Source organism: Carya illinoinensis, chromosome 9 (assembly GCF_018687715.1).
Source record: "Carya illinoinensis cultivar Pawnee chromosome 9, C.illinoinensisPawnee_v1, whole genome shotgun sequence".
In the NCBI taxonomy this organism is placed as follows: Eukaryota; Viridiplantae; Streptophyta; class Magnoliopsida; order Fagales; family Juglandaceae; genus Carya; species Carya illinoinensis.
Genome location: NC_056760.1, coordinates 13727018 through 13785026, shown reverse-complemented (window position 1 = coordinate 13785026; position 58009 = coordinate 13727018). Strand labels below are relative to the sequence as shown.

General features: G+C 35.5%; 5 protein-coding genes across 17 annotated transcripts; 3 read left to right on the top strand and 2 right to left on the bottom strand.

Moving 5' to 3' along the window:
- The first annotated feature begins 1507 nt into the window (after positions 1–1507).
- Positions 1508–5358, top strand: LOC122277286 (glucan endo-1,3-beta-glucosidase 13-like). Its single transcript, XM_043087237.1, has 4 exons — positions 1508–1915; positions 3774–4112; positions 4642–4669; positions 4786–5358. Exons 1-4 carry the CDS (start codon positions 1837–1839, stop codon positions 4889–4891), a joined length of 552 nt encoding a protein of 183 aa, XP_042943171.1. The 5' UTR covers positions 1508–1836; the 3' UTR covers positions 4892–5358.
- A 1714-nt stretch (positions 5359–7072) lies between these two features.
- LOC122274979 (pentatricopeptide repeat-containing protein At5g44230) lies at positions 7073–12431 on the bottom strand. Of its 3 annotated transcripts, none has more exons than XM_043083868.1 (4): positions 9855–12431; positions 9004–9128; positions 8854–8898; positions 7073–7450 (listed from the first exon to the last, which is right to left on the bottom strand). In XM_043083868.1, the coding sequence occupies exon 1, from the start codon at positions 12283–12285 to the stop codon at positions 10330–10332; it is 1956 nt and encodes a 651-aa protein (XP_042939802.1). In that variant the 5' UTR covers positions 12286–12431; the 3' UTR covers positions 7073–7450; positions 8854–8898; positions 9004–9128; positions 9855–10329. The 3 variants fall into 3 exon arrangements, with proteins under 3 accessions (XP_042939802.1, XP_042939800.1, XP_042939801.1); XM_043083866.1 differs by having other exon boundaries at positions 9031–9128; XM_043083867.1 differs by lacking the exon at positions 7073–7450 and having other exon boundaries at positions 8699–8898.
- Positions 12432–14103: 1672 nt separating this feature from the next.
- LOC122276954 (photosystem I reaction center subunit psaK, chloroplastic-like) lies at positions 14104–14906 on the top strand. The gene is made up of 3 exons (XM_043086840.1): positions 14104–14285; positions 14382–14462; positions 14581–14906. Exons 1-3 carry the CDS (start codon positions 14205–14207, stop codon positions 14806–14808), a joined length of 390 nt encoding a protein of 129 aa, XP_042942774.1. The 5' UTR covers positions 14104–14204; the 3' UTR covers positions 14809–14906.
- Positions 14907–19855: 4949 nt separating this feature from the next.
- Positions 19856–28979, top strand: LOC122275765 (protein ALTERED PHOSPHATE STARVATION RESPONSE 1). The gene is made up of 6 exons (XM_043084991.1): positions 19856–20520; positions 20991–21836; positions 23159–23337; positions 26033–26256; positions 26620–26950; positions 28024–28979. The coding sequence occupies exons 2-6, from the start codon at positions 21041–21043 to the stop codon at positions 28441–28443; spliced, it is 1950 nt and encodes a 649-aa protein (XP_042940925.1). The 5' UTR covers positions 19856–20520; positions 20991–21040; the 3' UTR covers positions 28444–28979.
- A 157-nt stretch (positions 28980–29136) lies between these two features.
- On the bottom strand, positions 29137–56894 carry LOC122275763 (ABC transporter C family member 12-like). 11 transcript variants are annotated; one of them, XM_043084985.1, is made up of 29 exons: positions 56742–56893; positions 54440–54634; positions 54155–54286; positions 53707–53885; positions 53361–53400; positions 52070–52226; positions 51538–51652; positions 51370–51450; positions 51246–51270; positions 50595–50651; positions 48761–48826; positions 47650–47724; positions 47320–47427; positions 46018–46152; positions 44409–44515; positions 44229–44322; positions 38279–38446; positions 37356–37496; positions 36123–36323; positions 35904–36002; positions 35670–35822; positions 34899–35284; positions 33255–33435; positions 32785–33108; positions 31906–32662; positions 31162–31283; positions 30418–30663; positions 29771–30197; positions 29137–29422 (listed from the first exon to the last, which is right to left on the bottom strand). In XM_043084985.1, exons 2-29 carry the CDS (start codon positions 54485–54487, stop codon positions 29325–29327), a joined length of 4722 nt encoding a protein of 1573 aa, XP_042940919.1. In that variant the 5' UTR covers positions 54488–54634; positions 56742–56893; the 3' UTR covers positions 29137–29324. The 11 variants fall into 11 exon arrangements, 9 of the variants coding, with proteins under 9 accessions (XP_042940919.1, XP_042940917.1, XP_042940916.1 ...); XM_043084983.1 differs by adding an exon at positions 54821–54969 and having other exon boundaries at positions 54155–54634; positions 56742–56866; XM_043084982.1 differs by adding an exon at positions 54862–54969 and having other exon boundaries at positions 54155–54634; positions 56742–56866.
- Positions 56895–58009: the final 1115 nt, after the last annotated feature.

Sequence of the window (58009 nt, the reverse complement as noted above, 5' to 3'; positions counted from 1 at the left end):
AAATATGAAGAAAGCCCAAACCAGTCCAATAAAACTTTTAGGCCAGTGGGTTGTGGCTAAGTTCGGTAGGCCCAAAAGGCCAACCCATGATTTATTTTTTGTATTATGTATGTTTTTTGGAATTTTGCTAAGTATAAGCATATTTTATATACAAATTCACGTATTGATAACTTTTTTTATTTAAAAAAATATAAAAAAAATTTATAAAAGAAGAAGAAAATCTCTTATCTCATAAAAATTATTTTTGTATTCAACTCACATCGTTTCATTATATTTCTTACATATCAATATCGATATACGAATTGGTGCACAAAATGTGCTTTCAAGAAGATTTTTTCATTTTTTGTATTATGTATATTAGGTGCTAAGGATTCCCGTTGGGGATCCCGTTGGAGCTCACCACTTTTGGATTTTGAGTTTTTTTATCTTTTTGTTTCTTTTTTACATCATTTTTAAATATTGTTAAATATTTTTTTAAAATAAAAAATCATAATATTATTAAAAAATAATATCTTAATTACTAAGCTAAAAGAAATTAAAGAAAGAAAGAAAGAAATGGGAGTGAAGCTCCTAGCGGGATCTTTATCATTGATCATTCACTATAATAAAATCGGATTGTTATGATTAATTTATTACAACTAAAAGATAATTTGCAACCAATTTTAGTTAAAAATAGTAATTTCGTTCGAATTAACTAGTAGCAAATAAGTAATTTTTTTTATAGTGATTCTATTTATGTTCAATCTCTCCATAATAGATCTTGCTTTATTATTATTATTATTTTTTAAAAAAGAAGTGTCAAGTTAAAAAGATTTTATAAATTTGTGTAATTTATAAAAATATATAAAATATTTAGGCATTGTTTGGATAGTTAGATAAAATGAAATAAGATGAGAAATTTTAAATAGTTGTAAGTGTAACTAGTAATGAAATATTTTGAGTTAAGATTTTTATTGAGTTTTGAAAAAGGAGATAGAAAAAATTGAATAAAAATATTATAAAGTTAAAATATTATTAGAATATAATTTTTCAATGAAAAATTTGGTTGTAAGTGATTCTGCACACCAATATACGCATCTATCTAATGTACTTAGTCAGAAAGTCAAACTTTCTTGAGAATTGTATCAATTTAAATTTTGAATATGAAAGCAATAATATTGGTACGCAGATTGGTACATGAATTCATATGTACGTAGTAAAACTCTTTATTAATATAATTTTTATTTTAATATCTGAAAAGATTGAATTATTTTGTTTGTTTTATACGAAAGTTTGAAAAAATTGTAAAGATCGATTAGATAAAAATATAAAAGAAAAATTAAAAAATATTTATATTTAAACATCATTTAGACGTTGTTCGAATAATGCTTGTCCAAAGTCCAAACCGGGCCTTGCTGAACCAAATATTTCTTACTCGGGGATGAGGCCAAAATATCGCGAGAAACTGAATTGCTGGACTGTGTTGTCTCTGCCATGCACCTTGTTAAAGCAAAGCATTTGAATGAAGTCAGTGTGTGAACTGTGCATAAGCCTAAAAACTGAATCCACCGCTCTACTCTGTCCTGTCAAAAGTAGTACCTAGCTTCTGAAGCATGCATCATATCTCTTGATGGACTTTCGAGAAAGCGAAAAAAAAAAGGAGCAGGTTTTCGCTTCAAGAAACTACTGATTCCTCGACACAAGACTTTCATATATTCCACCCGTATTCTCTCGCTAGCTTCATCTTCATTCCTCACTGAGATTCACATTGAGAGCTAGCAAGAGTGTTTGGAACATCTTGTTTTCAAGCTTTGAGCAAACGTGGGTGGTTTGGAAGGCATTTTCTTAGCAGAAGAGATGAGAAGAACCAACCTAGCTAACATGTCGATGAAAGGATGGGCTTTGCAGTGCCTTTTGTTGTTGGAATGCTATCTGGGTATCTTCTACTTACATTTCCTGACATAAACTTACCCCTTCCTGTTTTTGTTTCGTCGATTCTTTTCACTGGCTTGGTTTGTCTGTCCCTTTTTTTATTGGGTAATGTTTGTTTCAGCTAGACGTTTTCTGTATTATTTTTCTTTACAGTTGCGTTATTCATATATTTCATTATCCTAATCTTCTTTTCAAAAACTTAGCATTTGAAGTTCATCAATCAAGACACCGTTTGTTTGTAACTCTGCAACACCTAGATTTTCTTACACTAGTTAGTGGATATAAGACTATTTCCTTTTCGATCTTTACATCGGAGGAGACACCTCCACACACACGCGAAATGCTCAAATATTACAACTTTATCTCTAGCAAGCTGAGTTAGAGTTCTAAGTTTAAGATATGAAAGACTGCTTTAGCCACATATAGATTAGATATGAAAATTTCACAAACTGATATGATTTCATCTGATCTAGATCACTTTAAAATAAAAGTAATTTTACAATCTAACAAATCACGTGAAACTGAATCAGATTGTGAGATTACTTTTGTGTATTGTGGCTAAAGTATTTCCCTTAATATATAACCATATGGTTTCCCCATCTGTTAGGATTTATGTACCAACTAAAAATTCTCTAGTATTCCGCATTTCCAAATGTTTTAGTCACAAACAGATCGATCTTACAAAATAAATCCATAAAATACTCTTATTATAAAGTAGATCTAATATATCATATGAAATCATGTTAGTTTCTATGTTTACTTAAATCTCTTTGCGGATGTAGCACTTATTTGTTTGTAATCTCATTCAATTTGTTTGCTAATGTGAGGATTTATCGTTGGAATTATATATATTGTCTTTTTTCTTATCAATATATGAATATAAATATATTGTCTTCCGGGAATATAGAAAAGATTTTTGGTTTATTTTGCATTTATATTTTTAGCTCTAGTTTTCATTTATGGCAAAATTCTTATTATTATAAGAAACTACAACGCTGTCCAAAAAACACTCTTATTACTTGCCAACCAAATGGAACACATCAATCTTATTTTTAATTGTTCGGTGTGAATAGGTTGACGATGCCTTAGGATTTATATATATATATATATATGAAAGGAAAAAAGGTCGTGGGGATCGTACACTTTACTTCCCGAGTGCACCTTAGTACTGGATGCTACACGAGCCCCAAATCTATCTGCTGGAATGAAAATTTTTTATTATTAAGCATCACTAAAGATGTTCCCAAGGACAGTTAATAGCAGCTCATAAAAATCTTGTTGCCGCAAGATTAAAAGTGATGGACTCCAGGTTTTTGTCATAACACTTTTGTAGCTTATGAACGTACTTGATCATCACGAAGTTGCTGCATTATACAATCATTGTTTACAATCCTCAATCGACCATACCCACAGCCCACTGTTAAGTCCAGGATTCGATTGAGTTTTCTGGCAATTTATGATGGTGAATGTCTTGACAATTCATTGTGCTTCCTTTCACTGTGAAAGATTGATTTACTTGAAAATTCCCAAAAAAATAAGCATTAGCAATTCATAGCTTTATTCATGTGTGTCCTTTTTAGTTATAAGAGTCTAAGACAATAGTACTATATGAAAAAAATGTTTATAACTTTTTGTTTGGTGTAATGTTTCAACATTATTTCTATTGTCATATGAACTCATTAGGTTGACCCCTTAAATAAATAAAATCCTGAGTTTGCCATCTTTTGGGGGTACAGGTACTCTGTACCCTGTGGTTGTGAAAACTATATTTAATCTTTTGCAAACTATCAAGTTTTTTATTATATTTGAGTTATGAACCATATAATCATCTCTAATGTTGTTCCCTTTCACAAAACATACAGTTTTGACAGCAGACTCAGTAGTGCAAGAGAAGGCAGATACAGCAATTCCAGTGACAACATTGTCACCTCCTGAAGGCAACACAACTTTCCTTGATGGCACGACATGGTGCGTGGCCCTTGCCGGGGTGTCCCAAGTTGATTTGAAGAATGCATTAGACTGGGCCTGTGGACTGGGGATGGCAGACTGCAGAGAAATCCAAGAGGGTGGAGCATGTTCTGAGCCGGACACTCTCTTGTCTCGTGCATCTTATGCTTTTAACAACTATTACCAACAGAATGGGAATTCTGATATTGCTTGCAATTTCGGAGGAACTGCCACTTTAACTAAAACCAACCCAAGTACGTTTTAACTCTTTCTTCTTTCCCGCAGCTAATTGTTAAAATACAAACACACACACACATATATAACTATAATAATGGAAAGGGTTTTGGAGTAATAAGTTCAAAAATAGCCATAGAAAAGTATGTATGCAGAGGTTTTACATGGATCTGAGCACTTAAAAGTAATTTTCTTCTTAGTTCCTTGCCTTGAAGTTTCAAGCCTATCAAATTCAACTCCGAAAAAAAGTACAGAAGTACGTTTGAGATATTTATTCTTTTGGTACGGTAGCTATACTGTTAGTTTCTCTAGGTACTTGGGTTGGGCATGCACTTGGTTTACAAGAGTACAACAGGTTCATTTTGAAGATTGGAAGAGCTGTAGTATATATTTGACATTTTAGATTGCAACAATTTTAGTGGCTATTATGAATTATTCCTTATAGTCTTTTTTTCTAGCAAGAGCTTCATCCAATCATTGTGAGCTGACACGACTAATATGTCTTTAAGAAAGATGGTTATATTTACACATAATGTCTTTCTGTTACAGGTTATGGAAAATGCATCTACGCATCTGGGTATGTATTTGGTGAACTTGGAGTTTGCTACATGTCAAAACGCTGGTGTACATGCATTTTCAAGGGTGTGTAAGTACGTTATCAAGAATAAACTAATATGTAATTTGGTATTTCAGGTCCTTAGTCTCTTCAGCACCTATGCTGTCCAAGCATAATCTGAGCTCCATGTGGTGGGAGCTTGTTGCGGCTGCTGTTGTACTTGGGAGACTGATCCTTGGTTAGGTAAGGTTGTAAACCTCGCTCAAACAAATCTAGAATTGGTCTCTCAACCAATTGTTCCTAGATGTTATTTATGCAATGGAAAGAGAAGCCTCTTGTAATTGTTGTTTGCTAATGCATTCCTGTCTTTGCTGTCGGTTTAGGAATCTATAGCTAAGCAATTCTCTCTCTTTTCCTTCTCAAAGTTGTTCACATAATTAAGGACAAAAACATTTGTTCCCATTATGCTTTTGTTGAGTTTTGTCTAGCAAGACTGCCAAAAAAGTAAAAGTTTTGTCTAATAGTTTAGTATCTCCACCCTGTAATTAGCCTCTTTGTTTCAGTTGTAGCTAAACCAGCACATGATGACTAGTCATTTGCACTCCCAAGTCCCATAGTTGCAAATGGCTGTAGTTTTTCTAATTTTCAATAGATGGAACTCGGAAGATCCTGAATATTCAAAATCTGGGAGACAGATTTAACTCAGATAACACTGAGCTGATTTTTTGTGGAGTTTATATTATTTTTCTTTCTTCGGGTGCATTTGTGGAAACTCTTTATTGAGAGCTTGTGCACCACCGAAATTAGTTGAGATTTTACTCTTGGACACCAATAAAATAATAATTATTAATTTTCTTTCTCAGATTTAACTCCACTCAAAATGTCTTTTTACTTTCTAAGTTTCAGCTCTTTTCATATTGTAGATATTTATTCATCCCATTTGAGTAAGAGAGTTAAAGTGTTTAAAGCGGGATCTACTAATCCAAAATTTGCAGTATGATTGAAAGTTTTACGCCCGTTCATGGCCAACATGCATGAGATGGAGAGTTTTTCAGCCATAGTTGTTAATTTCGCTCAAGTAGAGTGATGGTTTTTGTAGTGTTTATAGACATGTCGTCCTTGCTGGGATGTACATAGAGTTAATGCAGAATCTTGAAAGTCTGAAACAGGATTAAATTGGGGGGCCCTACAACAGTATTTTTGTTTTGTTTTGTGAGTGGTAGATATCGTTCGCTGTGTCTTTACTTTTTGTGTGTAAAATCAAATCCAACGTAAGTTCTGCGTAAACAAAGCAAAGGAAAACGATGTCCCCGTGCCATATATATAGATTCTCGGGCAGTGTTTCGTACCACCTGCTAGGCTGCTTGTCCATATCTGCAAGCGGGACCTCCAAGTGGCATCTCTTTTTTTCTCTTTTGGGCCCGCCATGTTCTTGTTTGGTTTGCAGGAAAGTTTTAGATAAACCACCTGGCCATGACCCAAATAACTTCAATCCATCTCCAAACCCCCCATAGTTCTAAACTACACAGATCCCTAAGTTTGCAAACATGGCCGTTGTTTTTTGTTTCTCTCGGCAAAACACAGATTCAGCCCCCGGAAGAAGGAGAGATAAGTCCGAAAAATGAATCGTGATTCCCCGATGGTACCCAGGGGCGGCGTCGGGCACCTCATCCACCACAGCCCCTCCCCCGCCCAGCCCATACTACCCATGGTCTATTGGCTCTAAAAATTATTTATGGGTAATCTAAATTATAACATAACTTGAATTATAAATTAAAATTTATAAATACAAAAAAAAAATATAAAAAATTAATAAAATAATCTTTAAACTATTAAAATTGTATTTTAGATTATTTTTGTTGGCTTAAGTGATTAATGCAATTCAAAAAATTTGAATACAACTTCAAGTTTTTAATAAATTATATATTTTTTATATACAATATATTTATTTAAATATTTAAAATTTATTTTATAAATAAGTGGACCCCACCCACTACTGAGCTTTCTCCTTATTGGGCGGGACTGACGGGGGCAGGGTGCCACCTCTATAAGTCAACAAGTGTGAGCTGGCACTTTCTGATGGTATATTCACTGTAATTCATATCATCTTGTAATTTACAGGAGGAAAATGATAGAGCTACTGTGAGTTAGGTCATGACATGGGTCTCAATAATTTTTTTATGGAAAAATATAATTATAAGTATAATTGTGTATTAATGTGACGTGATTAGTTAAAAAAATACATTTCATTAAAAATAATATTAATTTAAATTTTAAGTATGAATAAATCAATATTGATATACAGATTAATATGCGACTGTGCTTATATGTAGCAAAATTCTTTTTTTATTTATCTAGAATGTGTTTTTTTTAAAGATATTGTGAATTTTTTTTTTAAAAATATTTAAGGACATAAACAAAAAATTTATGAAAAAAAAAGAGGATTTGACATTTTCAGATCCATCGGGCTACAAGCCTACACCCTCGTGGGTGTAGAGGGTATAGCACTACTTTACAAAAAGAGAAACGATTCAGACCGGTCGGGCTGTTAATCACACAAAAACAGCCCGCCAATCATCTTATGCCATGTAGGAAAAAGAACTAAAACGTAAGTAGACCGTGAAGTAGGGAATCAGAACATAGCGGAACGTAGCAGCTTGAAACAAACTTCAATTTTCCGTCTGCCCTTACCACGATCGCGAGTACTAGCTGTTCTCCCTTCTGCCATTTGTCTCAAATTTCAAAATACCCAATAATTTCAAATTTCATTGTGTGTGTTCATCGTCCGTTGCCCATTCTCCCCTGAATCAACACAAATCAACATTTTTTGAAGTTAGATTTTACACAAAGCAACTCAAATCACAGATCCAAACACTTTTATTCCTTCAATTCCTCCATAGCTTTACCAGCTACTTCCAATTCTTCAACCACCTTTTACAGCCGCTGCCCAAACAAAAATGGAAGCCAAAGATGAAAGAACAAAAAACTAGCATCCAAGCACAGAAAATTCCAAATTTCTCACCTTTGTCAGATGAAAGCGTGACCTTAATGTCTTATCATTTACAGTCAATGCAAAAGCTTGAATTTTTAGAGTTCAAGAAAATCAATTTGTTGGTCAATAGTCCAAACGAGAAAAAATCAATGCGCAGGAAGCTCGCGGTCCCGACGCCGACGTAAATAAAAAAACATTGCTGTGAATATAAAGTTAAAATCATTTGAGTAAATAACATCACCGAAAATTGGAGAATCGCGAGGGCTGAGAAATCGGAGAAATGGCGAGCGACAGCAGGGAGAAATCGGTTCGATCGTGCGAACGTGAGTGATCGATTCGTGGAGAAAAGTTGATGCTGAAATCGTGAGCCACGGGTTGGGAGAAATCGGAGATGAATATTGGAGAAATCGGAGTAGACGTTGGGGCTTGAACGTGAGGGCAGAGTCTGATTTCTGAACGCAGAGAATTAGTTTGGAGAAATCACATGAGGGCAGCTTCTGATTTCTGACCGCAGAGAACGTGAGGGAGGCAGGGGGCTTCCACATTCGGGAGAAGCTTAGGGCTTCAACGTGAGGGAGGGCAGGGGGCAGCTTCCACGTGATGCTGGTCCACGAATTAATCGGTGGAAGTCCTACGTGGCGGGATGTGATTGGCGGGCTGTTATTTAAGTATAATCAGCCCGACCGGTCCTAAGGATTTCTCTTACAGAAATCATTCTCTCGAGAACTCATTTTCTTCATACGATTATTTGTTTAGTTTTCCTACAAACCAACCTAGTTTTTTCGCTTCACCCTGATTTTTGTTCCTACCAAACACACAGAAAGTCTAAAAAAATCTTCCAGCACGATTGAAACAAACACAGTTTGCTTGCATTATTTTAAAAAAGTTAAAACCAAAACAAACACCACTTTTTTTTATCTCAGTGAGTCACGTTTCATTACTTGCATTTGTCAATATTTGTGTTTTTATTTTTTCCTCTGATGATCGATGAAAAAAGGGAAACAAAAAAACATCGATATTTCGGATTTCTAATGGTAGCTAAAGGAAAGCGAAGTCACTACAGACAAACAAGAAATTTATTGGAAGTTTGTAAAACATGTCTCATACATTATGTGCACAACAAGGCCGTACAGATTTTTGGCTAATCATATCCAATATGAATTTTTTTTTAAGGATTAAGCATAAAATTAGTGGAAAAATAAAAATCACTTACCAAAGAATTTATGCAAATAACCAAAGAATTAGTCTTGTTTGACACCTGCAACAAAAACAGGGTATATCAGCATGCCCCCCCAACCCCCCCAAAAAATAGCCCCCGAAAAGGCAATAAGAAAGATGCATCATCCTTATGCAGATGATATACCATCATCCTCATCAAAATATTCCATACCAAGCTTCCTCAATCCATTGGTTTTGTCACCACGGGCAGCTTCATGAGCCTGATTAGCCTAAGTAATTTGAACATCTTACTCACTGCCACTATCTCCACTGCATAACCCAAGATCCTCATAAGCATACAAAGCCAATAATTTTACGAAGACAGAAACATCATTAAATTCAATCTTTGGCACTAGAATCTGGTGACATTTCTTTACATATTTCGAAGTTGTAAAAATGGGTGAGTAGTGACCACTAGTCATCATAAAGCTCAATGAGTAAAAGCATGTACCTTTGTAAGCTCATTTTCACATATATTCATTTGAGAAATATCAATTGCTTTGTTTCTAGATAAGAACACTTTTAAGAACCCTAAAGTATGAAAGAAAGAAAACAAATTTTGCAAGTATGGCAGTTCCTAAGCTTGCTATTCATCACGCCTAAAGGTACATCTAAATTATGCATATTTGTTGGCAAACAGCCAAAGAATTTTGCAAATGTAGAACACATATTGCAAATTCTCCACATTAGTTATTGACTAAATAAATTCAATCCGTTTCTACCTTGGCCATTGGACTAAATAAACTCAAATCCTTTCATTTGCACAAAATATTTGTCTGCACCATTCGTTCTTCTTATTCGTTTACTTCTACAATCAACAAATAATTAATTGTACTTTCAACAATTAAAAAAAAATTTGAAGTTGAAATTTAAGATATCTGATTATAGAACGGTTATGCAAACAAATGAAATCTTTGAGCTTGAATTCAAATAAAAACTTTGCTAACAGTGATAAAAGCATAGAGAAAAACAATTCACTACCATTACAGGAATTACCTCCTCCAAAGCGCAAACTTATTGATATTTCTTCTTTCAAAGGAGTTGCAATTCAAGTGTTCTATTTGACATGCCCGCATTGATGAAAATTGGCATACTGGTCCATAAGTTTGTCCTCTTGCAGTACCAAACAGTAACATTTGAGGTAACAAATATTGTCGATGTCCTAACTCACTAGTGAAAAGAAAAAGATGTCCTGTAAGGAAAGCTGTGTGAACAATCAGAACTGTTTCGTCATCGTAATTTGCTTTTTCATAGACCAAAAATCTCGAAGGTTGCATCAACCACAAAAGAAGCTGGCTAATGCAAATTCAGAAATAACTGTTCCAGCAGAGGTTTTTTAGGTGGCTGCTCACATATATCATACCAATGGAGGAGCATGGATATTTGAGTATCAACGGGAAATACAATTACACTACCAACATCCACCCATATAAAGGACTGTAAGGGGTTGGAGTTGGACCTTCATCATCAATCACCAAAAATTACCGCAAGAGCATGCCCCATCATGAAAGTGGTGAAATCTCACGTTATCCCTTATAACAATCTCCCGCCCAGTAGCTTGAGATGCACTACACATGAATGCATGGCAATCCTCGCATATTCTGACATTCTTCATGATCTTAATCAAGCAACCCGCATCTGTACTGAGCAGCCCATATGCCAAGGCTAGCTTCTCACTATGACTCATCAGTATACGCCGCTTCTCTTCATTACTAACATCATAAGTGACAGAACTTAGTATTGGCTGGTACCCATGAGCCTTTAATATGTCTAGCAGATCATCCAATGTCTGCTTAATCTCAATGGATTTTGGATGGCTCGTATCACCTGCATAGAACTCGTGAATTACCCCCTTTTTTGCTTCAACCCAGCTACACCCAGGGTTCTTTTTTAAGCCCTTCTTTCTCATCAACTTCCTCAAACTAGAAACATCATCCCACCTACCCGCTGATGCATATATGTTAGAGAGCAAGATGTAGTTTCCAATACGATTAGGTTCTAGCTCAAAGAGATGGTTAGCAGCAATTTGAGCAATGTCAGGATTTCCATGGATGCGACATGCTCCAAGCAGTGCTCCCCACACACCTCCGTGGGGTTCCATGGGCATTGTTCCAACAAGCTCAAGTGCTTCTTCCAGCTGTCCAGCCCGACCAAGTAGATCTACCATGCAAGCATAGTGATCTGCCGAAGGAGCAACACCAAAACATTTGTCCATGGTCAGAAATAATTGCCGACCTTGTTCAACCAAGCCTGCATGGCTGCACGCTGTAAGCACCCCAATAAAAGTGACTTTGTTGGGTTTTGTCTCAGTCTTCAACATCTCATGAAACAACTGCATTGCTGCATGAGCACAACCATGCATCGCAAATCCCACAATCATTGAACTATAAGAAAACACATTCCTTTCCTTCATTCCTTCAAAAATCTTATATGCTTCCTCAACACTTCCACACTTTGAGTACATATCTATCAATGCAGATCCCACAACAACATTCTCAGTGGGCCCAAATCCTGATTTCTCAGCAACATCTCGCACCCAATTAGCATACTTAGCCGCACCCAATTGTGCACAAGCCGAAATGACACCAACCAGTGTAACATCATCGGTCTCCACACCCACCTCCTGCATTTTCTCAAAACACTGCAATGCCTCCCTCGGCCTAGCATTCTGAGCATAGCCTGTGACCATTGCAGTCCACGCCACCATATCCTTCACAGGCAACCCTTGAAACAATTCCCCTGCCGAATCCATATCTCCATGCTTCGCATAAGCAACAATCAACTCGGTCCAAGAAACCACATCCCTTTCACCCATTTCTTCAAACACTTTGCGCCCACAATTTAAAAACCCGCATTTCACATACATATCTATCATAGTATTGCCAACATACAAATCTGAAGCAAACCCACCAATCACAATTGTTTGCGCATGGATCTGTCGCCCTAAATTTACGTCAAGAACTGCACCGCAAGCCTTAAAAAGTGCAGAGAACGTGAACGAGACTGGCCCAGTACCTTCCCTTCTCATGCGATTATACAAAACAACCGATTCGGATAAAGGACCTTGGATAGCATACCCGCGGATGAGAGCAGTCCAGAGGAATGGGTTTGGGTACTTGACCTGTTGGAAGACAAGGTAAGGGTAGGGGTGAACCGGAACGTCGAGTCTAGTGAGGATACGTATAAGCTTGGTGAAAACGTAGCAACATTGTTCAAGGCCCATGCGGAGGATGTGGGCGTGGACTTGTTTGATTTCGGTGAGGTTGGTGCAGCCATGGAGAACAGAGACGAGCCGCACCTCTAGAAGTTTTCGCTGCTGAAGCTGAGAGAAAGGTATGAATATTTTAGTTGATCGTGGTAGCCGTTGCTCTTGAGGAACTTGCTTTGGTATAGCAATGAGGGAGAATTTACGGTAGAAAGAGACCATGACACAATCGAAGTTGATAGTTTGAATGAATAAAAGGACGAGGAGACCATGAAATGTCTCTCTGCTTTTTACTTTTGAGTGTAATATTAGCAGTTGATAGTTTCTAACGTAAATTCTCCCTCATTGGGTCTATTTGTCCATGACTTGCTAAGATAAATAAATAAATAGCTCAAATCAGGTACAAGTTTTATTTATGTAATGTCTGTCCTTCTATATTATTTTTTTTATTCAGAAAAAATGTATAGTTAAATAGGATTATCGAACTATTCATCTGTCAATTCACTTAAAATTAATTGGGGTTAGAGAAGACATACTCAAGTCTTTTATGAAATTCGACATTATATCTTATTGGCATTAGAGCGGTCACAAAGAGTGATATTGTGGACACATTCCGACAAAGTAGAAGCACACTAGCCTATCTCTATGAAATGTTCTAAAACTATAACATGATAGAAAATAGAGAAGCTGTTCTTTAACGAATTGATTCACATCCATATATGATATATTAGGGTTGTTGGTAGTTACTTGCCTCAAAAGGGCATGTAGCTCGCTTCCTTAATCCCCAACCCCACTTAGGTGAGGTGGCGACCTCACTCACTGCCCCCGCCTCCTGCCCACTTGTACAGTTGTACCTGTTCGTATAGGCAAGTGGATTGTCCAGACCACCGTTCCCCTATGCTCCTAGCCAGGAGCCCCATCAAACGAAACAAAAAAAATCTCACGACATGATCAAAGCCTCAAACATGGAATATATATATACATTGATTATGGAGCCCGCCGGTGTCTGGTTTAATCAGAGAGGAAGTCTGATTTTCCTTCGTTGAGGGGGAATTTGGTTGGTCTGTGGTGGCCACAGCCCATAAATTGTTAAAAGACAATAAGCCCGTTATTGAGGACAGGGCATAAATTTGTAGACCTGATTAAGATTGCGTATTTGGGCTCACATGATCCAGCAAACAACAATATTTTACGTATTTCCATTAGACAAAATAATAAAGATATTAAAATTTCAAAATATTCCTTGGAAAATGCTTCATAGATTTTAAAGCATCCCAGCAATGGGTCTCAACACCTTTGTTTTTTTATTTTTTTAACTTAATGATTAAGTAAATATTTTTTAATAATATTATATATATTTTTTAAAAACATATTTAAAACGACTAAAAATATGCATGAAAGAAAAAGTCCAAAATGGCCTTCTCAGTGAGTCGGTGACTTCTCGGACTACATCCTCGATGGCTGTATCACTGTCCTTACTCTTTTGTTGGGTGGTGCTATATCTTTAACTTCACATGACCCGATCCATTGATATAGACGTATGCGTAAGTTGAACCCTTCGAGACATAAATTTATGAGTTTTGCTACATATAACTACAGTCGCGCACTAATCTGTGTACCAATACTGATTTATTCATACTTAAAATTTAAATTAACATTGTTTTCAATAAAATTTACTTTTTGATTAATCACATTACATTGGTGCACAGATTAGTGCACAATTGTGCTTGCAACTATATTTTTCCTAAATTTATACTTTTATTCTAATTATCTTTAGACCTAATATTTTTCTATATACAAATCAAAGAGGGATTTCACCTACAGAACATTTCCAGCTCAAAACAAACCCATTTCTATCAACCTTTTTTTTTTTTATGTCTTCCAAGTCACTCAAAACCCTTATCCAACTTGGATAAACCCAATGGCATGATGCCACATAAGCAACAAGTATCTAAAGAGTATCCAAGCCTTGCATTCTGAAGCCACAAATTGCACATGTGGTTGTCCTGCAACATTTCTTCAATAGATCAGTTTATAATAATACTTTTGAACAAAGGAAATAATAAAATCACTAAACAATCAAAGTGGAGAGAAAGCTACGTATTGCACATTATTAGATCAATTTGAGCTCGGATCGGAAAATGGCAACAACTGTCATGACTTCTCTCCCACAATACAGTGGGCTAAGACCCAAAATTTCAGTGGCTCCTGTCCGAAGCCTGGTCAGTGTCCCCTTTTCCCATGCATTTCTATGTGTAAATGTAGAGCAATGGAGTACAGCTATTCTCTCTCCAACACACAAAAGCTAATGTTTTCAGGTAGCAATTCAAACAATGAGGCGTAAGGGAAAGGGAGCTTTGGGTGCTCGATGCGATTTCATTGGCTCACCCACTAATTTGGTGAGGGTTTGAGAAGCATTGTTTGCTCTAAGATGGCTTTAATGTTTTTGGGTGTTTTTTTTATTTTACTTTTTGAGGAGAGGAGATGACTGAAAATGTGTTTTAATTTGTGGGGCAGATAATTGTGTTATCAACAAGCCTGATGCTATTTGCGGGAAGGTTTGGGTTGGCACCATCGGCAAACAGGAAGGCCACGGCAGGACTAAAGCTTGAAGTAAGGGACTCTGGGCTGCAGACGGGTGATCCAGCTGGATTCACTCTTGCAGATACCCTTGCATGTGGAACTGTTGGTCATATTATTGGGGTTGGGGTCGTTCTTGGCCTTAAGAACATGGGTGCCCTGTAAAAAAAAAAATTATCTTCTTCTCTTCTTAATTTTTTTGACTCTCTAATTTGTGTTGCCCTGTTTTTTTGTTAATTTATAACGGGTATTTGGTTTGATAACTCCTTCAACGTGTGTTGGTAGTGTTGAATCGCTAATTGTAATGACCCATAAAAAGAATTAAATTTGTTTTCATAAATATTTCCAACTACCTTATTTCATGTCAATATCTAAATATTATTTGGTCAAATATTATTATATCTAAAAGTTGCCTAAAAGCCGTATGCTACATTCTCTCTCACCCTCTCTCTTCTCTCTCACACCAAAAAAAGCTTTCAGATTTTACTTTCACCGGAGGTCCCCTTTCTCCCTCTCATTTCCACTTTTTTGTTTTAATTTGCTTTCTTCAAAGCCAAAAAAATTAGATATATATAATTTTCAAGTAATTCTCAGGAGACATGTGTAACACAAGAAGACTCCTAAGTTGTAAATCGTTTGAAAAATAGTGGCAGTTTTACGAAAATCAACACGTGTGAGGATCACACACCGCTCACAATTGTGCATGGTCCACATACGCCACCTCTTTTGACAGCTTTTCTCGTTACACGCGCTGGATCACCAGAATTGCCACTACTAAATCTTTCAGATCTAATTTTTATAGCTGAAAAGAAAAAAGCTTGTAGCCTTCATACCCGTCACAGATTTCAAGATCTATCGGAATTGGTTCAAATTATAATCCATTTTTTTTATTCTTGTTTTCTTTATTGTATAGTTAAAAAAAAAAAGAGTTAATCTCTTGGATGGTTTGTCTATAGAGGTTGAGTCATCATTTTCTATAAATAGTGAGACTGAGTCTCTATTTAGACAAAGTGTTATCTTTTGACGTTTGTCTCTAGAGAGTATCAACAGTAGTGAAGTCCAGAACAGTCCAGTAGTGTACTAGTAGAACTCCAAATGGTTGATATGGAGATATCCCACATGTATCTGCTCATGTATGTAAGTTTCTCTTGATGAATGAATGATGATTTTTTCTTTTAAAAAAAAATCATTCAAATATAAATATTTTTTAATTTCAAATTTTCAAATTTTTTATCTAATTATTATCTAATCATTACAAATTTTTTCAAACTTTCAAACAAATTAAAAATAAAATTAATTTTTTCAAATCTCAAAACAAAAATAATATTAAAAAAATTATATTCTAACCATTTTTTTAACTTTATAATATTGTATTTAATTTTTTTCTCTCATTTTCCAAAACTCCATAAAAATCGTAACTCAAACTATTTTACTACTATTTACAAATGATTTCAATATTATTAACAGATTTCTCATCTTATATGTGTAATCAAACGAGACCTAAAATGTAATGATTTGTAAGCTCGGTCAAGCACTTGTCTTTAGTGGTAAAATAATTGATTAAATGGAGTGGCACATAGAGTTAAAGTTCGAACTCAAAATCTGTGTTTTATATTATATAAAATTATCACTTACTAATAGGAAAATTTAGATTCAATCTTTTATATTTGTCTTAGCATTTAGTAACATTTAACATGATTCTAGTCATGGATGGTTTTGTTCTCGCCATCCAGATGGAATTATCACAAACCATGTCTACAAAAAGAATGATACTTGGGCACAAGGAATGGTATCTAAGCTGAACTTCACTGTCGGGCGCAAGTATCTACCCACTAGAATATGCTCATGACTTGTCTTTCAATGGTACTTAACCACAGTGTCATGACCGTGTCAAGGAATCAATCCAAGGTTCTTGATTTTGGTACCATGATTTTAGGACGTGAGCTTACTCTTCCATATAAAAAAAAAAAAAGGAAAAGAAAAAGAAAAAGGCTGTGAGCTCACGACGAATGCTTAAGCTATCTCAGAGATGAGACTACCCTTTTTTTTTTCCTTCTCTTTTCTTTTTTAGGTGAAGTTGGAGCATAAGCATAGAAGGTCCATATCCTTGTTTTGAGCTGGTGAAAAGAAGATAAAGAGTCACGACTCATGAGGATGATCGATGTGAGAGAATAAGTGCTTAAGCCACCATGCATGCGTATTAAATTAAGATACTTATTCTATGCACTAGTTTTGGGGATTATGATCATTTATTTGCTTTTAACCTTCCAAAATATATACTAAAAGCATGTGGTCTGCTTGATATTATCTCAAACTTTTAAAATGGAGTTCTGGAGTTCGAAATCCCCATCTCAAAATATATCAAAAAACCTTCCAAAATATATGTATATATATATAGAGCCTCAATTTGCTTCTTTTAATTATAGAAAGCCTAATTTTTATAAGGGAAATGATACAAACACAATTAATTTATAGTTTTTACACAATATTGTAAGAAAAAAAAAACAATATTATATACAATACATTATTTTAATAAAATATTACTATTTTTAATTTCAAAGCCATCAAGTTAATTAAATATATATTTTAGAATCAAAGAGTATTATTATTATTATTATTATTATTTAAAAAAAAAACAATGCTAGGATTATTAATAATAATGCATGTGGTAGGTGTGGTATATCTTTCCATCTGCTCACTCTCTGTCTCGGCCTCCTCAAATGATTCCCAAACCCAGCCAATCCCATGGGCCATCACCCACAACCTTTCAAGCACCTCTGACCCTACGAATGGAGAGACAGAATTTCTTTCTTTTCCTGCTTTCCTGAGGTAAGGAAAAGATTCCAAGACTCAAATACGGTGCAATATCCTAAAGTATAGCATACCAATTATCTTTATTTTTACTGCACAACTTAAACAATTTTCATTTATTTCTTGGTTGTTTGTTGCACATCCATGTTTTTTTACTCTCTTTCATGATCAACGCAGCATAATATAATGAGATTGTGGATAAAACACTATGATTTCTTATGAATCCTTGGATAATTTCATAATGTTGCCTTTCTTTTCTCTGTCTCCATGTTTAAAAAGACTTGGGAAATGATAAAGCTAGTTTGGAAGATTTGATGATCTTATATTATTAATATAAAAAATATATATATTAATCACATTTTATGACCTAATAAATTTTCAATATTTTTTTTGATAAATACATAATACATTAGTAATACTAATATACATTAGTATATTAATTATATTTTGCTTTAATTAATTAGTATACATTAGAAAATTATATATTTTTTTAATGACATTGACACTTGATTAAAATTGAAAAATTGGAACGAACCAGACTGAAGCCGGTAAAACTGAAAGTACCAGTTTATGAGAGTAACCGGTCCGAGATTGGTTATTGAAAATACAAAACGGGTGTATACCAGTTCAGTTCCAAAATTTATACAAAATCGGACTAAACCCGATCGGTTATACTTCTAATTTTAACTTAATAATATTTTTATTCAATTTTTCTCTCTTATTTTTTAAAATTTCATAAAACAACATAACTCAAACATTTCTACTATTATTCACAAACAATTTCACTAATATTCACAGATTTGTTATCTCATCTCATTTCCAAGCATAATCTTTTGAATTAAGTTGTTTTTCATTTAAAAATAAGAATATCTTCATCGAGGACTTTATTATTTCATTCATATCTGTTAATAACCTTAAATAATCTCTTATTTAAATAATTGATATACCAAATTATCTGAAAGTATAATACATTAATTGATATAAATAGAGATGATAAATAAATAGGAAAGAGTTATTTAAAAAAAAACAAAAACAAAAACAAAATGAGCTGTAATTGTGGAATGATTGTGATTAAAAAAAGAAAGGACAGAAGTAACGAGGAAAATCCAGGAACAAGCCAACACTCGGCAAGCAGGTCCATTATGAGTCAGAAAAGTGCTTTTTATTTTTTTGCTTTTAGAAAGTAGCCACGGTTTATTAAAATAAACAAAAATAAAACATATAAAATATGCTAAGAGACATGTCTTAGGTAATTGTTTTCGTCAAAGTTTTCTTTATAACATAAAGATAATATTGCCTTTTCTTTTAAAATATTTTAGTATAATGATAAGTTTAAAATTATTTTATAATTTTTATATAATCAAGTTTTAATTTTAAGAATATTTATTTAAACTATTTTATTTTTATAAGTTATTTGATAAAATACCTCTTATTTAAAATATAATGTTTATAAAATCAAAAAAAAAATTGTACCTATATTATTTTTAAAAAATAACTGTAATATTTTTATTTTGTAGAAAAAAAAAAGGAAAATGAATAGTTGTCAAGATCCATATCTTCCTTTGAGACACCTTTATAAGTTAGTTAAAGTGGCTTTTTGGAAGATAATATTACTATTTATTATTATTATTTTTCTTTCTATTTTGCTTTTAGAAAGTAGGCATGAATGAATGAATGACAAAACCAAAAGAGAGAAAGCTATCAAATGTGTTTAGAGATATGTTTTCTATGCATCATTTCAAAATTTAGATAACGTGAGGAAGAAGATTACTATATCTACTTTTTTTTTTTATTATTCTAGAAGATGGTTTTATCTTAGCCTTGAAGAAAATCCTTTTCAAGTTGTTGTTAGAAAATGATAAGAAAATTTGAAAAAATGTGTTGCTTTATTTGTTTGAATTCTCATGACTCATAAAATAAAAAAAGGCATAATATATACATATATAAAAATTTTATATATAGTCACTTTTATATATTTCTTATGTATTCTGTTAATGTGATTACTTATATCATTTTTTTAAATATAAAATAATTGATTTAACCAATCGTATCAATAAGTAAATTTTTTTTAAACAACTTAATAATTTGATTTATAAAGTTTTGAAAATCTATCTTATTTAATTTATTTATAATAAAAGAGTAAAATATTGTTGAGTAATGCTACATGTTATTTATATTTTTATTTATAAGACTCATTTTATCAAATTTTTAAATTAAAATTTTATAATTTTTAGCCTATTGACTAATTAATTTTTTATAAATATATTTTTAAAACAAAGTTAACATTTCTCAAAGGAAAAAACAACGGTCAGAAGTCCGAATTACCCAAGTCTTTCTTGTCTCCGGTCCAGTCTTTTGTCCCACTCAAAGTTTAAACTAGCAGGAAAATACAGTAATAACTTCGGTGCATTTCTTCTCTGCTTTGGATGCTTCTCTGCTCTCATCGGGTCTCGAGCTCATCTCTCTCTCTCTCTCTCTCTCTCTCTCTCTCTCTCTCTCTCTCTCCTTGATGTTTTCTTTCTTAAAGCATGAAGAGGGTGGGGGTTACTTGGGAAGGCTTTTCTACGCGGAGAGGTTCATCCTTTTCGGGTCGTCGTTTTCAAACGCAACATAACCATATTAGTATTACCGGTAGTAGTCTGTTTTCTGTGCTTTGCTGAGATAAATATTGGTCTCTGTTTCTCACAGTTTCCATGTCAGAACCGTTGTTTTCCTGTCATTTTGTATTTTTTCACGACAAGTAAACGTATCAGAAGAAGAAAGAAAGAAATTTGTTGAATTTTAGAAGAAGAAAGAATTTCTCTTCTTCTAAAATTGCCATTTTCAATTGCTGATTTTGTTGCCTTATGAGCCTTGGAGATTTCGGAACTGCGAGATTTTGTTTACAGTTCCTTATGTCCAGTCTTTTGAGCCTTTAATGGGCCAGTAGTAGGAGTTGCTAATTCGGGATTTGGTGTGGTGGGGTTTTCATACTTTGGGGCGAGGATCAGTTTTGGCCGAGAATACTTGGGAAATCAGCGACGCTACGCCACCCATTTTGGTGATTATTTTCTGGCAGCTTTGTGGGTATGTGACATTTTCAACGTTGAATGTTTGAAAATGGCTGTTCTTTTTTGCTTACCTTTTTGCCTTATTCGAGTTCACTGAATTACCAGAATTTGCTAGGCATATATTGTGAGAACAGAGACTGTAGGATTTTGAAGACCAATTCAACATATAAAACTCGAGATCCATTGGATTATGAAAATCTTGGAACCAGATAATTTATTTACTTATGTTGTTTGGGTTTTTTTTTATGTCTGAAACGGAGAAAAGATTAAGTGCGTGCATGGCTAGAACTCTAGAATTTAGACGTGGAGGGTTTTAGACTGTCTTTGTACAATGTGATGGTCATTTGAGCTGGAAACAGCCTGAAAAGTTTAGGGGCGCTGATAATTTTTTTTTTGTGTACCCTTTCATAGTCAGTATCATTTTTGTGTATAGAAGCAGATAAAATTGACCTGAATTTGTCTTTATTCCTTGTGTTATATTTTCAGTTGAACTAGATAGCATAAACTCTACTTTGCTGTTGCACACATCGAGCAAAATGGGCTGTGTTGCGTCAAGGATTGATAAGGATGAGAGGGTGCAGATTTGCAAGGAGAGGAAGAAGCTAATGAAACAGTTGGTTGGGTTTAGGGGAGAATTTGCGGATGCCCTATTGGCTTACTTGAGAGCATTGAAGAATACTGGAGTGACCCTTCGCCAATTCACAGAGTCAGAGTCACTGGAACTTGAAAATACCTCCTATGGCCTGACATTGCCTCCCTCACCACCTCCGCCATTGCCTCCTCCTCCCCCTCCTTTTAGCCCTGATTCAATAAAGAATGAAGAAAATAATTGGAAGGGAAAAGTTCTCCAAAAAGAAAGCATAGAAATTGAAGAGGATGATAGTTCTACTCCATCTGGTTCACCATCTCTTCCAACCCAGGAATCATGGCCCTATTGGGACCCTTTTGGGTCTTCTTCACAACAGCATCATCTCAAGAAGAGTGATGTGGTGGAACTAGTTGAGGATGAAAAGTGGGCCGAGACTAAGACAGAATTTGACGAAGAAGATCAGAAAGAGGGAGTTGATGTGAAGATTATTATGAATCCACTTCTTGACAAGCCACAGCCTGTAGAACTGCTTGATGATAATTCATCAACAATGAGCTGCTGCACTAAGGACACTGCAGATATCGCCATGGTGGTAAGGAGGAGCAAGAAGACCTTGGAGGGTATTGTGAGTGAGTTAGATGATTATTTTCTTAAAGCTTCAGCTGCCGGAAAGGAAATAGCTGTTCTTGTAGACATTAATGGAGCAGACAACTTCCTATCGCAGGGCTTCAAAGAAAATGATAGTAAATTCTATCTTCTTTCAACAATCTAGCATTTTTCTGATGTCTGCTGGTTTCTCCTATATATGTTTTCCCTTCATGCTTGGTACATACTTCTGAAGAGGAAGTTTGACTTGATAACATTGTCTTTTTTCATGATTTTCTCATGATCTTTGTGTGCAATCACTGCCAATATTATTATTCTGATTGTATGAAAACCTCCTCATATTGACATCTCTGTTAAGGATTCTGTGCCTTCTGTTACTATCTGTGCACCAGTTCAAGCTTCCAACCATTGTGGAGGCATTTTTCATTCCATATCAGTGATTGGACTATAGCTTTTTCTGAGTTTAAATGATTCAGGCAAACAAGCATCATTATAGGCTATTGGTATGTGAAACTTATCTCAAGCCAACTAAAAACAAATTCCCGCATCTAACTATTTTTTTATGGGGAAATAAAACCAGTTACAAGTCAAACTCACTAAAATATTTCTTCATTGGAACCGGCCATCCGCGATCCCGGGGGTGCATGTGCCCTTGGTAAGAAGTTTCCGGCAAGTGTATCGGAAAATAACTCAAGGAAAATTCCCCTAGAACATGGCCCCAAGAGTGTGAATGTGGAGATTCAAACATAATGGATTCAAAAGTGAATTCCCATATTTTGACTTACATATGGAATCTCATGTCTAACCCATTATTGAGCAACTGCAGTGACAGTTCGTTTCTGAAATTGTCTGCCTAGTCTTTCTTTCATCCTTGTTTTCTTGCATTCAGAAGTATAATGCTGGAGCATAGATTGATTTCTCATTATTTTCTATGCAATACGTAATCAATTAATTCATTGTCACTGCTGTTTCTATTTCTTTTGTTTCTGAGATCTATTCTTCAACTCCCCTCTCTTCACTTGGTGCCTGATATGATCATTTGTGAATAGTTCGTCCAGAGAAATCTTGTTTTGGTTTAATTCTATCTGCTCAAAATATGGCTTTATTCTTGTGATCCTTTCCACGAATGAGTTTAGCTATCAAGTTCGGTTGGAATTTATTGTTACTCCATCATTACATAGAAGAACTGGACCATGGATTGATTCTTCATTATTCTTTATGTAATACTAAACCAATTATATGATCATCACTATTGTTTGTATTTCTTTTGTGTCTGAGATCTAAGCTTCGTTCCTCTTTTCACTTGGTGCCTAATATGATCATTTGTGAATAGTTTGTTCAGGGAAATCCCATTTTGATTTAATTAATTTCTACTCAAAGTATGGCTTTATTCTTGTGCTTATGATCATGTCCATTATCATGTTCCCGTTGGAATTTATCTTTAATCTATCATTTACAGGGAAGAACTCTGCGAAGGTCTTTAGTGCATTGTCTTGGAGTTGGTCTTCCAAATCTCTTCAGGCAACCAAAGAGGCGGTTGAGCTTTGTGGCTCTAGTGAACCATGCAGGCCTGGAGCTCATTGCATCACACTTAAAAAACTTCATGCTGCAGAACAGAGACTTTACAAGGAAATGAAGGTAAGATCCTCATTGGACAACTAAGTTCAACTAGTAAGCACGTGTGTTCTTTGACAGCATCTGGTGCATATACCTAAAAAGTTCATAGCTTTAATCAGTATAGCCCCGTGTTGCTAATTTTGGGAAACATTGTGCGATGAGGATTTTAGGTGTGCTTTTTCCTGTGAAAGTTAAGAGTTCTCTATGGCATTGTGGCATGAAACAGCTTGAAAATGATCCTCGTTTCGAATATTCTCTCCTTTTCTTTGGAAGGTAATTTGAACCTCATGAAACATACAGAAGCTATAGAAATTAGGATATATGGCGTATGTTCACAGTCACAGCTGCATCTTTCTGTTTTAATGCATGCTTGGGATATTGGAAAATTATTGTAGTTGTTCACACACTCATTTGTGAATATCAAATGGTATAAGTTACTTGGTGATAGGGCTGAGCACCGACGCAACCGGAGTCGGTATCTGGGTCGTCCGACTCCGACTCCGACTTTTGTCGGAGGCCGAGTCTGACCTCCGACTCCGGCTCCGAAGGGTATATGCTCCGCTCCGGCTCCGGCTCCGACTTGTCGGAGTGGAGTCGGTGAGAAATCTTCAAAAAAAAACCCAAGAACGACGGACGGCACCTGAAAGCTTCAAAAAAACCAAAAAACAAATCAAAACCAAAACCAAATCCATAACAGATAAAAGAGAAATCAAAGATTCACTCTGATTTCTGAAGAGTGAGAGAGAGTGATTCGGCGCAGGGGGAGGGGAGGGAATCGGGGGGGGGGGGGGGGGAACCTAATAATAAGGTTTTGAGATGAGAGGTGAGAGAGAGCGATTCGGAATTCCGGCACAGGGGGAGCCCGGGAGGGGAGGGAATCGGGGGGGAGAAACGAAAACCTAATGGCTAATACAGTGAGAATCTGAGATGAGAGTTGAGAGAGGTAGAGAGCGATTCGGCGCAGGGGGACTCGAAGGGGAGGGAATCGGGGGGGGAAGAAAGGGGGGGGGGGGAGAAAAAAGACCTAATAAAAAGCACTGAAACGGCGCCGTTTGGGGCTATTTTCACCCCAAACGACACCGTTTCAGTGACATAAATTTGAAAAAAAATAAAGGGTTGCGTGAAACGGCGCTGTTTCACGCAACCCAGTTTCTAATAACGGCGCCGTTTAGCACTTTCTACTTCTAAATTCTACTTCTAAACAATAAAAATAAATTAATAAATAATAAGTGAGTAAAAATATATTTTAAGTTAGTAAAAATAAAATTAAGTAACAATTTAATGTGTATTATTTAATTAACTCACTAAAAAAATCATTAGTTAATTATTACTTTATTAATTATTACTAACTTAGAGAGTTATATATTAGAAATTTGACAATTTTTTTTTTTATTGTTGTTATATCCAAGGGAATATATTTAATAATTATGTAATTATATTGTGATATTAATTTAATATATATTAACTAATAGTATACTATTATATATATTATATATTAGTAATATACTAATACTAATACTATTAGTCTATTAATATATAGTAAATTAGTAATATTTATTAACTTATTTACTATAGTCTATAACAAATAACTAGATGTAATAACTAGTAACTAATATATTTATTAACTTATTTACTATAGTCTATAACTAATAATAATTAGATGTAATAACTAGTAACTAATAATATGTAATAACACTAGTTACACTAGTACTAATAGATAATAACTTAATGATATTAATTTAATATATATATATATATATAACTAATAGTATATTAGTATATAGTATAATAGTAAATTAGTAATATTTATTAACTTATTTACTATAGTCTATAACTAATAATAACTTAAAGATATTAATTTAATATATATTAACTAATACTATACTATTATATATATAATATATATTAGTAATGCACTAATACTAATACTAATACTATTAGTCTATTAATATATAGTAAATTAGTAATAATTACTAACTTATTTACTATAGTCTAATAACTAGTAACTAATAATATGTGATAACACTAGTTACACTAGTAGTCTAGTACTAATAGATAATAACTTAAAGATATTAATTTAATATATATAAGTAATAGTATACTATTATATATACATTAGTATTAAATGCTATTATAAATTTATTACTTATATATTAGTGTTATATGTTATATTATACATTAGTATTATAATGTTACATGTTATTAAGCATTTTAGTATTTACACATTAATATTACATGTTATTATATTTATATTTATATGATTAATATATAGAAAAACACATTTATTATTTATAAAATATGTACATTAGCGGAGCGGAGTCGGAGTCGGATCATCGGAGTCGGATCGGAGCGGAGTCGGATCTGCCTGGCCTCTGACTCCGACTCCGACTTCCCACTGGAAAAATCCTCCGACTCCGACTTGTCGGAGCCGGAGCGGAGTCGGAGTCGGAGTCAGATTTTCGGATTTCTGCTCAGCCCTACTTGGTAGGCGTGTCTCTGGGATGATATTGACAATCGATGCCCTCAATTTACTCTATATATATATATACACTTCTGGGAAAGTTATTGAGTCAATATTTCGGCACTTATTCCAGGATTGGTTATATGTGTTGCATAAAGAATTGCTATGCCCTTATAATTTATTTATTTATTTATTTTTGTTTCTTTTCCTTAATTTGTAGTTTGTAATGATATGTTTGATCATCACATTGTGTAGGAGGAAGAAATTACCAAATTGGAACATCAGAGGAAGTCTGTCATGCTACAGAAACAAGAGGATGAGAATCATGACTGGACCAAGACTGAGAAAACTCGATTGAGTGTTGAGAGTTTGGAGGCTGACATGGTACGTCTGCAACAATCAATTAGTAGGATCTGTTCATCTATATTGGAGCTTATAGATGAGGAGCTGTACCCTCAGCTGGTAGCATTGACTTCTGGGTAAGTGTTGTAGACATCAATATCTAATATTAGCACTCATTTGATTACCATACATGGTTCTGTATCGATTTTAGAGCTTCCTTTCCAGTGGACACAAGGAATTGTATTACTTGCGAAAGTGTGCTCTCCAGCTTTTAAAAATTAGAATAATGGGGCACCTGTCAACTCAAAACTACTGGAATTGATCAAGAATAAGTTAGCTATTGTACATTCCCCTGCCTTGTAATGTTCAACAGGCCTTAAATATGGGTAGGTGGGATTTTGGAAAAAAAAATATTGTATCTTCCACGTCTGACTAGAGAATCATATTGAGATCATGATTTTGCCCCCAATATTATCACTGATGCTTGAATCCTTATGCAGGTTGATGCAAATGTGGAAAACAATGTATGAGTGTCATCAGGTTCAGAGAGATATCTCCAAGCAGTTGAATCATCTGCATGATAACGCAATCACAGACTTCAGTACAGATTACCATCGCCAGGCAACAGCTCAGCTTGAAGCTGAAATCTCTTACTGGTTTAACAGCTTCTGCAAACTCGTAAAGTCTCAAAGAGAGTATGTAAGAACCCTCTGCAGGTGGATTCAACTCACTGAACACGTCACAGATGGCCATCAGCGCAGTGGTTACTCATCTGTAGTCCACAGCCTCTGCAAAGTTTGGCAGGTTGCCCTTGACAAGTTACCTGATAAGGTTCTTCTGCTGATCTTACCTTGGATATTACTAAGTTTACTGATGATCTTTGATCTGGGTGCTTAATATAAATATTCTCAAGACATGGCAAACCTACACACACAGTTATGTCTTTCGCCTCTTTGGTCAGAGTTATGATGTTGGAGTCAACCATCTTGCAAATTAAATTGCACCGGGTGATTTAACTGATGAACTTGACATCAAATGAAAATGTCAACCCTAGACATTTATATGGCTCAAAACAAAGATGACATCCTTTTGTTTTAACTATCGAGATTAATTTGAAAATCTTAGTTTGAGGTGAATGCAAAGCTCATTATTGGACCCATCAGTCTTTAGTGCCTGGATATCTGTGGTGGGGGTCGCATCTTGACACATTTGTCCAATCCTGATAGAATGTCATCTCTTTTTTGGTTGGGGAAAATATTAAAGAAAAATCACATTAACATCAGAGTAAGTTTTGAGCAGTTAGTTCTATTTCCTGATTGTATACAGTTGCTTTCTTTCAGTCTTGTAAGTTTATAGATAATATAATTGCTTATCTTCAGCTATTGAGGCTAAGAGATCCATGCCAGGATTTCCAGAAACAGCTCACAGTCTTGATAGATGAGGTCATTCAAGTAATCTCCTAGCTTTAAAATCACAATTTATCATTATTTTTAAAAATAATTTAAATGTTTACTTTTGAGGGTGCAATCTAATGGTCAAAGGGTTTTCTTGGGAAGAGATGTAGACCAGAGATCTTGGGTTCAATAGAATTCTTGTGGATTACCCGATACAGTCCAGGTGCGTGGGGTTGTGTTTCCGGGATTTAATCCCCAGGGTGGGTTTGAAGGGCCCTACCTTGATAAGTAAATGATATGTAAATGATTATATTATTCTCATGAAAGAATTCTTGGATGCTGCAATTCCCTTTTATCGAAATCATCTGGTGGGGATGCTAGAAAATATCACCTTTAATAAATTTCTGCAATTATTTTATTTTACTTGCAAAAAAACAACCTTGTAATGTAGAGAATATCTACTCCGATTTTTCAAATGGGGAAGTTACTCTATTTGATGTTCCATTGTAGGTAGCCTCAGAGGCCATTAAAAGCCTCCTGTCTGCCATCCACTCTGTACTCCTGCAACAGGTGGAGGAGTACAAACTGCAGAAGAAATATGAAAAACTTGAAAGAAGAGTGCAAAAGGAGTCTGATTCGCTACTCGAATTGGAGAAAAAACTTGAGGGAAGCTTTGCTGATGAAAATACAGCCTCCAATTTGAGCCCTAAGCATCCGCTATCCCTGAAGCGCACCAAAACTGAAGCGTTAAAGAAGCAAAAAAACATTGAGGAGGCCAAATATCTTAACGCAGTCCATGTTACAAGGGCCATGACTTTAAAGAACTTGAAAACAAGCCTTCCTGTAGTATTCCAGGCATTGATGGCATTCTCACGTGATTCTGTTCAGGCTATGGAAGGCTGTTCACAACCACGTGAAACTGGAAGTTAGCTGTGATGTTGCATCACAAAACTCAACAAACTGAATACTTTTCAGATTATAATATGAAGTGAAAAGACCTTGTTCCTGGACTATTCAGTCAAATCACAGCAAAATTCCGTTTATAGTAGTAGCAGACATGATTGCCGTCTTCACAACACAGGAAGAATGCTGGGATACTGTCTGCCTTACAATGAGATATTGGTTTTTCTGCACGAGGATTCTGATGTAATTGCGCCATGTACGTGGGTGTTTGCATTTACGTGGAGATGAAAGACCTCTATTCATTGCTTTCAGCTTCTTTGCATTTGAAAACACGTCATCTTATTCTCCATTTTTGTTGGAGTAAGGACAAGAGAAAAGACTAGAGTTTGGAACTCTCTACCTGAGTGTGATTTTCTAGTTTTTGTTAGGAGGACGTGGGATCAAACGCAAGGGATGCACAGAGACGTCTCAAGATAGTTTGAACGGAGTCTGAAACATAAATTGAAACTTTTTTTTGATATTGAAAAGATGCTTTAATTGAAATTGAAAGCTTTTCTGAATAATTTTGGAAATATGTTTCGAAGAATTGAGTTCCATCTTGAACTCAAAATTGAATAATCTAGGTAAGAGATAATCCAAGCTCAATTTACATTCTAACGAACGTTCATGGCACGTTGGTTTTCAATTGCATCAGACGTCATTCCCTTCTTGGTTTTCAACTGCAGAAGAAATTTAGAGTCTTTTACATTAAATTATGTACGGTTGATGAGAAAAGGCCAGTGCCTGATAACGAAAAGCAGAACCAGCTGCTTTATTCTACATAAATGATTATAAGTTGGAGCTTTTACGTTACTGAATATTGTTTTTTCAATCAACAAGACATTGTACGTACGGAATTGACATTGTTCCTACACTTCAACATGGTCCCAATCTAAAGGTCTGTCTTCAAAATCACATCCTAGTTGTTGATGCCTGTTGTTGGCTAATCTGCTCATCACAGCAAGACCTGCCACAAAAGGCTACTAGCATCAGAAGATGAAAAGCTGATGCAAACAGTTTTATTCTTCAACTGCAACCATCTTCATAGTTCCTATTGACAGAGAGAGACAAGCATAGGGCTTGTTGAATTTGATGGTATATTCTTCATAAATAGGAAAATTCTATTCGTTAAGATGATTAGAAAGAAGTTGATCTTCCTTATCATTGAAGATAGAAGTTAAGGATTAAAACAAACAATTTGAAAGCCTGGAGTATTTTTTTTTTAACCTTGAACCCAATAATTAATTCATTATTACTTTTAATATTTACATATAGTCGCCAGGGAATATGTGCATGCTGAAGAACATAGCTGTACCTTCGATAACTTTGTAGAGAGAAGACCACCATCTATCTGCGGAAACCTGGTACATATTTAACGTTTCATCTATGTTACTGTCATGCCTCCCCGCCAAAACTCCCTCCAGTGTTATAACTGCATCCTTTGTTTGCATGAGTATGTTGTTCACGTCTTCAAAGTTTGACCTCTGAAGATCGTCCCATGCAGAAGTGAGGCTGGCAGCTAAGGAAAACTGAGCAGCAGCAGCCCAGCGGGAAGAGGCCAGCCGTCTCCTCTGGCCATCTAGCTGCTTGCTTTCTTCACTGCTGGACTTGTCTTCTTTACCAGTTCCCAGTACTAAGCTACGTAAATACTGAGCATTTGCGGGGCCTGTACTTTGGACCATCCTGGAGAATGCGCTTCCATCATTCAATAGAAGCTCCTCTGGTGTATCATATTCTAAAACCTGAAATAAACGTTTCAGGGTCTTAACTGATTGGAAATAATTAAAAGATCAAAATTCATGTCAGCTTGCAATTTTTTTTTTTCCTTTTTGGATGATTCTTAGGTTTGGCTGCTCAATGTCGTTTAATGGATCCTATTAAGTTGCAGGGTTAGCATTCTTCTACAAACCCAAATATTCCTGTCAAGTAGGAAAGATAATTTCTGTAGGAATTGCATGATACCTGACCAGCATCAAGAAGAAGAATTCGGTCGGAGTCAATGATAGTATTTAGCCTGTGAGCAATAATGAGCATTGTGCAGGATTTGAATTCTTCACGAATGGTTTTCTGGATAAGTGCATCAGTATTAACATCAACAGCTGCAGTTGCTTCATCAAGAACTAGAATTCTTGATCTTCGCAACAATGCTCTAGCAAGACTTAGCAGCTGCCTTTGTCCAACGCTGAAGTTTTCTCCACCCTCTGAGACCTTGACACAACACGAGAGTGCTTTCTGTTAGCATTTGTCATATATTCTCTGGACATTTATTTTGTTTCTTTTGCAAAATGAAGTTGGTGCTAAGTGCCCAGATTTTCTTTTTCCCAGTGCATGGAAAGAAGAAAAATACATGTTTTTGAACCATATTGAAATCTTTATTAAAATGACCTAACCCATTTGAACATGAATTGGCAATCACCGTCGGATAATCATAATATCCTACCGTCGAAAGTGAATAAGAATATATTAACATGGAGAACAATCTAAGACCTGCATCCTAATTAACAATGGATGATCAGTCTTATACCTCAGCATCAAGACCGAAAGAATTCCTCCTGATAACATCTTTAGATGTATCCTTATCATATTGAAATCTTTATTAAAATGACCCAACCCGTATCCTACCATTGAAAGTGAATAAGAATATATTAACATGGAGAACAATCTATGACCTGCATCCTAATTAACTAGGGATGATCAGTCTTATACCTCAGCATCAAGACCGAAAGAATTCCTCCTGATAACATCCTTTAGATGTGCCCTTTCTAAAGCCTCCCAAAGGTCAGCATCACTGTGCTCACTGAAAGGATCAAGATTTAATCGCACGGTTCCTTGAAAAAAAAAATACAATGGCCATTAATGATGCAATTCAATTTTTCAAATTTTGAAATAACATATTTAAACTAAAATAAGGCATACAATGTCATCTAACAAAATTTGCTGCCTAGTTCAGGTTAACTAGTGTAATATGGTTTGGCTGCTTCCAAAATGGGGCAGACAGAATGATAAAAACACAAGATTGGTTTTTTTAATAATCCATTAAGGATACAAATCAGCACACACACACAAACATAATGATACGAGTTTAAAGACAATACTTATAACAACAAGAAGGAAAACAAGGAATCCTGGAGACACATTGACCAACGCACATAAGGACAAGCTGTCTCTCTTCGGGAGTGGTTGGGAGTGCAAAAACGTATTGCAACATACAAACAAGCATTCAATTTGTGCAAAAAACGTTTCTGAAATGCACCTTATAATAAAGAAAAATCAACAGGAAAGACATCTTATAATTGAAGACCTAAGAGGCATCAACTTACCATAATTACAAAGTCAAAGATTGAAAAATACTAAGCATTTCCCATGTTGGAAAATAAATAACCACAAGAAGAGGAAATAAAATCGTGTCATTGTCAAAAAAGCAACATAGGGCTATCTAATTATGCATACCTGAGAATAGAACCGGTGATTGTGGAATGATTCCAAGAACTTTCCGCAAATCTGTTAGTCCAAACTTAGCAACGTCAAAGCCATCAATCAAGATTCTCCCTCTTTCCATTTCTACAATACGAAATAGTGCATTAATCATGCTAGATTTCCCTGCCCCTGTTCTTCCAACTATTCCTAGCTTTTCCCTTGGAGGAACTGTAAAGGACAATCCATGTAAGACTGGAGGAAGTTCAGACCTGTAGCGCATGAAAACATCCTCAAATTTAATCAATCCTGATGAAGGCCAACCAGGTGGGGGACGGTTGCTCTCAATGATAGTTGGGGCTTCAGAAGGCAAATCTATGTATGTGCCGACACGCTCAACAGAATTTAAGCTATTTTCAGCTCTACTTGCTTGTCTCAGAACGCCACTCAATAGATTTGTTATATTTAATGTATAACTGAGAAGTAGACCCATCACAGATGCAAAAGCCACCTGGTTTTCCTCTCTTGCATTCTGCAAGACAGCAAAGGTGGCTATCAACCAAATCATGATGCCTCCTAATGTTTCCAACCTTATGGCAAGCCAACGATTTGAACTAATATTTGCAAGAGTAAATCTGATATTATTATCCATTGACTTCCCATTAATGTTGGCCATCCTGTCATATGCTTTATATGCACGAATGGTTGACAAACCATTTAATGCTTCTCCGAATTGTGCATAAACAGGGGATCTGGTAATGGAATCCAAGCGTTTCACTTCACGGGATGTGCTCTGTAACAACAAATATACGTTCACTAAACATGTGTGGAATAGGAACTCATTATAGAAAGCGAGACTATGTCAGACAGGCAAAACAGCAGAAAACAATCAAAATAGTAAAATGTTGAGCCTACCTGATAGTACAGATATGCTGCATAAAACAAGATCAGAAGCGGCATTATGGACCACAGGGATATCGTGCTTACGGTGCCAATCAGAATAAAAGTTGAAAGAAGCTGCCATACTTGGCCTAGAAACATATTCATAAAATTGGCGACATTGCGATCTATATCACCCAGATCCTTTGCAAACCTATTGATTATACGTCCGGTTGGATTAGTGTGGAAGAATATCATTGGAGCTCTAAGAACAGAATTTAGCATAGAATCATGCAATCTTTTGGCAGCACGAAGACTCGAAATGATCAGCCAAAAAGAGTTTCCAAGTGTCACGGCTACCTGAATCCATCAACGGGTGAGCAAGCCTTTAAACTTTATTACAATTACAGATCAATCTTCTTCATCTGAATTCATGTCACTCTAAATTCTAAAACAGATGGAAAGGGAGAAGATAAACATTTTCCATTTACTTATTTAAAACGCACCTGGCCAAATGAAAGAAGGGCATAAATAAGAATGTAATTGCCGGGTTTGTAACTCTCGGAAGTGCTTTGATTGGTCCAAACACTCAACCATGTGCTACTTAAAACACGAAGAACTTCCGTTAGTATATAGCAAATGAAGAGAATCATAACTACCCATAGGCCTCCGAGTGCATTTTTGTACCTGCAGATTGGAGCATTGTAAACCTATCAAGTTATAATAAACCGATTGACAAAAAAACAAAAAACATTAAATGATAGATCGATTTACATAAAATAGTCGACTTGGGGAAGGAGGCTCATTAGATTGGCCATATCAAGGAAAAGTACTCCCATGGCTCTTCTACACCTAGAAACCCAAAACACGACTACACGGGATTGGCTAAACAAATAAATTTGCACATTCTTCTCTATTATGAGGCACAGAATAAAGGCTCTTGTTCACGATTTTCCAGTTATTGGTCATCCAAAAAATAATTTATTAAATGAAGTGGACGTCCAACCTCATAGCAACTGAAAAATCCATACTCCAACTTCTTGGGGGTTGACCACACGAATTATTTTCTATTTTCCACCATTCTCCTCACTAAGAGGAATCAGTGAAAAATTAGGGGTCATGCTTTTCCAGCACAGCTACTGCTGATGAAGGAATTTTAAATCTTTAATTTTTCTTTAAAAATTTCTACTTCAATTTGTTTAGATATATGTTTTCTGATGATAATTGACCTAAATCATAATAACTTGTGCAGGACCTTATGTTGCTTTGATAACAAAAAAGGGCATACAGGATTATTGGAATTGAGTTTGGACGATTAAAGAGAATTAAAATCCAGGAATGAGCAGACGCTTGCTACTAAGTTGCATACAATGATCCAGAAGTTCTTTCTATTTCTCGTCTCCTTAATTCTTTTATACATACCCATATACCTATGTATTTACTAAATACATACACGTACATATGTTATGTATGCATCAAACCCATTGCCGCCTTGCTTATTTGACCCATACACTCCACTTGTAAGCCATGTATATGTGGAGCTAACATAAGTACTTTATAATTTTAAGTTTTAACATTTTCTTGAGTTGGTCTAGTACGTGTTTCCACATGCTAGAGTGTGTTTATGTTCACACTCCCACAACTCTTCTGTAAATTATTTCAAATTAGATTAAAGAGAGGTTTTAATTTTTGTTCGTGGGCTAGTATATACAGGTGGATAGGGTCATTAACTAAGGAGCATAGCATATCTTTGATTTTTTCCATCTCTGGTCCACTAATTCAGGGAAACTTCAGTATCAGCATATAGATTTGTGGGTAATATATGAAACATTATGTCTTTTGGTTTGACACTCGTGCTGGGCTTTGCATGGGTTCAATACTGATACAGCTCCTTTCAAGAAGAGCATGTTCTACCTAGGATGAAATGTCGCATTTTCATTATTCAGCTGCATCCAAGGTTCCAGAGTAGACTATAAAGGCTTCAGAGACATATTGGAACATTATTTTGATTTACTGTAGAGGTTATAATTCAGAAAGGTGTAGAAAAGGGATTTAACACTAGTTTTGTACCGAGTTTTGTTCATATCAGAAATATACATCAGAATAGCTGATCAAAGATTATTTTGAAGGTGTTAAAGTGTGTATTTTACCTCATCAAAATGCCCCAGCTGACAACACCCGTTTCTCTTTCTTCTTGTTTGATAAGCACAGATTTCTGTCCTTTACCTTTCTTATTATAGCTTGTATCTTTTTTAAGATCATTCTCTAGTCCACCGGAAGCTGGTTTAGAGCTTTTCTGATCATATTTTATTCCATCTTCCTTTTCCGCCTCTTGTTCTTCCATTTCTCCGGCATTCTCCATTAGTTTCTGGAATAGCACTCCATTTTTCGACAACTCCTCAAAGGTTCCATCCTCTTTGACCATGCCTTCAGACACCAAAATAATCCTATCCACCTGGGGGAGAAAATGTAGCTGGTTGGTGACAAGAACCCGGGTTTTCCCTCGCAGCTCTTCCTTTACACAGCTATTAAAAACCTGGAGATGACTACAGATTAAATTAATTCAAAATGATCTCAACAACTACTTTTTAAATAATGACTCACTACAAAAAAAGTCCTACTATTGTCAGCTTATCTTTTAACTGCAAAACGATATTTTTTTTCAGTTGCAAGAAACTTGAAAAATTGGATTTCCTCCTGGAATTGCAGAACTTTATATACCTTTCAGATTTAATGGTTTACCTGAACAGAATTATACTAAAAAGCCATTTCCTATTCTAGTGATAGAATGTAATTAAACCTAATTTCATACTACTAAGCAAAATATTAAGTGATCTCATACCACTAAATGTGATAATAAGTGATCTCAAGCCATGCCTTAAAAAAGAAGCAATCTCATACCACTCGACATTATGTCATACCTGTCGAGCAACATGTGCATCAAGAGCACTTAACGGATCATCGAATATATATACATCTGAATTAGAATATACAGCCCTAGCCATGGAAACTCTCTGCTTTTGCCCACCACTGAGGTTCACCCCTCTTTCACCAATTTCTGTGTAATCGTATCCCTGAGAAAATATGTTAAAATATGTTAGAATGATAAATTTAATACAAATATTTCATTTCATAAATTGGAAAATTTACTTAACAGGAAGTAAGTCGAGATCATGCTGTAATGCTGTCACGTCAATAGATTTCCAGTACCGTGCGGGTTCAAATTCTGAGCCAAATAATATATTCTCACGTAGCTGTAAAAAATGAATTCAAGTCAGGAGATGCATGGTCATGAGATATTAATCCAGAGTATAAAACAGAAGTTTAAGAGTAGTACAGTAGTGTTAATGAGAATACAAGCAAGCTGCACTCACAGTCGCATTGAAAATCCATGAAACTTGAGGTACATAGGCAACAGTTCCTCTGATTACTACGCTTGAATCTCCCACAGAAGGTAGCTCCCCAAGCATTGCCGATAATATTGATGTCTTGCCTTCTCCGGTACCACCAACAACTGCAACTAAGCTGCCAACTGCTATGTCCAAATTGATATTTGATAATGTGGGCTTATCTGCCTGGATAGAACTGGAATGTTAATGCTAATTCAAACCGGAAACAAGAGCATTTGAGAATCAACAGAGTCTAAAACATCATCTTAAAAACAAGATCTAATGGATAGGGGTGAAAAATTAGCCTTCAGTGTCAAAATGTTGCTCAGTATCATGTGTATTCTTCGTCCAGAGCGCCTATCAAATGCAGGGTCTTAACTCATGTATTTTGAATAGTTTTTATGCCTCCATCTTTGGTTTTCTGTCTTGGATTTCAAGCTCATATGTGGGTCAAGCCCAGTGACAAAGGTAAAGACTTTTGGATTCAAGTAATTTTTCGTTTTGGCCTTGAATTTATCTAGAAAGTGTCACATTTTGCTTGGGAGAAAAATGTTGGTTAATGTATATGAAAGTATTTAGGTCCTACGAGCAGTACACTTGCTCAGGAAAGGATGTCCTTTCCTTTCTGGGGAAGGGTTGAGGCTCACAAACACGTCCACCCTGTTTAGAATGTCTAATATTCCACACACACTTGCCCAGCGATCAAATCAATCAGTGCTGCTCATCATCAAGTGACCTTCTGTGTTTTCAATCATGCAAATACATTTCTTGACCTCCAAAAAAGAGACATTCATGTCTCTTCTTGTGTCTTTATTTGTGATGAAATCCTTGGCTAACCTCTTTGTCATCTAAAGTGAGGAACAACCCACTGTTGGGGGAGATGAGTTCTTCACCAGCATTAAGGGTACAAAAGATGGAATAATATATAATTGTCTAAATTATATCAAACAACTTCAATAGTTTTAACAAAACTTTTTGTAACCTTAGATTCTAAATACGGCCCATAACTGAAGGAGCATATTATTCTCACCAAGCACCTTAAGGCTGAAGTCTCCTAAAACTAAAGTGTCTACCACCCACATCATGCCTTTTCCGTCTCTAGAAGTTGATTTAGACTTGGCCCAACCCTTAAAAGTTTTCATCCAATTAACCCAAGAAAATGTCCACATTACTAGAAGTATGATATATTTCATTAAAATTATCTAATAAAAGTTTTACCTTTGAAGCCCACGAAAAGTACCCATCCTTAATAGAGATAGCAGGAAGAACTGGTTCAAGAGGTGGATTTGGTAGTAGAACTCGCTCCTCAGCTAAAAACAATTCCTCCAAGCGTTGCAATGATACATTAGCATTTACAACCTGTAAACCCAAAATAACTATATCATTTTGTGAATTAATTATCAAAAGAATTACTGCTGATATGTTGGCCACCTAAAAAATGCCACTTTTGCCCGCACTCTGTATTAAGGCAAAGAATTTAAAGAAAAAAAGTTAAAATTCGCATCAAAACAAGGAAGGTTAACATGACCGATAAATTTGACGCATACATTTCAATGGCTGAATCCCCTGAGTGAACCATTCATATAATAGAAGCAGACACTTTCACACAATATCCCCCCTTAATCCCATGATTAATCTAAGACACAAAATATAAAAGTCATTTCTTTTTCTCAAGTGCATATTAACATATTTAAGAACTAAAGCCACTAAATTTGTATGATGTTTCTCCAGTTCCACAAAGGCTTCCCAACTATTTGGGGTGGGATTGCATGAATCCCGTATTTCTAATAAATTACTATTAGTTACATTCCTTTTAAGGTATTATAGGAACAAACATCAGAGACACTTCTCAACTTCATTCATCTAGACATTCATCTAGACTACTTTCTTAGGACATTGTCCCCAAATTTGACAATTTTTACCAAGCATTCCTTAGATCTTGTAAACGACTGATCTAATTCCATTCTTTCAACACATATCCATATTTGGGCCACCAAGTATAGACACTCACCTTGGAACAGGAAGGAAGGGTAGTATAATACTCACCGAAAAAATAATAACTAGGTAATATACCCATTCTAGACGATGGTTTAAACAAAATACAGAAAATATACACAAACTTAAAAGTGCAACATACAGACCTGACTTAATAAGTTAGGAAGCATGTTCAAAGGAAACCGCAATACTGAAAACAGAGAAAGTGAGGTAAATGCCCGTGCTGGGGTCAAATGCCCACCAAGCAAAGTGAACAACCCAAAAGAGGTCACTGTTACAACAACTGGGATGCTATTCAGTATAAAACTGTTGAACTGCAAAGAAACCATTAGCAAGTCAGAAATAACAATGAAGCTAAGACTGAGATATTCTTATGGCTATGCACATGTCTTTGCTGGTTTCAAATCCCCATATTTCTGGTTCTATATATATATCATGGGTCATGAATTCAGTCATGATAGGTCTATTATGAATAAAATTGATGCTAAAAATCTAGATCAGCATGTATGTGAAGCATCGGGGAGAATCAGATTGTGATAAAATAGAGATCGTTCCATTTTCTATAATAATAATAATAATAATAATAATGCAGTGCTCAAAAACAAGATATATCTTTCAAGTACCTTATTTTTATTTTTGCATACATAATCTATCATGTGGCACTAAGCGCGAAGGTCTGGAAAAAAAATGATTGAAATCATAACAACCAATTTCAGTATGTTCTAATCTCAATCTAGCATGGGCTCAGGGCTGCTATTTATTGCTGGCCACTGTGCTACCACAAGCCTATTGAAGTATATATAGTAGCCAGATAAATATGCAATGTTCCCTCCAGCACTCATATCGGAGTATGCAGTCACTCAAATTTGATCACAAAAGAACTCCAAACAGTTGATTTAAATGTTAGGACGTTGTGGTACGGGGCATAGAATTACAACTGAAGTAGAAATGAGAAAGAATAAAAGAAATAATAAGGAACTCCAATTGTAGAAGAATTTCACTATAGCAAAAGGATTATAAGAATTTCTTTCTAAAATAAGGAGAGCACAATTGACAATACCCTCTCTTATAAAATGAGAAAAATACACTCTTTCTTTTAAAAGGAAAGGCAATATTTAGGAGAAACCTCACTATTTTTCTCTCTAAAACTCTCTCTCTTTCTCTAAAATTTTCTTTTCAAAATGGGATGGGTTTTTAAAAACAAAAACATGTATTTATAGGAGTTAAAGGAGGTGGAAGATGGCGGATTGGAAATGTGAACACAAGCTTGATATAGGTTGTCAACTAGCCACCATTTTTGACTCATAAAAGTGGCTTTAGCGGTGGAAGATGGTGGCTTGCAAATGTGAACGCAAGCTTGATATAGGTTGTCAACTAGCCACCATTTTTTACCCATAAAAGTCCATAAAAGTGGCTTTACCGCTACATATCTCCCACTTAAAGTCACTTTTGTAATCCTTCTATCTTTTCTACACTTTCCATCTCTATGCCGCTTACATATCTATTAGACCTAAGGAGGATCGACACCAAATAAACTTGTCATTATTAATTGGCTTTGTTAATATATCTGCGAGGTTGTCTTTTGTATGGATTTTTTGTATATCCACACTTCCTTCTTCCACCTTCTCACGAACGAAGTGATATTGAACTCGTATGTGCTTTGTCCTTGAATGAAATGCTGGATTCTTTGCCAAATGCAAAGCGCTCTGACTATCACAAAATATATCAACCTTCTCTTGTACGTGTCTGAGCTCTTCCAGTAGCATTTGCAACCATATTGCCTCTTTGCTAGCTTGTGTAGCTGCGTCATATTCTGCCTCCGTTGTAGAAGTAGCCACAATAGACTGCAATTTTGAAACCCAGCTTACAGCTCCTCCAGCAAGAGTAAACACATAACCTAAGGTGGACTTGCTCTTGTCAAGATCACCTGCATAATCTGAATCAACATAGCCTCTGACAGTAAAGTCTGATCCTTCATAACATAATGCGACATTTGAGGTACCCTTGACATATCTCAAGATCCTCTTTACAGCACTCCAATGCTCTTTACTAGGATTCGCCATGTATCGACTAACCACTCCCACTGATTGTGCAATGTCTGGTCTTGTACAAACCATAGCGAACATTAAGCTACCCACTGCTGATGCGTACGGTACTCGAGACATTTCCATCCTCTCTGCTTCATTGCTAGGACTCATACTTGAGGATAACTTGAAATTAATAGGAAGAGGGGTAGAAATTGGCTTACAATCTTGCATGTTGAAGCGTCGCAAGATTTTCTTCAAATAATTTTTCTGAGAAAGCCATATCTTCCTATTATTTCTGTCTTGGTAAATTTGCATCCCTAGAATCTTGTTTGCTGGTCCCAAGTCCTTCATTTCAAACTCCCTAGCCAACTGTGCCTTTAAGTCTGTAATACGATCTTTGTTGGGGCCTACTACCAACATGTCGTCAACATACAACAATAGAATAATGAAATTACCATCACCAAATCTCTTGTAGTAAACACAAGGATCTGAACTATGTCTGTTGTATCCAAGGCTCATGATAAAGGAATCAAATCTCTTATACCAACATCTCGGCGCCTGTTTGAGACCGTATAGAGATTTGTTCAACCTGCAAACCAAGTTCTCTTTTTCTTTTTCTTCAAAACCTTCTGATTGAAGCATGTAAATCTCCTCTTCAATTTCTCCATGAAGAAATGCAGTTTTCACGTCCAGTTGTTCTAAATACAAGTCAAATGTAGCACACATCGCAAGGACTGCTCGAACCGTTGAGAGTTGAACAACAGGAGAGAATATTTCGTTGAAGTCTATGCCTTCTTTCTTATACCGCTCCACTTGATCATTGCCATTTCGTTTGATCTTGTAAACCCATTTGTTTCTGATGGCCTTCCTTCCTTGTGGTAGTGGTACAAGATCCCATGTTTTGTTTTTATGGAGAGCTTCAATTTCTTCTTGCATTGCAACCATCCACAGAGAAGCTTCTTGGCTATTTGTAGCCTCATGGAAAGTTGACGGTTCTCCATCTTCTGTTAGTAGACAGTATGCGACATTTCCCTCCATGATGTACTCTGAGTGCCAAGCTGGTTCTCTTCTCTCCCGAGTTGACCGTCGAACTTGTGGAATTGCACACTCAGCTTGTTCTTGTTCTTTGTGCTCTGATATTGCTTCAGAAGAATCTGGAACTTCTAATTCTTGTCTTTCTTCAACTTGAACTGTAGTAGTCTCTGGTTTCTCTTTTGAAGCGCTATCATTTTCTTTTTCTTGTACCTTATATTCTACAAATACAACATCCCTGCTGATTAGCACCTTGCGGGCAGTGGGATCCCATAGGCGATACCCCTTGACTCCATCAGCATATCCTAAGAAAATACATTTTCTAGATTTTGGATCTAGTTTTGATGTTTCTTGGGCGTTGTACATAACATAAACATGACTTCCAAATGTATGTAAGTGAGAATAATCAACTGGCTTATCAGTCCATATCTCCATCGGCATTTTCAGATCAATTGCGGTTGATGGTGACCGATTGATCACAAAACAGGCAGTCTTGACTGCTTCTGCCCAAAATGACTTGGCCATTCCCACAGTTCTCAACATCGCTCTTGCTCGTTCTAACAAGGTTCTGTTCATCCGCTCTGCTACTCCATTTTGTTGTGGAGTGTATGCCACCGTGAGCTGCCTTTTGATACCTTCTTGTTGACAGAAGCTATCAAATTCACTACCAGTATATTCTCCTCCATTGTTTGTCCTTAAACACTTGATCTTCTTTTCAGATTCAAGCTCAACCCGCGCTTTGAATATTTTGAAAACTGGAAATACATCTGCTTTATTTTTTATTGGATACACCCAACATCTCCTGGAGTAATCGTCAATAAATGACAAAGTATTTTGCTCCTCCTAGGGACAAAACTGGTGCTTGCCAAACATCAGAATGGATTAGTTCTAAGATAGCTTTACTCCTAGCAGAGGAACTACTGAATTTCAATCTGTGCTGCTTACTAGTAACACAATGCTCACAAAAGGGTAATGAAACCTTTTTGAGCCCTGGAAGAAGCTTTTGTTCAGCAAGAATCTTCAAACCTCGTTCCGACATGTGGCCAAGCTTACGGTGCCACATTATTGTTAATTCTTCTGCCGAACTTGCCAACGCAGTGGATACTTCTCCTTCTTGTTGTGTTTCTCCTTTAAGCATGTACAAATTTGCAGCTATCTTTTCTGCTTTTATCATTACAAGCGCGCCTTTAACTATTTTCATGATCCCATCTTGAATATGGGTTTTACACCCACTATTATCTAATTGTCCTAAAGACAATAGATTTTTCTTCAGGCCTTTCACATGTCGTACCTCCTGAATGGTGTGAACAGTACCGTCACACATCTTCAATTTGATGGTACCAATACCAGTAATCTCCAAGGCATGATCGTCTCCCATGAACACAGATCCTCCTGAGATAGGTTCATATTGATGGAACCATTCTCTCCGATGAGTCATATGCCATGTTGCTCCTGAGTCAATAAGCCAGACATCAGCGAATCTTCTTCTACCTCCAGTAACTGTTGTTGCCTCACTATATAAAATTTCACCATCATCTGATGTGCTTGCTACACAACCTTGAGCTTTTGACAACTGAGGGCCTTTTCCTTTGGCTTCTTCGTACTTCTTGAGATGCCAACACTCCCTTTTGTAGTGCCATTTCTTGCCACAGTGATGACACTTGACATTCTTCTTACTTCTAGATTTTGATCTACTCTGATTTTGACTCCCACTGGGGCCACGTTCCGTTGATCTCCCTCTCGTCATTACCAAAGCTTCGGCTTGCTGTGAACCTCCTGGTTTATCTTCTTTGCTTTTGCGCCAACTTTCTTCTTCAAGAACCGCAGCTGCAATATCATCAAAGACTAGAATTTCAATGTTGTTGGTTAAGTTGATGATGAGTTGATCATACGAATCAGGTAGACTTTGAAGTAGAATTTCAGCACGTTCACCCGTCTCTATGTTATGCCCCATTGCTGTTGAGGGTGTTGATGTGGTCTGTCACCATAGTTGACTCCATCATCCGAAGGGTGTAGAGTTTTCTTCTCAAGAAAATTTTGTTGTGTAGTGATTTGGCCTCGTACAATTTTGTCAGAGTATCCCATATCTCTTTTGCTGTCTTTTTCTCCGCCACAGTTGACAATACTCCATTAGCTAGTGCTAGGTGTAGATTAGCAATAGCATTGCCATCCATCTCGTTCCACTTGCCGTCGTCAGTGATCTCATCAAGGCCTATCTCCAATTGCCGTCAAGCAATTATCTTTCCTCAAAATTGCTTTTATTCTCATTTTCTACAATGAGAAATTACTCCCATTGAACTTCTCTATTTCGTACTTCGTCGCCATTATTGAAGATGCCTCCTTTCCACTAACTGGATCTAATTGTAGCACGAAAACTGGCTATAAACCTGATGCTCTGATACCACTGTCATACAATTACAACTGAAGTAGAAATGAGAAAGAATAAAAGAAATAATAAGAAACTCCAATTGTAGAAGAATTTCACTATAGCAAAAGGATTATAAGAATTTCTCTCTAAAATAAGGAGAGCACAATTGACAATACCCTCTCTTATAAAAGGAGAAAAATACACTCTTTCTTATAAAAGGAAAGACAATATTTAGGAGAAACCTCACTATTTTTCTCTCTAAAACTCTCTCTCTTTCTCTAAATTTTTCTTTTCAAAATGGGATGGGTTTTTAAAAACAAAAACATGTATTTATAGGAGTTAAAGGAGGTGGAAGATGGCGGCTTGGAAATGTGAATGCAAGCTTGATATAGGTTGTCAACCAGCCACCATTTTTGACCCATAAAAGTGGCTTTAGCGGTGGAAGATGGTGGCTTGCAAATGTGAACGCAAGCTTGATATAGGTTGTCAACTAGCCACCATTTTTGACCCATAAAAGTCCATAAAAGTGGCTTTACCGCTACATTAAATATAGCATAAAAGGTGACTGGAACTTCAAATAGCAGCTAGTAGCATCATCATGATTTTGAGATTCTTGAGATAGATATGCACTAAAATGAAAACTTCCAAGATTATGTTTTTGAGCTATACAGCAGATAGTAATTGGGCTTTGCGGAACCACGACAGCTCATCATCCCTAATGCTTTGAACTCTAGATTGGAAGCTTGTCTCCCATGCATAACATCTGAAAGAGCATAGTAATAAAACGCGCACTGTCAAGCATGCAAAACTAAAAAAAAGTTAATTGCAGATGTTCTCGGAGTTTTATACTTCACAGTGTCCATAGCTGCCAAAATCTCATTCATGAGGCCCACTCTCTTGTCAGTCCACTGTAGCCCTTCCTTGGTTAGTTTCCGCATTTTGCTAAGCACACAGGTCTGTTCTTACAAGGTCATTCATGAAGCATGGGCTAATTAGTTCCATCGCTGACAGAATACTCAATAAGGAAAAATAGGATTGAAATATTTGATAACAGATACTCATTATAGTTTGAGTATATGAAAAGCAAACAGACTGAAGTTCCATTGTTATATTATAGAATCCATAATAATGATAGAAACATGAAAGAGCAACAACAAACTGAAATTGATAAAAATCTGAAACAACTTGATGTGACCATTATGATTAATTTTTGTACAAATCAAGCTTATTAACATTAACTAAAACCCCTCTCAAAGCCAGCCCCCTCAATAGCAACGAACCAAATACAGGCCCCACACATTGCATGCAGAAGAAATTACAATGTTAGGAAGAGAGCCATTGATGTAACTAGCTTAGGACAAACTAGGAAGAGAGCCAGTGTATAAAGGAGATATGACTATAACAATAATCCATCACAAAGCCGCCAAAATATGACTTTAGATTTGGGACACTCTCTTCTTGTCAAAGTTAAGAAAATGGTGTCCCAAATCTTAGTAAGAGAAAATGAAAACAATAAATCCAAGTGTCATGCTACGTTTCAAAGTAACATAACTCATTAATCATATCATGTACTATAATACATAATTTTTGAAGTGATGGACTTTGTTCCAGTTTAACTGCATCATCAACTCACCCATTATATGTCATTAAAAAAATTATATATTATACGTAACTAAAATTTAAATTATTAAATGAAAAATAATATATCTGCTTAAGTTAGTAATTTTCATTTAAAGTTAGTAGTCTTTTAGTTTTCCCAACATGTCCTTTTTTTCTCAATCCATGCCTTTTGGTTTTTTAATTTAAGGATTCATTTGAGGGTATTGAATTTAAAATGAAGTCAAAAAGCCTATAAGTTAGTACTCTTGATGGTCAAGGCCAGTACTTTGGCACACTATATAAAAAATCTTGGTCACTCTCTCCACTCAAGCAAGAGGTTTCTCATCACTGACATAGAAACAAAGAGAAGTAGAGAAGAGGAGATGAAGGTGCTCAACCAAGTTTTAGAGATTAAGGTGCTATCATTGACAATCTTCTTAAAATTTTATTTATTCTATAATAGTTCAAGGTATGCTAACTTATTTATATATATTATTTTTCATTTTAGTAAATTTATTTATCACTGCACATTGCACAAGTCTACAACTAGCTGTCAATATGAAACCCAAACTTTGTGAGTATTGCATGTAACTAGATAAGACCTCTGATGTGGTAAGATGTAGTGTAGTGGTCAACTGATGCAGAAAGCACAACAGTTGTCGTATGAACTAAGAAACCAACCGTTGGTAGGTGCAGAGTCAGTCAGAATAAGGAATGTGCAATTAAAACTAAAACATATTTACACAATAATTGCTATAAAGAACACTCAAGGAAAAAAATATCAACAGGATATAGCAAACTGGTAAAGATCAAAGTAATCAACCATTTTTCAAAGGAGGATAGGAAAAAAATCTCTTACCTGTATTGGGACCATGAAAACTAGCATTAGTGATCCAAGAAGTGAAGCAACACCTAGTTGCTGATAAAGAAGGACCATAGCTATGATGATTCGAAATGGAGCTGACCACAATCCATGGAGTTGTTGACATATTTGCTGAACAATGTAAGGAGTATAGTAATGGTGACTGAGTCATGCTTACATTCCCCAAAACAAAATTATGTGATGATGTCTTAATTCGATATTGCAGTATCCTTCACTAAATTACTGAGATCCATATACTTTAGTAGATCAAATCCAACATAACGGCCATAATTTTTTTATTTTTTATTTTCACAACTCATTACTTTTTCTTGTATGTTTCTGCACCGATATGCACTATCAATGACTACGGGCTTAAAAAATTCTTTGCCGGATAGAATCTTATCATTAGCTGCCATTTTAGATCATTTATCCTTGTAAGAGCGTAATTAAAACTCTCGGATTCAGTTCCCATTGCTCCAAGAAGCCAAAAGAATGTCATTATTATAATCTTCTTTTACAAATATGACTTTAAGATTTCTAGGCTACTTGTCTCTCTTCCACATTTGATATCATACCTGATAAATGACTGATCACAAGCAGTATACGTACCGATAAGATTTTCGGTTAATGATGTCTCTAAGGTCTATTATATCTCATTTACATTATGTTCTTATATCATGTACTTGCTTCACTGCATTACAATACGTATCCTATAAAATGATTACAGACAAACATGGGGGAAAAGTGGCATCAAAATCATGGAATATGACCTGCATCACAATTCAACGAAAATGGAGCCAATGAACAGAAAACCAGCATACTTGATGACGTTATTTGAGCTCTTCATCAACTTTGATTGCATTCTTAATTGATAATTTCAAGAACTTGTGCACACTACTATATTAAAAGTTGAGAAGCACCGACCTCATATGTTTTAGTTTGAAGCATTGTGAGCAAAACTTTTGAAGGGCGCACAATAAAATATTTCTTTTGCTCCAAAAAATTTATTTGCATTTTTCTTTCAAGGCGCTTTTTTTTGGGTAAGCTCTTTGAAGGCACTTTGCCAAGTACAATAGATATTGTATTATGCAAAATCTATCGCTTAACTAGGTATTTTCAATTATTATTTTATTTACTAAATTTTCAATATTCGCGTTATGACAAATTACATCATTAGTTTTCTGAACAGAAGTCAAAGGCATCGAGTAATATCAAAATGCAGGATATTTAAAGGTTATCAAATTAATGGGAAATTTATTCAGCCTTTATATAATCATATTCACTTAATTTAGGGAATACCTGAAGTGCATTGGCATCAGTTGTCATCATATTGGTTATCTTTCCAGATGAGAACTTCTTGCGACTCTCATGGGTTACTCTTAAAGATTTGCGGAATACAGCAGCCACCTATAATCAGGAACAGTCGCACTTAGAAATTTCAGGTGATTTTCGCTATCCCATGTTGTTCATATCATTTGCTTAAATTCACAGTTTAGGAGAAACATTGCAACCGACCATGGGAAATGTAAATTACCCTAAAAGTTTCCCATTCATTCTGTCAAAGAGGAAGTTGTAGCCAAAAGTGACACTAACATATATCTAAAAATTGTTAGGATACAAAGGATTTACCAAAGTTGACCTCAGCCGAAAACCAACACGCATAACATTCTGAAAATACTGAGATTCGCATAGCACACCAAGTGACTGAAATAAAATGAATCAACCGGTTAATCTTCTTCGAATATAGACGTAATCAATTAAAAATAATGCTCACAAGGTCATCAACTCCTATCTTTTCTCAGAAAGAAACAAGAAGAGCTTTTCATTTCTATTTGAAGGGAAATATTTTAAAATGTGGTCTCTTTTCACCGGCCAATAACATAATGAATGCAAGGACAACAGTCAATGTATAATAAATACTTAATTCAATGTATAACAAAGACTTTAACATACCATTAAGAAACAAACTTCGCTAAAATTATTAAAAGATATCTACCATATCAAGGAATGCAGTTTAATTGATCATCATAACACGAATGGAGTACATCCATGCTATTGATTCACTAGAGAAGTCTCCAATGAAAGATGTCGTTAAACCCCTGTGACTCCTATACCTTCGCAACAATCTTCTTGTAATGACCTAAGGAAAGTTCACAATACATCTAGGCTTATTACTCCAGAAGACCTAATCAAGGTTACAATTAGAACTTCCTTAGAACTATTTTTAATGCCAAAAACTTCTCCCTCTCAGGTAACGTGGGATCACATTCACCACCCTTTCAAAGAAGTGGGTTTACAATCGTCCACACTCATATGCTTGACTTCCTTGTCAGACCATTTTACTGTGGTATGGGCAAGACTTAGCATGGCTCAAGTCTTACACTTCTAGCTAAGATACACTTCGACACCATTTGTAACGACCCAATAAATTTTAGAAAAATCATAAACTCAACTTAAAAGAAACTATCTTAAAATGCAAATCCAATAACATTCTTGATGTGTTGAAAATATCCTTTACATGATAAATTATCATTCAACATGATGTGCCTTTCTTTTTTTTTTCTTTTTTCTTTTTTCTAATCTAACATGATGCCTTTCACTTAAACATATATTGCCCCTTTTGATGACGAGGATGATCAGCCACAACCATCCACCAAAAATCTAGTGTTAGAAGAGCAAAAACTAAAGTATGTGTGTCAAGAAACATGATATGTAAGATTATATGAGGTAGAATTCGTACCACCCCGATGAAAATTGAGAAGGCATATATGTAACCAATCCAAGCTGGATCGCCTCGTTGCATTGACTTCAGGCAGTAACAAGACAGTTATCAAGTTTGATGGTCCAAATGTAAGCCACAGGAACCTCATAAAGTAGGTTCATTTTGTGACTTAAAATGTAACAGAATTAAACATTGTAAAATCGTTTAAAAATGAGCTAACTGATTAAATTTTATGCATGGATATGAATTAGCCTGAGCACCCAAAAATCTCTCATCATCACAGCAGGTAAATTTCAGGAATCAATGGACTCAGTGTCCAAAGGGTCTAATTAGAGAATCAAAATTTATTAACTCAAAATATCAACAGAGTTCCAGGACTATTACAATTTTTTAGTTTTACTTAAACTATGTGGTAGTTTGTCATTGTTGACCTCATTGGCATCGTAAAACCATAAACCGATATAGTCCACAAAATTTGCCTGGTCACAATCGAATATTTATAAAAGCCAGCCAAAGTGAAAATGTACAGATGTTTAGAGACGAAGAAAGGAAAGATCCTCCAAACAGATATTGTTAAAAGGCTGAAAGTAAAGCTATGATCCCCCTTACAATTTGATGTGATAATCAACTACAAAAATATCCAAGAAGCTTCAAAATTTTTATTTTTCTACCTTCTCTTGTTGGAATTTAACAAAATTTGCCCAGCATATGCTACAGTTAATGAATAGAAGTATCTGTTCAAACAACGAGTCCAGGCTCTTATTTGGATAAAGAAAAAAACATGTTGGATATATTTCATTGGAAACATTTGAAATCCCTAACTTTAGTCCAATTTTAATAATCATACACCACTTTTAATTACTCATTTCTATTCATGATTACAATATTAGAAACCGAAAAATCATGAAAAAAGTCCTTTATGCTAGAGATTGAGCTCTGCAAATAAGTTCTTTACATGAGAGGTACACTCTCTGAATATGCCTCATGATGGGGTTCTCCTAACTAGAATCTACCTTCTCAGATAAAAAACTAATTCCCCACATGTTCAGAGATGGAATCCTCATGATTTTTCAATTCCTACTGTTCTTAACAGTACGTCTGACAACTTTTACTATATTTTGAAGTCGCAAATTCAAACAGGTAATTGGAGTGAAAACAGAAGTACCTATCTGAAGTCTTAAAATGTTCAGAGAATGAGAAAATGATTTGGCAATTGGTAGCATAAGTCACCCAGTTATGTGACCTAAAAGATGTAATGACTGTAATTATGTCAGCATCATCCAACAATTATGCTTATAGTCTTTTGTACTTGTTGGCGGCATACGAAGCCCGCTTTCGTTTTACCACCATGTGGTATGCTAAGCATCACTTTGCCCCCTCGTTTTTCTCAATCGCCATTATGGTAAACGTGAATATCCATTTCTTTCAATAGTATGAAATAAAGGGAACCAAACTCAAAGGGTAAAGAGAGACAATATAAAGAACCATTTAAACCACAAACCGGTCCAGTTAATACTAAAATCTTGACTTAATTTTCTTGGGATAAAAGTAATTTCCATTCTCCTTCCAGCTTCCTTACTTTTAACGACATCAGGAAGATTTCTCTCCTCATTATGAAACCAATGGATCACAAACTGAGGCCATAATCTTGTCAAATTATTAGATTTATGAGGTCTTCAATTAGATCAAATAAACATGGAACATTATTCTTTACTTCAAGCTAGCATTGAAAAGCACAGCTTTTTTATATAAAAATTAATGAAATTAACACAAAAGAAACTCCTTTAGGTGGCAAATAAATGAAATAGATTGCATCACTTATCAATAAAGCCATGGAAAGAAAGTAACTGACCTCTAAAAGATGATTCAATAGAATTGGCCCGGCGAATTGCGAAAGATCATTGCCAATCTAACACATGATCGACAAATAATAAGCTCCCAGTCAAATAGAGAATTGAAAATTATTTTTCACATGTAGCATTTCAAAACTCTGGCCCCACTATAACTTTATTCTGAATTTCCAAAGTAAACTTCCAGTTTTACGTATCGCACTAAAAGTATGATATCCATGCATCAAGATCCAGGCGAAAGCATCATTTTAAAAGTCCTCATTTAGTAAACTTCAAATTTTCATATACAAAATATCAGGGCCAGATACCTGCTCATAAGAAAACTTTAGAAATATATCAATGCAAAAGGATGCTCAGAAAAGTGCCTATTTGGTAACATCTAGTTGGCTCCCATTGATGGCACACCAAGATCCTTTCATTTCACTTTATGAGATCACATATGCTACATAATGAATATAGCCAGTTAAGATGATTAAGTCAGATAAGTTTGTCCTCTAAATGCTGAAAATAAGATGATCTTCATTTTTTTTTCCCAAAAACACAGTAGATCACAGACATACAACTGAAACATATATAGTAAGGCAGATGACTAGTGGTGGGCAACAATGCCATCATAAATTATCCAGGACACATGGGGGGAATGAGCATGCTACCTTGAAAAAACCTCCCCGCCAAAACCTACACAAGATATTTATGATACAATTATAGGTTGGAAAGGTTAAGTCTAATGACCATTTAGTGTAGGAAAATTAAAATCATAAAAAGTGTAGGTCATACCTTCCACCAAGACTATTGTTCAAGGCTCTCAAAAGCCGTGGCTTGGGCTTTTGGGATTCTTCAATCCAACACCTCTGGAACCTGCAAAATCACCAGTACTATACGTATTTCACAATTTGAGATGAACTCATGAAGATGCACGTGAAAAGGTGGCAGCATGATGCTAACTTTTCAAACAGTGTTTCAGTCCGATCCCATGTGTCTAGCTTCCAAACATCCTTTTCTACGATGGGTTTTCTGTAACCCTGCTGCATGAGTGGAGTCATCCATCCAAAAGATATTCCTACAGAAATTAAACTAAAGGGTAAGCAGGTAAATCCCACACAATTATGCACTTAATCATAAAAAAAGATTGTAGGTTTGATCTCCCATCACTAGGGTACACGCAATGAAAGTTTAGAGGAAATCCTAGCTTCCATCCCAAGACATCTCTAGGGGTACCCGGGATAGCTTTAAAGACCCAACAACTAGGTTTATAAATGGGTGTGGGCTTCTGGAATCTTTTTGGGTTCATAAAATAGAGAAAATCTGGAGACTAAAATCCTTCACAAACTGTCAAATACTTACAGTGCTGTGTTCAAAGTGTACACCATTCTTATCTCCCTATTCAGTAATAAGCCAATGATTCATGAAATGACGAAATGCTACAAAATCAGAGAACTTATGGCATTAAAGACCAGTCACTTTAGGAAGTACTCACTTGAAAATATATTGACATGCCTCTCAGGACAAATTTTCTCGTCTCCAGGCAGTGCTTCGTAGTCGACATCATGAAGAGACTCAGCTTGCATCAGAACGTAATCCGGATAAGGATCCAGATTTGGGACATAAACAACAAGAAGAATTCCAAATAGAACCTAAATCAAAATAGTAGAAATAAATCTCAGACGTATCTACATGCTTCAACACAAGTTAAATAAAAAACAAGATTTCTAATATCTAAGAAGGGTAGGTGTAATTGTAAACTGACTCTGTCACTCACAAAGATACCACATATCTTAATCCCAACCGTGGCCATTGTTATTTGAGCTCATGACAAGGAGTTGCAATGGCCTACTGAGTATAATACTGGGGTTAGTCCAGGGTCCAGAATGCTGTCAAGATTAGTGTGTATGTAAGTTCACTTTCTAATGGCTTAAATTTTTGAGATAGATGGTTTCGGGCATGGTATCAAAACTATGTTTTCTTTGAGGTCCGTCACTCATGTTTTGTAACTCTAACCTCCATTCTATTAGATTCTTCTGTTCTGTTTTCCACATGCAAGGCTCAAGGTCTTTTTTGCTATTTGGTGAACCTACATGTGAGGGGGGACAGTGTCTGTATGAGCTTGATGTACATTATTGGCCAATTTTATAATAGCTTAAGCTTTTTAAGATAAAATGGTTTTAAAGTAGACTTTTAGACCAGATTGGAAGATGCAATGGCCAATTTTCTAGTACCTTAAGCTTTTGGGGTGTGTGGTCTTTTATAAGAATTGTAAAGAAGGTTGAGATATGCAGCCAACTTGACTTCACACTTAGACTAGAACGCCAAGCCCCATGCTATAGATGGTAACAAAGATGCAGCTAACAACCACGTGTCCAATGCCTACCTTCAGAAACCGGCAAGACCATGTAAGTGGTCTATCAGATTTACAAATTCACTTCAAAAGTGCAGCATACGAGGAGTGCTTCAACATTGATGTTCTTACTACAGAGTTCATATTTTTACAGTTTCCCATTTTAATTTATTATCATATTATCCATTTCAAATTTTTTTTCAATTAAGATATATAATTGCTCACTGCATATTTCTTTAGACCAAGGCAGAAGTCCCTGAAGCCTTCCAAGGCATTTGGCACGTGAACTGCTTTAGAGCCTATGTATATACAAAGCTTATACATCCAACATTTATGACAGGCTAAAACAGCACAAATTAAAACTAATATAAGAACGGGAGATGGACCACATAACTGTTACAGGGGAGGAACAAAGTAAAAAAAGGGAACAGACCTGGCAGCAAACCGTACTGATGTACAAATACAAAGCAAATCTGCATGAGTAGGATAACATGGTAAGTATGACAGTCGTACTGCAAGAATGAATGGTTTTCCACTCCAGAAAGCAGTGCCACTAACGTGTATCCTATCGGCAGTTGCCATGTTGATTGATCATGGCTCACTGCAAACCATCAGTACACCACTGAATTTCTTGAAGAGGTTTAAATCTATAATTATCATCTTCGTACCAACAATATACGACAAAAAAAATTAAAATGCTTTCGTTTTATGTATTTTGTGTGTGTGTGTGAGTGATTTTCTCTTAAGAATTGCATTTGATAAATGGGAGAAAAGCCAACCTACTGTAGTAACTGCTCACAGAAGGAATAAGATTGAGCAGCACGGCATCGCCTACCAAAACATAAATGACTCCAAACCGCACATACCACCGAAATTCTCGAATGTATGTTTTAGTTTCTAAGCCAATCATTATCAGCATGGAGAGCCAACCAACAGCCTCGATGATCAAAGAAATGACCTGCAAGAGAACAAAATAATTCACATCACACATTCCAGTCGAATCGACTTCAATGGTATTCGGTAATGTAATATTGCAATTAACTCCAACGGGAATTGGAGATAACAATTATCATACTGACATTTAAACATCAAACATTTTACAACAAATTCAAGTTAACAGCTTTCAAATTTGAATCCCATTTAATTTTGCGTTTAGGATTTGAAAGTACTGCCATAAGATCTGACAAGATAGAAAGAAGCATAAACCAAGAAAATATGAAAACTCACCTCAAAAGGAGCAAAGCCTGTCTGTCCATCCAGATTAAAGATTGAAAAGCCCAACATCAACCTTAATAAAGGCCCGGCAGTGCAATAACCAGCCAACAACCCCAACATATAATTGTAGCAATTCGACCTCAACTGAAACCGTTTAGCTTTGGAGTTATTCTTTATCAGGCATACTCGGTAAGAGCAAAGGCCAAGGAAAACCAAATGAGAAATGGAGATCACTAGAGTATCAATGGCACAAGGTGTGTATGAGCTAAAAGCACTATCTACTGCTTTGGTCCATACCCCATTTGCCACCGGCCGACAGTACCAAAGTAATGGCTCAAAAGCCATGATCTGGTCCCTATTTCACAAATATTCAGCAGCGAGGTCTCATTACAGACTCATGTTTCCTTTTGCTGGACACAGCTATTGGGTGTTTCATATACTCAATTCTTAGTATTTTACTCCACAACCACCAGCTAGCCCTCCATGCACCTCCTGCAACAAGAGTAAATCATACTTATTAAAACAGGAAAACTGAGCTGAGTTTTAAGTAAATCTTTATCAAATAACTCTACTATACATGAAGGGACACAAACCCATCTCTCTTCTGCCAGTACTAACAAAACTTTCTCAAGCAATGGACCATAGAAAAAAGAAAAGGTGAAAGAAGTGTTAGAAAACCTCCCAAGTATGAAATGTCACTTGAAGTTGCAGTCACCCACCCATTCACCAGAAGTTTCTAGCAGCAAATATTGACTAAAATTTGCATGCACCGAAAGGAGGCTCCCTCTTGATCAAGAAGTGTGGGAGTTTGTCCCCCATGACTTTTCCTATAAAATGAGGTCATTTGTTGAAGATTAAGATTATCCTCATTGCGGTGAGAGATCAAGACATGACTGTGGACGAAATATAGATTCTGGAGGAACCTAGAACAGAGGGTCATTTTGAGAGATAGAGAATTGTTTAATGTTTATGAGTGTTTATAATTTTGTACAAACATAATGAAAATATTGAGTTTCGGCTTCAGTGGAGGTAGACAAGTTGCCGAACTACTTAAATATTCTCTTTATGGTCTTGTGTGATTTTTGAACAGATCAGAATTAAGTGCAACAAGAAGACGAGACAAAGTACACAAAAAACGGAAGCACATAGTTCAGTTAACTAGAAACTATAGTTTCAACTACCACGTAAAACATGCAGAACCCATGACTACAAATCCTCCATTTTCAATATGTAAAAAGAGAGAAAAGATAACCGGTGTTAAGAACAAGAGCAGCGGTTCAGTAAGCGCACCAACAAGGATTACAACAAGAGCTGAAGAACATCCATAACCAATTGAGTTTGGGTAACGAAGTCATGTCAGATATTTTGTGACAGATAGTAAAATAATAATAATAAAATAGTAAATAATAGTATAAAATAAGAAAAAATAAGGAGAAAATAATGAATAATAATAGACAATTCTCGTAACATTCCGCTACCCAAACTAGTACAGAACACTCCACTGCTCAAAGAGCACGTTAAGCAGCTTCAGCACAAGAAAGAACGAAACACAAAGAAGAGATTCTGTTAGCAGAGCGTGGCATGCATGCTCGGGTATATGTAGTTTCAAATAGAGTGATGATAGGCTGCCCGGTAATGACAGCTGGAATGCACAAATTTGACTTATTATTATTTTTTAATATTTTTTTTAACATATTTAAAAATTTTAAATAATAAAAAATTAAAAATTCTATGTACAATCATTTTTGTACACTCTTTTATGCACTCCAGTGATATGATTGGTTAAATATTAAAAAAAAATTAATCCAACTAATCATATCAGTGGAGTGCACAAAAAATACGTAAAAATGATTGTAGGTAGCATTGCTCGTAAAATATATACATAAGATCTCGTTTGTTTTCGTAATAAAATACGAGGGACAGTCAAAATCAGGTAACATATACAAACATTTTCAGAAGTGATGTCTTTACAAGTGAATTACCATATTCTTAATAATATAATATTTTTTTAATATTTAAATCCATCAAACTAAAATAAAAGTCAAATTAAAATTGTAAAAAATAGATTATTTTAATCTAAAATTATAAAATTGTCAAGTAATAGATAGCCTATCATTTTTCTTCAAATAATACAACATACAAAAGCCGAAAAGGGTAGTGAGACAGAAGCACGTCGCGAAGGACGGAAAATTGGTGCAGGAATTGCGCACACCTGCCACCGCATCATTTTTGCGCAATTTCTGCACCAAAACCCTTGCACCAATCATTTTTCAGTTCTTCTAAGAAGCAATGCAAGCGTCATGGCTCACGTAGCCGTCCTACTACACACTAGGAAAAGGACAGAAAACAACCACAATATGATTACGAAAATTGCTCTCTCTCCCCACCCACTAATTTTCTTCCTGTCAATATTTAGTAAAAAGAGAGATCGAGAAGATAACCGGTGTTAAGAACAAGAGCATGCAGCAGTTCAGTAAGCGCACCAACAAGGATTACAACAAGAACTTCCACAACAATTACCTTGCGTTTGATAATGAGGTGATGTAGATATTGTGTGTGAATGATAGTGAAAAAGTAATGATAAAAGAGAAGTTTGTACCGTTAAGCAGCTTCAGCACAAGAAAGAACGAAACACAGAGAAGAGACTCTGTTAGCAGCCACACGCATGGTCTGTGGCCTGTGGGTATATGTAGTTTCAAATAGAGTGATGCTATAGGCTGCCAATGACAGCTGGAAGCCACAAATTTGACTTCTTATTTTTTAATATTTTTTTTAACATATGTAAAAATTTGAAATAATAAAAAGTAAACATCAGATGTCGTTTGTTTTCGTAATAAAATAAGATGGAAAGTCAAAATCAGGTAACATATACAAACATTTTCGTTTCAAATAATACAATAGAAGCGGAGAAAAGTGTGATGCGAACGCAAGAGTCATGGCTTACGTAGTCATACACACTAGGAAAAGGACAGAAAATAATCACAATATGATTACGAAAATTGCTCTCTCCCCACGTGCTAATTTTGTCTGCTTCCCCAGTCTATAATTGTGCACCTTAACACATCACAACACGGTCACGTCGGTCAGCCTACCATTCGTGCCAATAATGAAATTTTGACTGCCTAGTCACGAGGTTTGAGAGTTATTTATTTTTATCATTATCTTTAAATTTAAAAAATATATCTTTAAAATATTTTACATTAATTTATTCATATTTTTCTTTTTTAAATTATATTTTATTATTTCTTTTCTTCTCTCAATTCTCTTTTTTCTCTTTTTTTTTTCTCTTCTCTCTTTATCATTAAAAAATACATAATTTAATGTAGAAATTTTTCTTCATATTCAAAATTAATTTTTAAAAAATATAATTTTACATATAAAAATAAAAAATTCATTGCCAATACTTTTAAAATATCTTGAAAAAGGATAGAATTAGAACTTTCTTATTACTTATTTATTATTTTTTTATTAAATATTTTTATTAATTTTTAATTTTATTTAATAATTAAAGAATAAAGAAGTGATTATTAATAAAATTATATATTAAAAAAATAAAAAATTTTAGATCGTTTGTAAGTAATAAATGATAGTGAAAGGATGATACCCACCTATCTAACTTGCAAAATGCTAGCAAATGAGACACATCACAACACGGTCACGTCGGTCAGCCTCACCATTCGTGCCAATAATGAAACTTTGACGGCCTGATACTGCCAAGAGGTTTAGTACCTAACTTTATTTCATTCTGAACAAGCATAAAGTTATGACTCAGCAAATTGCCATTGCAAGGGCATGCATGTGGAGCGTGGACCTCGCTCATAGCTGGCCTGGTAGATGTTCTTTGGAATTTACCACGCTTAAAGACGG

What these genes read in the sequence shown, in the direction of transcription:
- LOC122275765 (XM_043084991.1), top strand. Translation starts at nt 21,041, where the DNA reads ATGGGCTGTGTTGCGTCAAGGATTGATAAGGATGAGAGGGTGCAGATT. An exon ending in CTGGTAGCATTGACTTCTGG is followed by an intron (nt 26,257 to 26,619) that starts GTAAGTGTTGTA and finishes ATCCTTATGCAG; the next exon opens with GTTGATGCAAATGTGGAAAA. An exon ending in TTGACAAGTTACCTGATAAG is followed by an intron (nt 26,951 to 28,023) that starts GTTCTTCTGCTG and finishes GTTCCATTGTAG; the next exon opens with GTAGCCTCAGAGGCCATTAA.
- LOC122275763 (XM_043084981.1), bottom strand. Translation starts at nt 54,487, where the DNA reads ATGGCTTTTGAGCCATTACTTTGGTACTGTCGGCCGGTGGCAAATGGG. An exon ending in TATTGAATCATCTTTTAGAG is followed by an intron (nt 48,827 to 50,594) that starts GTCAGTTACTTT and finishes TACTGCCTGAAG; the next exon opens with TCAATGCAACGAGGCGATCC. An exon ending in ACTTTTCGTGGGCTTCAAAG is followed by an intron (nt 36,324 to 37,355) that starts GTAAAACTTTTA and finishes AGTTCTATCCAG; the next exon opens with GCAGATAAGCCCACATTATC.
- LOC122276954 (XM_043086840.1), top strand. Translation starts at nt 14,205, where the DNA reads ATGGCAACAACTGTCATGACTTCTCTCCCACAATACAGTGGGCTAAGA. An exon ending in TGGCTCCTGTCCGAAGCCTG is followed by an intron (nt 14,286 to 14,381) that starts GTCAGTGTCCCC and finishes TAATGTTTTCAG; the next exon opens with GTAGCAATTCAAACAATGAG. An exon ending in TTGGCTCACCCACTAATTTG is followed by an intron (nt 14,463 to 14,580) that starts GTGAGGGTTTGA and finishes TTTGTGGGGCAG; the next exon opens with ATAATTGTGTTATCAACAAG.
- LOC122277286 (XM_043087237.1), top strand. Translation starts at nt 1,837, where the DNA reads ATGAGAAGAACCAACCTAGCTAACATGTCGATGAAAGGATGGGCTTTG. An exon ending in GTTGTTGGAATGCTATCTGG is followed by an intron (nt 1,916 to 3,773) that starts GTATCTTCTACT and finishes CAAAACATACAG; the next exon opens with TTTTGACAGCAGACTCAGTA. An exon ending in AAATGCATCTACGCATCTGG is followed by an intron (nt 4,670 to 4,785) that starts GTATGTATTTGG and finishes TTGGTATTTCAG; the next exon opens with GTCCTTAGTCTCTTCAGCAC.
- LOC122274979 (XM_043083868.1), bottom strand. Translation starts at nt 12,285, where the DNA reads ATGGTCTCTTTCTACCGTAAATTCTCCCTCATTGCTATACCAAAGCAA.